Source organism: Psittacula echo (genome assembly GCF_963264785.1).
Source record: "Psittacula echo genome assembly, chromosome: 4".
Taxonomy (NCBI): domain Eukaryota; kingdom Metazoa; phylum Chordata; class Aves; order Psittaciformes; family Psittacidae; genus Psittacula; species Psittacula echo.
Window position 1 is genome coordinate 17,960,596 of NC_137738.1, and position 72,089 is coordinate 18,032,684.

A 72,089-nucleotide genomic window follows, 5' to 3' on the forward strand; every position below is an offset into this window, starting at 1 on the left:
TCGAGGAGTGCAGAAGCCTAGGCAAACATAAAAGGCAAAGGCTAAACAAAAGTCGTGTCAGTTACCCTGAGTTTGAGCCTGGAAGCACATAGATATGTAGCTATTTAAACACCTGAACAGTCTCCCAGATGTTCATAGGACTAGCAGTGAACAGATTGAGAAGCTGAGACATTTATTTTCCTTATGCCAGTGTCATTGCTTGCTGAGTTAGGCATAAGCTACGTGCATGGATTAGGTAGTTTATGCCAGAGAACATGAAACTTTCCCACAGAATTTTTGACAGTACAACAGGTTAAGGAACAATTTTTGTCCCATCCCATTTGCCCATTGTCAATTAAACTATTTCAGAGAATATGCACAGCACTTCACCCATCCCTGCAGTCCTCTAAGTTTTGTAGCTGGGGGCTAGATTTCCCAGTCATGGAGGTTTCATTAAAAACAGAGATAAGAGAAGGTTAAGTAAAAGGAAAAAGGCAGCTCCCAAGAAAGAAAATCCAATTCTTCCACAGTACCTACAAAACTGAAGTACATTAACTCAGGCCTGGGAAGTTGGGTCCCAGAGCACTTACAGACAGTAGAATCAGAGCCACTATTCACCTCTTAAATTTGTGTGTCTTTTATTTTCCCCAGACTGTATGCTGCAGCTATACCTTATTTGTCTGACCTTGTACTTGGTGCTTTGGTATGCAAAGGTTGTTGGAATTTATATGCAAAGCTCAATGAATATAGAGTTAAAAAAGGCCTCAGAGACATTGATGGAACGAGATACCAAATCACAGAAGTTGTATCTTTTTGAGGAACATTTGAATACAAAACACCAAGGTTTAGGACTTTTGCACATATTAATTCAAAACCTTCCATGTTATAAGAGGACTAAAGGGGCTATCTTTCATCTTGGTCTGACATAGGAACTCTGCCAGATTTACTGACTTGCTGTGGAAAACCTACTTTATTTATAGATGCATACCTTTAAAATGTAAATCAGAATGGTGAGCTTATCACAAGGCTACCTCTTGCAGCCCATAAAATGCTTGGCATTGAAGGTCACAAGAGATTTTGGGAACAAGGTGAGCAAACTGGCCAGCAAAACCAGATCCAAAACTTGACACTCTGTTTTCTGTCTTGTATGAAAGTTAGCAGAACTGAAATCGAAACAATTTTTATTTTACATCCATCCTCTTGGCAACAAGCAACTACCATGGCTCTGTAGGAGACCCTGGATTTTAGAAGGTATTACAATAATTGTGAAGAATTCTTACCTCACCTATGGCCCAGGTGCTTTGTCTGTCTGGAGAAAAAAAAGAAAACCAGTTGCCCTATTGAAACCCCGGATGTTCTCCTTCAGGAGCCCAGTCCTCCTCTGTTCTCTCCAACTTCAGATAGGTAGCGCTTTGTGTTCGTACCCTACTTGATGTGTTGTGAACTGTTCACTTCAGGATTACATTTTAAAGAAACCCAAGGCTCAGAAACTTTCAATACCAATGTCGGCAAAAGATCACAAAGTCTAGAAATGTCCTCTGCAGACAAACAGTATTTACATTAATACTTTCAAATCCATTCAGTAACTGGAATGACACCACCCATGGTATTTCCATTCTAGTGTGGTTGTTACCGATTTTTCCTCCTGCTGGCAAAAAACACGCACACAGGCAAGCACTCAAAGGCAGATGATGTGCTCTCAAGCCATCCACAGATGGTTTCCGCATCAGAGTTTGCTTTGCCATTTAGACCTCCAGCTTCATAGCCTCCTTTGGTGTTGCAGTCCCTATTTTCTGTAATTAACTTCTGTTCCTCCCCCCATTTTCTTTACAAACGCTTTTTACCCTGATGCTTAGAGTCAACCATCTCCCCAAAGCACTGTGATATTTAACAGCATCCGCAAAAAATGTGGTTAGAGAACTGAGACAGTTAAAGGAGACACTGCTCTCATAAGTATGTATTCAAATTTTTGAATAGATATTCAGAGGGTGGAAATGTAGATGAGGGAGAAGCTATGAAAGGGCTTATTACTAATTAACTGTATCTATTTCTCTGCCTTTTAAACTGCTTTTTGTTTACCATTTCAGCTGGTAGGGTAATAAATTAAATTAAAGCTGCAGAAGACAATTATAATTAAGATTCAAAAAGCCAATTGCCTATTAGTAGACTACCAATTGACAATAACGTAAAGGATATTCATGGCTCTTTGCTAAGTATGCCACAGATTTGCATCAATAACATACTTGCTAATCTCCAAATGTTTTACTCAGTAGCCTTTTATTTGCTATTGAAGGTAACATTACTCTCTCAAGCCATCCTTTTTAAAAGTATCTCACTTTCATCTTGCTTGCAGAGTTCAGCAAACACAGATGCTTCAGTCCTTTCCTCTCTCATGAAACAGTAGTAACAGTACATAATTACTAACATCACACCATATAGAAAACCTTGCCATAAAGAGCACACTGTGCATAGTTCAGCACTTACAACATCTTGCATTTCTACAGCTTCTCATTTGAGTCATATCAGATATTCTATAGAAGAGAAACCAAACCACCTTACCCAGGAAAGGAATCATCCACATTTGGGCAGAGCCCCAAACATAGAGCCTTAGGTTTCGTTCCTTTCACAGGAAGGTGCAGCAAGACCTGTTTAAAGATTTGAAAAAAAAATTACTGAAGTGATAGATTTTGTTTTGTGTTTGGTGTGTGTTACTGGGAGATTAGTAACTAATTTTTATAATTTTATTTAATTATTATAATGCATCTGTGTAACTGTCATTTTAGCTGTGTGATGAAGTGCAAATAATTGCAATGTGAATTCTTTGTGAAATGTGTTTCTTGCATCATGTTTGCTAAAGTCTGAGTGGCCTCATAGTACTAATTATTGAAGTCATTATGTGACACTGTGTATGAGCCTATCATGTGTACAGCAGTAAGAGAACAAGCTTAAGCATAGGTGACTGTCTGCCATCCACTGCTTAGGCATTGAACGGGCAATTGATGAAGCATGAGGGTGCCTCATCTCATTCTCATCTCTTATTATGCCATGACTGTTCTTGAAACACAAGTGCCAAAAACTTATGAGCACCTGCATGAGAAGGTATATGGCATTTGCCCAAGATAGAGGACAGTGGTTATATGGTAAGGGTTAAATAGAGGTGGAATGTCAACATTAGAAATTGTAGCCTGAATTGTGCCTGTAACTACTGCCACAAGCGAGGGGCTTGGGGATTAGAGCGCACCATCTTGGATCCCTCACAAAAATATAGCTGTCAACCTGCTCCTTTCCTCAGACAGAGAATGAGGGTTAGAGGAGAGTGATCTGCCCATTCCTCAGCCTTCCTTGGTAGCAGGGTTCAGGCAAGGGAAAGAAAGAAAGAAAACAAATTTACCTATGTCCTGCACATGTGGGAAGACTGTCAGCAAACCTATGTAAGGTATTCCCAAACCTGAAGCAGGGCTGCAACTTCCCCCAACCACAATTGGCTCTCCGAGTCAGCCTGTAAATACATTTTGTTTATTCTTCAAAGACACATATCTTACACCTTAAGCTGAAAAAGCATGAGAGCTAAAAAGTGAGATGAAAATATGCAAAGAGAAATAGGCAGGACCCAAGGCGGGGCAGTGGACACAGCAAAAGCTTCATTGGCACCACAACAAACAGAAAGGGTTGCAGCATAAGAGCATGAAGCCATCAGAAAGCTTGTCAGGAGTCTGAGGTAACACAGGTTTCCCCTGCATCCCTTCTCTTTGGAGCTAGATGATATCATCCTTCCTGTAGGTTGGCTGAGCACAGGGTAAATCTAGGTGATGATTATGCAAATGGTTCTGCTTCCTATGCAGCCTATCATGAATTTTATTATCAGGGTGCAGGTGAACTGACTTGCCCCAGTACCGGCCAGATAATTACATGGTCATTACTAACCACATTACTGAAAGGTAAATATGCAGTTATTTTTGTCCATAAAATCAGCTCTTTCAACCTTCAGACTAATTCCATATTATTATGCAGCAGTATGTAATTACAATAAGACAGCTTCTACCCTCAAAGAAGCAGTCATTATTCCAAATTAAATCTTTCAGGGTTTTAAGTAAGCCATGCAATCTGGCAGCAGGATTTGTCCTCTACCGGCTACCCAATCAGAATTCTAAAACTGTAAGTAGAAAATAGGTAGTCACGAGACCATGTTACCAGACATAAACACTAACAATTCCTTTGCCATTCAGATTTGGGACCAAACCCACTTTTTTTTTTTTATTATTATTATTTTTCTTTTTTTTTTAGAAAGAAATGCATTATGTGGAGAAACATTGCTCTAACACTTAGCCTTCCCATACCAGAGTCCTGACTCCTGAGAGGAGGCACTGTGAAGTTTCTCTGGAGGTAGATGTTAGGTAAAACAGAAGAGGGAAGGTAGTTTTATCATAACTGCTGATGTTCCTTGTAACTCTTTTCATTTCTTGCAGGTACTGTTGCGTGATTTACCATGGAAAAATTGCTCTGCAGCATCCTGGTGTTTGAAATGGCTGTCATGGTCAATGCTTGTCCCAAATATTGTGTCTGCCAGAACCTCTCTGAGTCACTGGGGACTTTGTGTCCCTCTAAGGGTCTCCTGTTTGTACCACTAGACATAGATCGAAGGACTGTTGAACTCCGACTTGGGGGCAACTTTATTATTAATATCAGCCGACAGGATTTTGCTAATATGTCTGGACTGGTTGACCTTACTTTGTCAAGAAACACCATCAGTTACATACAGCCCTACTCTTTCACTGACTTGGAGAGCCTTCGGTCTTTACATCTGGACAGCAACAGGTTGCCTGACATCGGAGAGGATATTTTGAGAGGCTTAATTAATCTTCAGCATTTGATTTTAAACAACAACCAGCTAAGCAGCATCTCTGATGAAGCCTTTGAAGATTTTTTGCTGACACTGGAAGACTTAGACCTTTCCTACAATAACCTTCGAAACATTCCCTGGGAATCTATAAGGAAGATGATAAACTTGCACCAGCTCAGTTTAGATCATAACCTGATTGATTATATTACAGAGGGGACTTTTGCAGATCTTCAGAAATTGGCCAGATTGGATCTGACATCCAATAGACTTCAGAAACTGCCCCCTGACCCTATATTTGCCAGATCTCAAGTAATTCCATTAGCTGTTACCCCATTTTCTCCACCTTTGTCTCTCAGCTTTGGGGGCAACCCTCTGCATTGCAACTGTGAGCTACTGTGGTTAAGGCGACTTGACAGAGATGATGATATGGAAACTTGTGCTTCTCCTCCAGGTCTAAAAGGAAGGTACTTCTGGTACGTACGAGAGGAAGAATTTGTTTGTGAGCCTCCTCTAATTACACAACATACTCACAAGTTGCTGGTTTTAGAAGGGCAGACTGCCACACTGAAATGCAAAGCCATTGGGGATCCAACCCCTATCATTCATTGGGTGGCCCCTGATGACCGCCTCATTGGGAACTCTTCGAGGACAGCTGTCTATGACAATGGCACCTTAGATATCCTCATCACCACCTCTAAGGATTATGGGACTTTCACATGCATAGCAGCCAATGCTGCTGGAGAGTCCACTGCGACAATTGAACTCTCAATAGTTCAGCTCCCTCATCTCAGCAACAGCACAGGCCGAGCAGCCCCACCAAAATCCAGGCTCTCGGACATCACCAGCTCCAGCAAGTCTAATCGTGGGGAAACAAAAGGCCCACCAGAAAGGGCTGTTCTGGTGTCAGATGTGACCACTACCTCAGCTTTGGTCAAGTGGACAGTGAGCAAGTCAGCCCCTCGGGTAAAAATGTATCAGCTGCAGTACAACTGCTCAGATGATGAAGTCCTAATCTACAGGTAAATGTAATTGTTGTTTGGTCCTCTGATGATGGCAGGGAGCAGAAAGCAGGGTATTCTCACTCTCTTCTACTTTCAGACCTTCTACTCTCAGGTCACTGATTTGACTTAGAATTGAGGTAACACCGCCACCATTATAGTACGTAGTGTGGCGTTAGTGGTGTCTGATAAATTTGCACTGGATCTTTCAGTTTATCTGTTGGTCTGTTCATCCCTCTTCTAAGTCATACATTACATATCTCTGTAGTATTCATTCTTTAACCACAGCTGTTTTCAGTAAAGTTTCCCATTTAGGAAAAAATAGCATCACACTTGGTAGTCTCCTTAGGAAGCTTAACAAAGAAAGAAAAACTTGACAGGCTAGAAGTCAGAAGTTTCCCTTTCCACCTCCTGTGGGTGGGATTGAAACATACTACTGAGAGAGGAAGCAATGTGACAGGAAGTTGTGCTGTCTACCCATAACTCAGGATCCAATTATTCTGTGATTCAAGATTTTGGGTTGTTAGCAAGAGATTTTTCACCTATATGAAAGAACTAGTTCCTACTGTAGAACATCTGTTTTACACAACTAATGGCTGACAACTTTGAGGTATTTAATGTTTTATACCATATTAAGTGCAAGAAGAGATAGAGATAATTTCAAAAGCAATCCCCAAATGTTCATTATGTTTCTGCAGTTATACAACTCAACTGACTTTTAATGATGTAAAGCAGGATTTGGTTTTGCAGAGAAGAAGCAATAAATTTTAGGGATTAAAAATGGGTAGGAACAGCAAAGGAAAACAGTGTTGCTGCTTTTTCCTTCTGTCTTGGAAGAATGATTGACATAGTATGTTCATGATAGTGATGAATCCCTAGAAACCACACTTCCCTGCCTTTTGTATTGCAAAGACAGCAGTATCAGATGCGTTGAGCTGAAGTCTACCTGGCTATGTGTGAGCTACTAGCAGAAGAATCTCATGGCAAAGTAAAACCAAGAACAAAAAATTCGTGTAGCTTTATAAGCATCCTGAAGCCACCGGAGAAAAACTGGATCTGCTAAAGGAATAATGGGATTTGAGTTTTGACTCTGATTTGAGAACAAATTCTAGCCAAAACATAGTCAAAGCTGATGATTCTTCAGTAGTCTGCTGGCCTACAGCCTACTCTGTCCTTTTACCACCTGGAGTGAGAGCTGAGGCACTAGTCAAAAAGAGAGGTAGTAAATGTTCGAGTGATGTTTTTAACTCACTTACAGTGAAATGTAATTCTTTTTTCCAGAACTGAATGCTTAGTTTACATAGAGAAAATTTTGTTCTAGCAATGCTTTTGTGTCAATCAGTTGTAGAACAAAAATAAGGAAGTGATTTATTTACCTACTCCAAACTAATTCTTTGCCAAAAGTAGGAATATTAACATGAAAGTCCAAAGAACATTCTTTTTAAAGGCTATTTATTCAAATATGAAATAATCTGAGAATTTCAGTTCTGTTAACTTTCATTTCTCAATTATCAAAATATGATTAACATATCAATTAGCAGGTGGGAATTATTTGCCTTGCTCTGACTGAGGTACAGAGGAATTTGTGTGTTAGCTCTGGGACTTCCAACTATGTGGAATTAAGTAGAATGAAAGGATAAGATAAAACTAAGTAATGATAAAGTATTAGGAATAGAATGAAAGAAAATTTGACAGTGTCAGGTATTCCTGAGGCAAAGCTTTTGGCAAAAGCTCAACACTATTTAAGATCCTGCGCCCAGTGGAAGTGTGAAAAAATATTCTGAAGGATGTGTATGGTCATATGACACTGTATAGTGAATTTGGCCCAGAGAACAGGAATATCTGCAACCAGAATGCAGAAGCTGTTAGGTGTTGGAAGTGGCTGGTGGTGTTGACTTGCTGAGAAGGAGGAAGGCCAGGGTAAACAAAACAAAACAATGCAGAAGCAAAGACACGTAATCTAGTAGGTGGAGGGGTGAGAATTGGATGCCATGAGCAAAAAAATGAGAGAAAGATGCCATCTTGCCAGCCTGGTCTGGAGGAACAAGTGGCTGTCAAGGTGTCAGGCAACCATAAATTCTTATCCTGTCCCCACTGCCACCTCTCAGTGAGGTTTTGGCCCTTTGTTGCTTTACTTGGTTGTGGCTCAGTTTTCCAAGAGCACAATGAGAAGAACAGTGCTATTTCCAAAAGTCTCCCATCAGGCCTTTTTGAGGATTCACTGATGATGCATAGCTCTTTACATTCACAGCTCAAAAGCATTTCATCAAAGAAAACAGATTTTGTTTTTCTCTATATTTTGCACTGGGGAAAAATGAAGCATTGAAAGATGAAGTGAATTGTCCAGCGTCTGAGAGGTAATCAGTGGCACTCATAATATCAAAACCAGCTCCTATGACTTTCAGTCAGGGAACCACTCAGCCCCTTAGAGTTAATTACCTAAAGCTGTTTTGCTTTAATTTGTCAGATGCATATCACTGCAATGAGCATGTAGAAAAACCTAAGGGAAAAGGATTTCTGCAGTTCTCTGCTCTATAAAATGCTGTGTATGTACTACATGGAATGTGATACTGCTTAGCTGATAAAATGATGAGCACTTAATATATGTTAAGACTTGTCAGTATGCCAGGACTATGCACACTGGCTGTGCTCAGTTTGAAGGAATCCTGCTTCACTAGTAAAAAATGTATGCACAGAAGACAAGAGCTTGCTGTATCTTCTGCTAAGATTTTTTTCATTAATGTTGTACTCACAATGAAAGAGTGAAAGTAGAAGTTCTTTCCTCCCTATTGTTATTAACATCTTTCCTGATCATTACCCAGGACACCAGATCGATTCCTGCTTCTATCCCAGCTGTGATCTTCCACGTGTAGAAGATGCAGATGGTAGAAAGGGGACCTCAGTGGGGTGCGATTTGCCCTATGAAAATTCAGAGGTGCAGTGACAAGCATTTTCTGTTAGGCTTCTTAATTTCACTGAGCTGAAATAAAAATAATTTGAAGTTTGGCTTTAGATATATCAGTGCCATCATAATGAGGATTAGCAGGAGGAGCACGGTTTGTCTGCTTCCACTATCTGACCTTCCCTTGTATTTGCTGTCTCAAGGCCATTGCTGAAGTTAGCAGCAGGTCTTTATCTCTTTCAGTAGACTCAGGATGCACGTTTCTGATACCAATCAGATGAGCACAGTCCTGGATCAGCACTCTGTTCTGCATGGCTTCCAAGAAGAAGAAGCTGGAGGAAAGGGAGTGATAGCTTGTGCTCATGTCTCAGAGAGGCAGGTTGGTCAATGTCAACTTGCACAGACAGCAACTGCCCCTAACATTGGCACCAGATCAATAACCAGAGGCTGCTCAGAGATGACATCCTATATTATCTTTTGCACACCACTGGCAGTAGGGAAGGTTCCTTCTTTAATGGAGCATGCACTTAACTCTTAGTGGTGTCTCAGAGCTTCCAGAAACTGCTTTGACCTATGCTCATGTTGAAAAAGACCCTACAACAGGGGCCTGTGCTGGAATTGTCTGTCACACGCAGGTGAACACCATTGCTTTACTGACCTATGTGTCTCCCCGTGAGTGAGCTCTCTCTGACTTTTTCATGCACTGGTTTTAGTAATCCTGCTGTCAAGATAATGATATTGTTTCACCTGGAACAGAACCAGGATTCCTCTCTTTCTAGGCAGAGTGAGAGGAAACCTTGTTTTGCTGTTTGGGTTTGGGGTTTGGTTTTGTCTAAGTCGCTTTTCTTGATTTTTTTCCTTCTGTATTTTTCCCATTTTCTGATTTATGTTGCTTATTTGTCCTTAATTTTTCTTTCCTCTTCACTACCCTTAACTTTTGCCAACTCACCTTTGTGCTATTCAAACCCATGCTACCCTGGATGGAGAAAATGGCAATTGTTGGTAACATTAAGAAGCCACACCATGACCAGCAGGTGCCACAGAAATAAGATTGCTGTCTCTGTCTTCTGCTCATACACAGGTTATGAGAGCAGGCCCTTTTGAAGTGGAAATAAAAAAAAATCCCTGAGAACTGCAACTCATTTTTTTTTAAGTACTGTCATATAATAAGGTCTTTTTTCTGGCACGTGTGGCCATGGTTCATGCTGCTCTGATCCAGCAAGCTGGATATACATGGGCACTAATGGAATGTACCCATGAGTGCTAAGGGATCTGATTAATGTCAGCATTAAGACATTAACTTTGAACAATCATGGCACTTGGGAAAAATCCTGAGAACTGGAGGAAAGCAAATATCACTTCTATCTTCAGAACAGGCAAGAAGCAGGACCCAGGGAACTACAGTCAATGCAGCCTCACCTCAATCCCTGGAAGATGATGGAGCAACTAATTCTGGGTATAATTTCCAGGAATGTGATGGACAAGAAGGTGATTTGGAGTCATCAGCACAAACCTGATAATGTTTTATGATGAAATAACTAGGTTGGTAGATGAGGTGAGAGAGCAGTAGAGGACTATCGTGAAGTCACTATGGCTTTCAACACTGTCATGTAAGATTGTTGTAGAGAAGCTGATGAAGTATGGCTGGATGAGCAGTGGCATGGATTTAAAACTAGACAAATGGCTGAGCCAGGGGAGTTGTGATGAGTGGCATGAAGTCTAGTTGGAGACCGGTAACTAGCAGTACATCTCAAGAGTCAGTGCTGGTCTACAACCTATTTGACATCCTGTCCTATTTAATATCTTCATTAATGACCTGTATGATGGCACAGAGTATACCCTCAACAGTTTGCTGATGACACAGAATTGTGAGGAGTGGCTGATATAACAGTGTCATCCAGAGAGGCCTCAACAGCCTGGAGAAATTGGCTGTTAGAGCAACCCCATGATATTCAACAAGAGGAAATCCCAAGCCCTAACACTGAGGAGGAATAAACCCATGCACCAAATATGCTGGGAGCTTTGCAGAAAAAGATCTGGGAGTCCTGGTGGACATGAGATTAAACATGAACCAGTGATGCATCTTTGCCATAGGTTAATGGTACCCTGGGCTGCATTAGGAGGAGTGTTGCCAGAAGGTTAAGAGAGGCAGTCCTTCCTATCTATTCAGCATTGATGAGGCCACACCTGAAGTATTGTTCTGTCTCCTCAGTACAAGAGAGATATGGGCATACTGGCAAGAGTCCAGCAAAGAGCCACTAAGATAATTAAGGAACTGGAGCACCTCATATGAGGAAAGGCAGAGAGACTTATGACTGTTCAGCCTGGAGAAGTAAAAGCTCGAGGGAGAACTCATCAATGTGCAGAAATATCTGCAGGGAGAATGCAAGAATGGAGAGTCAGGCTTTTCTCGGTGGTGCCCAGTGCTAGGGCAAGAGGCACCATCTGAAGGTACACAGGAGGTTCCATGTGAACATCAGGAAATACTTTTTTACTGTAATGGTAACTGAGCACTGGCACAGGTGGCCCAGAGAGGTGCTAGAGTCCCCATTCTTGGAGATACTCAAAAGCCATTTGGATATGGTACTGGTAACTGCGCCTACCTGGCCCTGCTTGAGCAGAGGGGTTGGACAAGATGACCTCCAGAGATTTCTTATAGCCTCAGCCACACTGTGTTTCTGTAATTCTCAGTGCTGCTCAGGCCGGAACTTCCTTTGGCACTGTGAGCTAATCTCTGAAGAAAAGATAATTGTAACTATCCCTCTAGAAAAGTACAATGCAATTTGCAAAGGCCAGAGCCAGGTAAATTCAGGCATGTTTAGAGTTATGTGGGTTTAATGCAGCAGCTTTCATCCTTTTCTGTAATATAAACCACCCTTAAACACACACTGATAGCAATAAATGTGTATTATACCCATCACTTTTGGTGAAGACCAGAAGTGTGTTTGCAAAACACACAAGTGAAAATTACCTCTTATTTGAATAAAAAACATGCAGGAAGAGTAACCAGTGTCCAAGAGAGAAAGGGATGGAAAAAGACCAAAGGTCTTCAAAGCAATGTACTTAGACTTAAGGTTGAAGAGGCAAACTCTAGGAGACCTGCTCTATCATAGAAATCCTATCTGCTCCTGGAAAAGTTGAGAGTAGATTTGTCTTAGCCTAGACTCTCCTTTCACAAGTGTTTCAGATGTTTAAGAACAGACTTATAATCAGATCAACTTAGGCACTGGCAGAGTTAATGCATTTTGAATAAGGGACTCAGAAAAATGTAAAAATTTTCAAAATAGAATCTTTGGGGCTCAGTTTCTCATCTGTTACCTGAGGTGACAGCACTGGCTTGCCTCACAGGGATAAATGCATTAGAAGATACTGTGGAACCAGGAGCCCACATAAATGAGTAGGGAGAATGTTGCTTTGAAGTCATTGTGTGGTCTGCAGCAACAGAAATAGTCATGAATTATTAAGATGGAGCATTACATAACTGCAACACTTAAATTCAAATAAGGCATCTGGGGACAGAGATTGTGTCTTTTTTTATGTGTAGAGCACCCTGCATGATGTGGGACCAAATCTCAATTTTGGCCATCAGGTATTGGTGAAATATAGAAATTCACTACTATTTCAAAAGATGAATAAATCTGCAAGTGTTTTGAGGAACTTCCCAGGTCATACTTAGCCTTCTGGCTGTGTTTTGAGTTAAAGTGATGATGCAGCCACTTAAAAACGTGCATCTGAAGTGCGGCACTGCCATTAAATTTATGAGAGATTTAGATGTTTTATTTTGTGGTGTTTCATACTAAGGGTGATAAAAACAGCAGTACAAGTTGAGAATTACTGTAGCACTATAGTCTCCCTAGCTTATAAATTCAACACTGGAAGAAAAAGTATTTTATATATTTATGAATGCTTATTTTTTCCATATATATTTTATGTAGCATGCAGTCTAAGCATTACAGTATGAATAAATAGCTCCATATCTCCAGTCTATTTAAACAATGGTGCCATGGATTTGATTACCTAAACAGTATAATAATGATTTACATTTACACAGCTTCTTTTACTGCAAGTGCTTTACAGAGTGACTGAACCAACATCACTCCACCAACCACTGCTATCCTGTCATCTCTCAGTTAAATATTAGCTGCAGTTTGCCAGTCAGGTGATAGTGCAACTCCACTTTATGAGTAAAAAATAACTTCAGTCTCAGTATTTGTGGATACTTTAACTTAGGTAGAAAGTAATTTTTTGAATTTCCCACAGTGTATTAGGATAAATATACCCATGTACTCTTCCAGTCAGCTGCATGTCAGTAAGAAAATGCTTTATGATGAAAGTGCTGCAAACTTCAGAAATACCTAAATTGTGTAAGGATGTTCTCTCAAACAGCAGTGCCACAGTGCCACTGTCTAGATTGCTAATGCTTCTTGAAATGAAAGCCTGTTGTGTAGAGGTCTACCAGCTAAAGACTGAAAACAGGAAGCAATGCCCTGCTGTGTTAGAACACATAATCTCAACAGCCTGATGCTGTAGTGAAGCATGGTTACATTATTTTCCCTCTGAGGAAAGTTAGCAATACATAGCTTTGGTAATTTTAGAAAAGGCAGAGGATTCATTTATTCTGAAAGGCCTGAACATCTTTCCTTACTCATGATTCAGACTGAAGTGGGTTCATTCAAATGAAGACTTACAGGTAAATGCCTGCCACTATTCTACCCCATTTTCAGTTCCACCTCTGTCTCTATCCTCACTAGGCACTAACTTTCCTTCATGGCTCACAGCTGGCACAAAAATCCCTCCTAAGCCTCCGCATATGAGCCAGTTATTCTGGCTGCATTGTATCTAGGATACAAACTTTGATTTGGTCAAAGCATTTATATATTTAGACACTGACCAAAACAACCATTGGGAGGAAGGACATGAAGACATTAATTATCATGTATTAATAATTGGTATTTGACAGGTTGAGATAGTAACTGTATAAAAATAAAAAAGTGAAGTCACAGTCCTAAAGGGAAGCAAAATTTGTATAAGCAGAGCAGTGAATTTTTGACATGGATATTTGGTACTTCAGGTCATTTGAGAGTGGTTTGCAGCGGTAGTGTGTATTGACTCCTAGAGGACTTTCAGCAAATGGAAGCTTGCTGAAAGACATCAGGCGTAATGAAGAAGCTGCTTCACAGAAACATGTATTCTGAGACTGGGGGGGTTTGGGGTTTAATTTGCATCTGTTGAAAAAAAGCTTCATCTAGCCTTTAGTTTTTATTTTGTTTCTCTTGCTGAGAGAAATACAGGGACAAGGGAGGGTTAGGGTGTTTTTTTTTTGTCTACTTGTGTTTATCCCCTTCTCCCCTCTTGCAATCTGAGACATGTTTGAAGAATAAGAAAGAAAATGTGGTGGAAATGAGAAAAATTATATTATTACCAGATAATGAGGTGGAAAATGGAAAATAGAAATATAAAATGTAAAAGAAATATATTTCTATATAAATGTAATGAATAAATGAAAAATAAGCAAGAGTTAAAGAAAAGTAGATTTACCTCTTAGTATTGTTACAAAAGTAATCCTAGGTTGCTATGATAAACCATCATTCACCTGGTGAATGTATAGAAATCGGTGAGAAATCCATTGGTGAGAGCCACTTCAGTTCATGATGAGCAGAGGCAGACCATGCAGATGCTACCCAAACCAATAGTTTCTTGCTTGATAATTGCCACAGAAAGGCAAAATACTAAATGGTCTCTGATCCCTACAGGAGATACGTCACTTTACGTGAGTCTGTAAAACATATGCGAGAGCATGTGAGAGGGCGCTTGCATTACTGCTGCCCACTCTGCAGTGCCCCAGCATAGCAGAGAAGGGTAAGACAGCATCTTTCACTGTCTTGGAGGCATTCTCATTTCCTTCAAAGTTTAACAGCAGTCAAATAACATTTATTGAGGTACGTGGAGAGGTTGTATGCTACAATTCTACCCCTGAGCTCAGCCTCAGGTGCTGAATACAAACACACAGAGCCTGAATCTCATCTACAGCCCCTGTTGTGCTTCTGGGAAGAAATCCACCAGAGCCAGGGGCAGTGTGCAGGGTGGAAAGGAAATCAGAATTGGTTTTCAGCATAAGACAGCAGTACTGTCATTTTATCTCAGCTGCTAATTATTTATTTAGCTCCTCAAAGGCTCAGAACTTTTACTTGAGGGGAATTCAGGATGAGCTAACTCTTGCCTATAACATCTGCCGCATCCCCTCCTTGGGCTGCTTCAAACCTGAATACCAGGAGCTGTCTCCACCCATCATTGCAATAATGAGCTACACATCTGATGCCTAAAAGAACTATTGAAATAAGATTTTGATTAAGCTTCAGGTGAGTCAACAATCTGATCTCTAAATGAAAAATTTTAACACATTCAAATTCATACCAATCCTGAATATTAAGAAGCCAGCAGAGTTGCACAGTTACTACTATCTTTTGTACTTCAAATCTAGGACAGATTTAGAGCAGTTCATGTGCTGCTCTATGAAAAAAACTGTTGCTACTTGCTGATCTTTTAATGGTAACAACCTCCCAAGTCATTCATAGTCATGTAAAATAAGAATAGTTAGCACTGATAGTTACAGGTAACTGATCAAATGCTTGACTGAGCACTCAGAAGGGAGTAGCCATCGTTGACTGATGGGCTTTGGTTGAGTATGAAAATCTTGTATTTTAAGGATTACCATTGTTTTCTAGAGAGATGGGGGAATAAGGAGGTTAAATATTTAGCTTAAGGTAATCGGTAAACCAGTTGAAGAAACAACATGATTCACGGCTGGGGACTAGTCCTGATTTAGCCTTCAACATGTTCATAATAAAGTCCTTCCTCACATTTCAAATCAGATAATTTCCCATCATAAAGTCGTAATTTGGAGATAAAATATAGCATTCTTGATGCTGTTACTGCTGTTAAATGTGGGTTAGAAATCTGTTGACTTGGGAAAGGCACCTTCAGTAGTATTAAACTCAGATCAGGGCTTTGTTGTAATCATGTGCCTATACAACAGATGTGTGTGGTCTCCTTAAAGGAACAGTAAAAACAATGAGTCTTGATTTCATAGAATCATAGAATGGTTTGGGTTGGAAAGGACCTTAAGATCATCTATTTCCCAGGGACACCTTACAGTAGACCATGTAGCCCAAGGCTCTGTCCAACCAGGCCTTGAACACTACCAGGGATGGAGCATTTACTACTTCTTTGGGCAACCTGTTCCAATGCCTCACCACCCTCACAGTAAAGAACTTCTTCCTTATATCTACTGTGAACTTCCCCTGTTTCGTTTAATCCCATTACCCCTTGTCCTATTACTACAGTCCCTGATGAAGAATCCCTCTCCAACATCCCTTGTAGGTCCCCTTCAGACGTTGGAAGGCTGCTGTGAGGTCTCCACACAACCTTCTTTTCTCCAGGCTGAACAGCCCCAACTTTCTCAGCCTATCTTCATATGGGAGGTGCTCCAGCCCCTTCATTATCATCGTGATCCTTCTCTGGGTTTCCTACAACAGTTCCGTGTGCTTCTTGTGTCAAGGACACCAGAACTGCACACATTACTCCAAAAGCAGAGTAGAGGGACAAATTTCCTCCATACTTTGTATGTGTAATTTCCTCCATACTTAGGATATGTAATGCACACTTAAGCACCCAAAATGCTCCACTTGATGTCCAAGTTTTCAATTCTTCAGGTGGTGCCTGCAGCAGGTTCACAAAACTCCTTGTTTCCCCAGTGCTGATGCATTAAGTTCCAGGTGTTTTCAGAGATCCACTATAATCTCTTCTCCATTTTGTGTCACAGCTGCTGACATCTCGGTCCTTTTAGGAGACATGGAAAAACCATCAGTGACCACAGAGTGTGACTACTACTCCTAGCCTTTCTAAATCTATCTGAGAACTTCCTCCCTCCCCTCACCTCAGCCTTCATTTTAACTGGGACACCAACAATCTAGGTAATTTCCAGACTACTAAGAAATCTTCTTTAAGAATGGTGACCCTAGAGTAAAACTAGTGGCTGAAAACTACTTGCTTGATGGAGAGGATGATTTGTTTTAACCCACAGGTGTTTTGCAAGAGAGTTTATATATATATATATATATATATATAAAGCTTAAAAACATAAAGTATTCCTAAAGCATATTCAGATGTTATGGCCTTATTTCACGGCCATAGCTGCAGATTCACCTATCTAATTGCTTGTTCTGAATTTCCTATTATACCTTCTTTTTCATACTTGGCTTTCTGTTCTTATGTTCAGGTTTTTTTCAGAAAAACTGTACTTTTTATACAATAATTGCACCAATTAACCCCAACATAAGATAGAAATTATACAGCTCTAATTCCTTAGAGAAATTACTTAGAATTTGTAATTTGAAAAATATAGAACTGAAAAAGACACAACACCAGAAAAATAAAAAAGGATGGACACACTGGACTAAATACGTTATATCATAAAGTCTTCATTGGCTTTAGCTCTTACAACCCTTGTTACTTTTGGATTTGCATATAATAAGCACAACATATGCATTCAGAGTAAGCAAAAGTCATTCTTTTCAGGTGGTCCAGTACAAGGTGGATGCAACATTTGTTTCTCATTCAAATCTATTTTGAAGCTTTAATTGAGATGCTGATGATGAGTAGTCTCTGTGTTAATGCTCTGGTCAGGGAAAGATGAAAGAAGAGGATTTCAGACAAGCTGAGGACCTTAAAACTTGAGGCAGAAATCAGATTCATGCTTCACGTAACTCTTTGAGTGTTGTAGGTTTTCAGTGAAGGCTACAAGGAAGTCATTTATCCTTTCTCTGTTCTTAAAAGAGCACAGGAGAAATGTAGATCAAATTTTCAACAGCAAAGAAAGAAAATATTAGGTAATGGATGTTTTTGAAAACATAATATGGGTTATTTCATTGCCATATTACCCTTTTCCCCCAGTATGTCTTGGGGGAATAGTAATGTCTTGATTTACAGTCTAATATGAGGGCAATAGAGACATGTTCCCTGTAATCCATAATAATCTGTAATAGGGCCAAGCACAAAGGTAACCCAGTCCTGTCTGAGGATAACAGGCTAGTACTATAGTTGAAACTATAATGTCATTGAGAAACTTCTCTGTTTAAAATGAAATGTTCTGATTTTCAAATGCAGCCCAGCCAACAGGCGGATAGATCTGCCTCATTTCCACAGCCCTGCTCATGTCTCAGAATCACAGCATGATCATATTAGGTCCCAAAGTATTTGACAAGAATACCACAAAGAGATGCTTTCCATGGAAGGCAATGGGAATTAGTTTCAGCCTTTGACAGAGGGCACTTTAAAGTGGAGCAAAATCAGCTGTGTGCCACAGCAACAGAGAGAGAGGCATTGGTGCTGGGCAAGAGAGATACTTGGCTAACATCCTCAGATGAAGGAGAGCTCATCCACTGGAGGTTACAGCTGTGCTTTTAGGGTGGTTGAAAAAACCCTGTAGACAGCAAGGTAAGGCTATACCATAACCCCCTTCTGGTTTACAGATTAGTTTATGTGCAGAGATGAACAGTTTGAGACAGCCATCGCTAGATGTGAATTTGTGATGAACTTGCCCATCTGTCCTCCCTCCCCTTCCTCTTGCATCACTTTGAATTTGCCTGTTTTAATTTTGTAATATATTTATTACCTTATAATTTACTTAATTTTGACAAGAAAACAAATACAAGAGCTGTTTGTTCAACCCAACACTTTTTTCCCTTTTTTTAATTATCTGTTTTTTCAATCAGCTTGGATTTTGGAATTGGTTCTTATGCAGATATCTCAAACCATGCTCTGAATTTTTTTCAGAGTGGGGATTGCATAGGCAGTAGCTGCCCGATAGACATATGGGCAGCTAACAGTATCAAGGCACCCCACCAGCAGCTCTGCTGTCTGGCAGATTGCCTCAGATAGTCAGGCTAGATGAATCAGTCCTTCTGCCGGTGCTGAGAGTGGGAGCTGCTTGTTCTGCTTGTGCAGAATGAGAAGTACACATGATAGTGATTACTGAGCCTCCCCGCATGTTGTACTACAGTGTTGAGATGCAGATCCAAGTGAATTTGAATTTTGCTAATATGAGTGTGTACAGGCAGAATTTCAGCTTTCAGGTTACTCTGGGGCAAGGTTGGGTCTCCAGCCTGCTGTGTGCAAAGGTTCATGGCCTGGGAGTGTCATGGGGAGGAATTTGACAGCACTGCCAGGGTTGGGCAACAGGAGAGGGGTAGAGAAATGAAGGTAATTGGCTTGAAACCATCCTGTCTTTCTTTGTGTCTTCACTTTCATCCCTGAAAGGGGGGCACGTGTTTGGTAAGATGAGCAGGCAATAGAGACAAGAACACCCCTGCTTCTCTCCCCCACTCCTTTGATGCTTGCAGCTTCCTCCTGTTGCTGTTACAATGGTGTGACAGTGTCTTGCTCTGAGCAGGCAGAAGGAGGAACAGCCACCATGGAAGGAGTCACCTCAGCGACCACAGGCTGCTGGCTGAGCAGAGGGCAATGACAGCCCCACGTGCTCTGAGTGGTCAGACAAACCTCCTGCACTTTCAGTGGCATGAGCAATGCTGCAGAGGTACCTCTGATAGATGCTTGGCTCTTGTATGATTTGCTTAGGGACATAGAATCATAGAATAGTTAGGGCTGGAAAGGAACTGAAGATCATCTACTTCCAATCCCCTGCCACGGGCAGGGATGCCTCACACTAGACCATGTTGCCCAAGGCTCTGTTAAACCTGGCCTTGAATACTGTCAGAGATGAAGCATTTACGAGCCATGGAGAGGTCACAAGGTTATAAATATGGCTAGTAGTTCAAATTCTGTTTTCTTTCTCAGCGGCACTAATGCCTTTTGTGAGATGAAGAGCTGTTTACAAGAGGAAGGATGAAATAAACACTGGAAGCAGGATTCATGCCTGTGAAGAGCATTAATAAAAGCCTGAGGGACCACAGCAGTCCCATTTCAGGGTTCAGTACTGCACTTTTGTACAGCACCAGGTTAGAGTGGGATGAAGAGGTGATAAGACCTTGTGCAATACAAACTGTTACTAATGGAAGCATATGAAATTTTAGCTGTTGATTGGGTTTTTTTCTAAACTAAAAGATAATATTGATGTTCATTTCACCTTTTCTCTTTGTTTTCCCCATCCAGGCTCTCTCGTGGTAGATAATTATATTGTCTGTGATTTAATTAGCTAATTGTGCCAGAGTTGGAGTATTTTTTCAGAGTAAATCCTTTTATTTAGTTGTTCCTAAGCAGCTTCTGTTTGGATTTTCTCCTAGAATTTTCTTTGTATGTCATTATGTGGTAGCACAGATGTTTATAACTGGTTCATTGGGGTGTTTAAATATGACAGTTATCCAAGCGGAGTGAAAAGAACAGCAGTATGGAAGGCAGAAGCTTCATACTCCTGGAAGTAGCACACTGACTTACAAATTCTGCAAAATTTTGTTGATATTTTTGCAATAATATTTGGAAAATAATTATATGGCTTTACTCCAGAAAAAGTTATTTCAATCTTCATATTAACACCTTTAAAGGACACATTATATCTAGCACATATAAGGCTTTTTGAATCTGGCCTTTGCATCTCCAAACAAACAAAAAAATTCTTTTCGTTAGCAGGCTTAGTTTGTCAGTATATAAATCTTGTTTCTGTTGCTAGCTGTACTTTAGGCAAAGATTTCAGTGCTCACTGAGGTGGTGAACTAGTGGTTACAGGTAAATGTAATCAAAGCTTTCTGATCTTTCTTGAAAAATCCAAAGAAGACAAGCAGTAACACAGAGAAGCAGGCAAGGAGAGCTGCTCCTTGGCCTGATTAGCACACATAGCGGTAAGTTTTATGTTGTTGTGTCATGGAATTGTAACCTATGTATTTTTACTAGTGATGTCTAACTCTTGCAAAGTCTTGCATTACCTTGTAGTGGTGATGTCCAATCATGCTTCTCCATCCTGTGCTATTTCATAGCTGCCCATTTAGAGTTACAAGGTGGTGTTCAATTATCAAAGGTGTTATTGAGCAAAGTCTTATTAGAGTTTTTGCTGTCTCCCTGCTTTCACTGTGTGTATGTGGGACTGTGCTGTAGACAATTTTCTTCCTTCTTCTTTCTTGGCACCCCTTGGATGTGCCTAGTCACAGTAACAAGGCCAGGGCTTTGATGAAACAGTTAGGAACCTACATTTATTATAAACTTAGTCAGGATCTTACTGTAGCTCAAGGTGGCCAAGCTGTGAGCTTACAGCTGCGTGGTGCTGAGAAGCATCAAGCTTTGCAAGTCATCAGGACTCGCCTCCTAAAAGTTTGCTCATCTCCATAACTCTCCAGTTAAGATTTGATTAACAAGCTTGCAGAGCTTCATGTGTCTGTTAGTGAAATTATATATTTGTACTAGGTTAAAACCGGTTTTCTACCCCTCATTACCTGATCTTATTCCAGAAACTTTCCATGTTTTTTGGGCAGCAAAGTGAGTCCAGGAAAAGCTATTGAAGCAGTCCTTTTTCTAACTTGGAAAAGTCCCTGAGGACATGGTCTGCAAATGTTTCCATGGCTTCCACCATTTTCCTCCCTTTTGCCTAAACCTGGTTAAGATTCTTGATGTCAGGGAAGTATATACTCAAAAAAGCTGCAGGCTGCTTTTCAAATCAGGTCACATTTACTAGTTCCCAAACATGAGATGTTAACTTGGGGAAATTTTGAAGCTAGTGTCTCTTTTTACCCAAAGCTATCCTTGATCTGCCTTAAAATGGAACAGAACCACAAAGTAATCGATTGCTTCTTACATTGAACAAGGAGCAGATTTAACAACTAATTTTTAAAAAAAGAGAAAAAATAAAACAACACACTAGTTGGTCTCACAATCGTTACAATAGCATGAAACATCTGTCTAGCACACCCTCCAGCCACCTGCCTCTGCAATGGCTGTGAAGAAGCAAACCATATTTCAACTCTGTTTTATTTTCTAGCCCTGTTTAAAATGGAACAAACCCTGGAATATTTGTCCCATGGGAAATTCCAATATTGCAACATCTGTTTCTGTCAAGAATTAGGCTGAAAATTCTCCATAAAAGTTGCTTTGTTTGCTTATGGAAAGAAAACTTGAAAAATATATTTGCTGGAAAATGTAGAAATGTTGCTATCAATCTCATTGTGAATGTTACAGCTTTAGGAGTGACAGCCCCATCCCCACCATACAACATGCCCCTTGGGGAGTTACTCTCCTCCCGGAAGCAAAGCTCCTTAAATTAATTACTGTCGTGGAAGGGACTCAGTCGGAGATCAATGTGATCAGACAAAGCCATTTATTATAGAAAACTAACTCTTCATATACTATTTCTTCAAGTTGTTTGCACTAACTTGGCCCATTGTGATTGGATACATATCTGTGAGGCCCTTAACAACTAACATATAATTGGTTAAGCACAGGTGTGAGAACCTGACCTTCAAAGTTTTCCAACAGTCCTCAATTTAGCAACTCAGTAAATTCCAGCTCCTTCTTATCTTGCTGGGATTCCCACTCCCAGTGCCTGACTCCCATCCTCCTTCGTCTTTTGTTGTCCCTTGGTTCATGTCGAACTCCACGTAGGCACTTGCTGATCTGGGTATGTGGCTGTTCTTTGCCAGAAAATAATCCACAAATTACATTCACTTTTCTCTCTCTCCCTTCACCACAGAGGTCTTCCTTCCCTGCATGTTGTTTCTGCTGTCAGCCCCTGCAGTGATAAAGATATGTTCAGGGTGTTCAAGGAGAAGGGGCAACTGTCTGTGACTGGGAATGAGCAGGGCCCATGGTGGAGGAGCAGAGCAAGGGCCTGAAACAAAGCATTGCAAATGACAGGGAGAGGAAGAACATTGTAGCTCCCCACAGCAATAGCTTTCATTTTAATCTCCCTGACAAGAAAAACCTCCTCAATCTAGGAGAAACCCCTATTTTAACACTAGAAATATGTTTCGTTTAGGGTATCCAACCAGCCTTGCCATCAGAATTCTGAGGTTTTGCTAGATGCATCCATCTAGTGCCTATAAGAGCTTTGAACATGTAGTCTGAGAGACATCCAACTAATACAAGATGCTTGTGCACTTTACACAAGCTCCCTCAGGGAGGGGATGATTTGGCATGAACCATGAATCCCTCTGCCAGTCAGAAACCAAATTGCCTCTGCCTTATGAAGCCACAGCTGCAGGAGTTGAGAGCCTAGGGCTAAAGTTTGTGTCCTGGGAGCCATCGTATGTTTCAGTCATTTTCTGACACTAGCAATAGATACTACACTTGTCCTAGTCACATCCTCCCCCTAAGATTTACACTTCCGTGAAACAATAGATCTCTCGTACATTTTCAGATGTTTTGCTCAATTTTGAGTGCATGACTTTTTGTCTTTTTCCTCATGGTGACAGCACAGCTTACCAGGTGGCACACATTGCTGTTTATCTGCAGTGCTGTCTCATACATGTTTTTTTAATGATTTAATGTTCAAAAAGGCAGAGAGCTGCACAATGTTTAGCTAAAGGTAGAGAAATGAAGATGGAAGATACAAGATGAAAAACGTGATATGTGAACACATAAAAAGGAACGTGAAGGAATAGAGATTAATGTGGGGGGGACGGAATTTTGTTTATCTTTCCTCCTCCTTTCTGTTCCTAAATATGAATTGCATGTAACTGCTTACTGTAATCATTATTTCTTTTCATTTTGTTCCGCTATGGATTTTTCTAGAAATCAAGAGCTGAGTAGAGCTAGTCACAACAGATCACTTGTCAGGACTGGACCCTCTTTTTCCACTTCTGATTTAATCAGTGCTCAAACCGAGATTTCTTCAGCTTTTTTTTCTATTCAGAATTATCAGGCTAGAGGTTTTATGAGACTTTTTGCTAACAGTGTAATTATGAGAACAAGAGTTCTGACTTCTCTGTGCAGAAGGTTTTTTTTTATTTAAATGTTTCCTAGTCAAATAATCTGGGGCTGTGTTTTATGATTTGCTGGTTTTTTTCCCATATGTTCTCTCTTCCCACCCTACTATTTTGAGATATCTTTAATGCTAACCATTATTTTACTGTGCACAGGTAGATTAGTATATACTTAGGGCACAGTGTTTTCAGTCAACATAGGATGTTCCTGATACCATATGTCTATCATAAACATAATGGCAACTAAGCTTGAGATAATCACAGATGAAAGCAACCTGCCATGAGGACTTGGAGATAAGAAATGCAGTATCGCTTCCTAAGGATGGGTTAACACTCAAAGTTCTCTAAAAATTCAATATTTTCTCTACTCCAGCACACGGGTAGCATGAGGTGTTTTCTTTTGCTGTAGAGCAACCCAGGAATGGAAACAGAACAGCTTTTTCTGTGGGTTCTGGTCCTATTTTGCATCCTCAGAAGCTATGGAAATCTCACTGCTGTTCACACAGATTTGGATAAGCACCAAAACTTTGCAGAGACTGACTTTCAAAGAAATATTCAAGTTTTTCTTAATTAGGCCATCACTAACTCTAAATATCTGTAGGTAGGACAACTCAGAAAATTGTACGTCTTTTTCTCCCAAAATGAAATTATGCAACATAAAATAAAATAAAAAAAAAGTAGGAAATAATATTCTATTCCATTAAAATTTTAAAGGTTTTTACTGAAAAACAAGCAATAAAAAAGAGCTTCCTAAGTTCTGCTTTTAAAAATGGATAACTGAAAAGGCTAATTTATTTTTTTCTTGAACCTGTGAACACACTTATTAAAAATAAAAGATGCAAATAAAATTACTTCATTTTAAGATCTCTTTTTTTAAATAAGCCACAGCTTCAGAGAGCTATGGGAGGCTTTTCTGTTATGAGTCCAGAAAAGCTCTGTTAATCTTCAAAGCAGAACTTTACAGTGTGTAGCTGAGAGTTCCTTCAGTTAGCATTTTGACAGTCTCACATACCTTTTGTTTTGGTTACAAAAACATTGAGCGTAGCTGACAACCTACACAAACAGACTGCCTGACTCCCCAGAAGAGGTTTCCAGAGCAGAGTGACAGCTGCTCTCCCTTTCCTTGGGGTTCACATCTCAAATGAATCTGTGAGCTGGACTCACCACAGCCCCAAGCAGGAGGACTGGTCTCCTGCATTGCCAGGATGGGGTCAAGACTCTGTCTCTCCATAATGGCATATTTTTGAGCTCCGACCAGCCAGGGTGGTGGATCTTTTAGTGGCTGAGCCATTTGTAGATGATGCACAAGCCTAAATATAATCCAGCTCTCTCTGATACATGAATTTTTACAGAGCTATCAGAAACAAAAGCTTTTAGTGGCTAAAATCAGCAAGATATATATCTCTGAATGACGTGACTGATACACTACTCCCACAGGCAGTCCTTTTGAAGGCTGGTTCGTGATGTTATTATACAGCTGCTTTTAGGACAAGTCGTGTGCTTGAGAATGCGCTTCCCAGAACAACTACAAATGTAAAGGCTGCCACGGATGCAGATACTGTGGACAATAAGTGATGTCTCCCTGTCTGACATTTTCTCCCTGCAAAGTGAACAACAGTGAACTGAGTATAGACAGCAACATTAACCAGCCTTTAATTACTTCTGTGCTTTCTCCTATCAGTGATCTGGTTTCTCCTCTCTTGCACATATTAATCTGAAAATTATAACCTGACTTGTGAAGAAACACCTAGAGAGCAAGCAATTTTTTGTTGGCGTAGAAGGATTTATGGATTTAGCTGTTCCAGGGATGTTCCATCGTTCTCAGATGCTGAAGCTTTGAGTAAGTTATGTCCCTGAGGAGGGCAAAGTGCAACTACTAATTATTGGCGTCAACGGGATATCCTCTGTGTGCACCATGTGCCATTGTCAGTAGATCACAAGACTGCTGTTGACCTTGAATGGAGAAAAGTAAGGGATGAAAGTAACCTTTATTTCATCTACACAACAAAAGTTCTGAAAATGGCTTGTCTTGAAAGCACCTTCTGAAATAAAACCTTGGCCTGAATGATACTGGCTTCCCCACAGACTTTCTGATGATCAAAGTGATAGTAGAGGCAACTGAAAACTGAGTAATGCTGTAGAAAATGTAGCTAACATGCTAAGCTGAAAAGACACTGTATTTGTGTTCTGTGTTCACGTGGTCCTGCGATCTTCGGAAAAAGCTGCTTAATGTTTGTTTTTTTTTTTTTTCTATATTTCTTTTAATAATGAAATAACACATAGAAGTACCTCACAGCCATGGGCACATTTCAAGTGAAAGTGGCTGGATACAAAACAAATGACCTATCTCTGGACATTCCAGAGCTGACTTTGAATGGGACTAGCTTCTTTTTTCTTTTACACATGATATGTCATAGTCCTCCTTTTTCCGTTGTGTCTTTTCATTCTCTTCAATTTCAACCAGTTGTCCTAGGTCTTTTCCTATAAATAAATGGATACCTGTCTTCATGTTTATCATGGCCTTGGGCTGATTGCCTGTGGCCGCCTGGGCTTTCTCAAGCCTATCTCTCAACCATTTTGTGAGGACTCATTAACTATTTTGCCAGTCATCTTAGCTAGACCATCCATCACTTTGCATTCCAAATCTCAGCAACCCTTGCCCTCCTCCCTCACATATAGAAGCTCATACCATCCTCTCACTCTTCTAAAAGCAAAATTAAGAACTTTAATAACTCAAAACAGCTTTAAATAGGCTGACTTCATCCTGCCTCAAAGTCTGTTGTTTGTTTTTTTGTTTGTCTTTATGTGCAGATGCGTAAACTGCTCATTTTTAATCAGGCTGAAATGAAGACCTATACATTCAAATGCAAGGTGCAAGGTCCTACAGCTGGGTTAGAGCAATCTCAGGCACACCTACAGGTTGGACAGAGAAGAGGTTCAGAGCATCCATGAGGAGGACTTGGTTGATGAGAAACTGAACATGAGCCGGCTTCAGTGTGCGCTCGCAGCCCGGAAAGCCAACCGTATCCTGGGCTGCATCAAAAGGATCGTGACCAGCAGGTCGAAGGAGGTGATCCTGCCCCTCTACTCTGCTCTTGTGAGACCTCACTTGGAATACTGTGTACAGTTCTGGTGTTCTCAACGTAAAAAGGACATGGAACTGTTGGAACAAGTCCAGAGGAGGGCCATGAGGATGATCAGGGGACTGGAGCACCTCCTGTATGAAGATAGGCTGAGGAAGTTGGGGCTGTTCAGCCTGGAGAAGAGAAGGTTGCGTGGAGACCTCGTAGCAGCCTTCCAGTATCTGAAGGGGGCCTATAAGGATGGTGGGGAGGAACGCTTCATTAGGGACTATAGTGATAGAACAAGGGGTAACTGGTTAAATTTAAACAGAGGAAGTTTAGATTGGATATAAGGAAGAAGTTCTTTCCGGTGAGGGTGGTGAGGCACTGGAATGGGTTGCCCAGGGAGGTTGTGAATGCTCCATCCCTGGCAGTGTTCAGGGCCAAGTTGGACGGAGATTTGGGTGACATGGTTTAGTGTGAGGTGTCTGTGCCCCTGGCAAGGAGGTTGGAACTAAATGATCTTAAGGTCCGTTCCAACCTTAACTGTTCTATGATTCTATGAAATGGGAAATGAGCTGTGGCATTTAACCCTGTGGTATGAACTGGTAGGAGAAGGTGAAGTCACCAACTCCTCTTCCCTTGAGAAATCCTTGAGTCTGTATCTCCAGTATAGCACTGTGCTGGGGCTCACTGGAAGAATCCCCGGATAAACTCCTCAGCCTGTGCTCGACTTTGCTGTCCAGAATTTCAGATTAGATGATCGTGACAACCTGTACTGCTCTTAACATTTGGGAACCAGCCCTCTATAAAGGCAAGAATGTAAAAGCAGTCAAACTGTCAATCAAAGTCTTCTGATAAAGTCAGCAGGTTCAATAAAACCGAACATCTCTGTGTACTCAGATGTATTGTATGATAATTTTATGCATTAAGATTTCAACTGCCTTAACTTTTGCGTGAATACTCATTACTTTAACTGCCAGTCATATCACAGCAGTCATATGCTGAATGAATCTGCTTAGGCTGTATCAAAAATAGGTATTACATGGCCTCATCTTTCTTGAGAACTAAGAAGAGCTTTTTTAACTTCCATGGTAGAAGGTTGTCAAGCTTTCAGTCAGTGATTCTCTCCAAGTACCAATCCTCCCCTTACAGTCTTGAAAGTAAGGTTGATGGAAACAACAGGTACTGATCATTTCAGAATCTCCTGGTCTAAAACTCTGATAGGAAAGATCCTACCAAACCTTAAGTGAAGTCCACAGATGCAGAAAGTACATGGCAGGATCAAAGTCTTTATCATTGTTTATTCCCTGGGTAAATTATTAAGCTATGATCCATTAAGTCTCTCCTACCCTGTTCCTCTGGAATCATTTCAGTTTATTTTATCTCAGCAAGATCCAGCTTGCAATAAACAAAAAAACTTGTGAGTAAGCTGGGAAGAATTCTGTTATAATACTTTACACTGCACTGTACCTGAGAGAGAAGATGTATACTTCTTTTTTTCTTGACTGTACGGATGCACTTTGTAGCCAATCCCTTGGACAGATGTGTTCAAGGATACTTTAAGCACTGCAGACATATCTCTCTGCCTTTTAGCCTACCTTCTGTGCTGTTAGTCTTTACGTGAGAGATTTGGTCTAGATCTGGTTTTTTGGGTGTATTGTTGTCTGGGATGGTTAGTGGTCACTGGAGCCATTTGTCAGTCTTCCTTTTTGCTGTTTCTGCTGCTGTCATTTACATGCCTGTGTCAAGGGTTCAAGTACTACTATGTCAGCAGGGCTTTAGCTGAGAAATTGCAGGATCATGTTTCTCTTAAGAAATAATCATTGACTTGATGCAGTGGTACAGGTTTGGACAGATACAGTGAGTACAAGCAGAGCTTTAAAACACTCCTGCTGATACTCACTGAAGGAAGTGTTAAGTCATGGTGTGCATGTGTCTGGGTGAACAGTCTCAGTATCAAAAGGCTCCAGAGGACCACACTGCTCATCCCCATGACTCTAATTTAAACCAAGATGAAAACAGTTGGTGCATTTGCATTTTTACTGTATCATCTTTTAGGGCCATACTGCTCTGTATACTTCCGATTCACCTTTATCTGAGTCATCCTGCATCCATTTTAAGTTTTCTTCTTCCCATCCTTAAAAATGTACACTCCTGACACCAGCCATCATCAAACTTGCAATTTCTGCTTAAGTAAGGGATTTGTGTTTGTCAGGTACCGTAGCTAGGTCCACTTTTGTCATCCTTGGGTAAACTTTTGCGTTATTCTCCTTTCCTATGGCACTGCAAAAAGTTGCCACCATGGTCATTAAAAAACAATTCTTTCTCTGAAGCATAAAGATGAAGTTTATTCATGACAGAATAAAATCTTTCCACTGCTGAGGTGTAAAACCATTTAATCATTCTTTAATATTTCATTGGCATTTAATCACCACAAGTCAGAGTTATACCTTAATTAGGTGCATAGCCATGTGAATTTAGGACCAGAATCATCTTTGACCTGTGGCTTATAGTCAGGGTTACGTGGAAGAGAGAAACACATGCACTATGGGAAATCATTTGGCTCTGTTTGTAGTTTCTGTTGGCTGAGATAAGTTAATTTTAATCTGCCTACGAGGCACATTAGATAGTAACTTCAATTTATGTAAAAGTCAGCAGCTCATAGAAACTTTCTGCAATGCCACAGCTATGTCCGCTACATCCCTGAATGCAGAAATTTCCAGCCACCAAATAATGATCTGTGGCACCATCACAGTAAGGCAAATATTTCCCAAGTTAGGTCCAGGAAAAAGATTTCCACTGAACATTGCAGGTATGTAAAAATGCACACCTGCAAAGGCAGCGTGCATGTGGCCAGAAAAAGACCATGCTCTAAAAGTCTCTTCTGAAAGCAGCACTGAATCTTAAAGTGGATAAGAAGTCCTCGAGGTGCTTGGGCATGGGATTTTTCTTACATTTACAATCTGCTGGGAAAAGCAATCTCTGCTTGAGATGTCTGCAGGGACTGTGGAAACAAAGGCAGCTCCCAAGCAGATGCAAGGACAAAAGACAGCTGGTTTTAGACCATTCCTGTTTTGCTTCTTTTGATATATGTTGTTGGGGAAATGTGGGGAGTCCTTTTATAAATACCTGGGTACAGGCCACACTCTCCCCTCTTGTTTAGTCAGAGTTGCTTTTGAGCAGGTTCGCAGCTTCATTTCTTCTGCTGGTCGCTCTCCTTCCTGTCACTTCGGTGAGGCAGAGAAAAAGGAAGGAAATTTAACTTAAAAAAAAAAAAAAATCCTTCTTTCCAAAGCTGGCCAATTTCGTCATCAAGAAAATAAAAAGGTCACCTCATCAGTCAAGATGCTCAAGTCTAACATCTTTCCTCAAGCAAAAACACAGACACTTCCTTGCTGAAGTCCTGGCACAAACTGATTGTAGTGCTTACCCAAATTCTACACGTCACATGGACAGCACTGTCTTGGAGAGACCTAGAAAGGGGATTCAATTATCATTTAGAGAAATGAACTCTAAGCCCAGCAGCTGTGTATCAACTGGTGCAGAGGTAAGCTTAGGACTTTCCAACCCAGCCCACTGCAGAGAAGCCAAGATTATCAGTTTTAGTGGAGCACAGCTTTGCAGTACTTCACAAGGGAGTAGAATTCTTGTTCACTTTTGCCATGCTAAAACACTCTCAGCTGCACTCCACTACTTCTGTGTTCATTTATTAAGAAAGGAAAATGCTTTACTGACAGCAGCAGATTTTGCTCTTTCTTAACTGCAGTTGTAAGGAACTCTCCAAGCCTATATAGTAGCTAAGGAGGGATGCTCTTAAGTTTCCTCTGAAGGATAACATTGGCTATTAGAAATGTTGAGTCAAAGGCCGTTACTGATAATACTCATGATAAATATATGTATGGGAAAACAGAGTCATAGAAATAATGTAGCCAAGATTGCAGTGCTGGCTCTGCTCTCCAAGAGGCCTGGAATCTTATGTTTTATGTAATGAGTGTTCTATTTTATTATTTTATTTTAGTATTTTACCCTCCTTTCTAGGAATGATGGAGTTTGGCTTTTTACTCCTTATCCTTTTCAGAGGGGTCACCCTGAGGTTTTGATGCTGCTTGATGTTATGAATCAATGTTCTACTCATCATTTTTGCTCCTAAATATCAGTGAACATTTGGCAAAATGCTGCTATTGCTTACTTTGACAGGATGAGGACAGCATTCCCTTGTCTGATAGTAGAGGTGACAAATGTTTCTGTATTCTCCCAGCAGGCAAAAATTGTGGATTTAATATCATTGTGTATTTGATTACATTTTATTTCATGCTCTCCTTTTTTTAGCTCTTAGGGTCATTTTTGCATGTCCTACTTACTGATTCTATCTGTACAACAGGAAAGCTCAGAGAAGATGTTAGAGTGAAGAGAGAGTTTTGCAGCCTTTACACTTGAAACTCCGTAGAGCAGAACAATCTGCCAGTCTCTTCCTTCATTACTCACTGCTTTGAAAGTTTTTCAAGCAAAGATAAAGAAGAATCCATTCTTTCATTTTGCTTTCAACAGTACAGGGTACTCTTACAAATATAATTCAACAGTAGTTGTAGACTTTTTCAATTAAAATGTTCACAAAATGTTTTCTGTTATCTGTAATGACCTCAGATGGATGCCTGTAACATGTAGAAGCTTTTGTTCTGCTGGTGGACTGCAAAAACTTTCAGGTATAATGACTAATAGTTAATCATAGAATCATAGAATAGTTAGGGTTGGAAAGGACCTTAAGATCATCTAGTTCCAACCCCCCTGCCGTGGGCAGGGACACCCCACACTAAACCATATCACCCAAGGCCTCATCCAACCTGGCCTTGAACACCGCCAAGGATGGAGCATTCACAACCTCCCTGGGCAACCCATTCCAGTGCCTCACCACCCTCTCAGTAAAGAATTTCTTCCTTAGATCCAATCTAAACTTCCCCTGTTTAAGTTTGAACCCGTTACCCCTTGTCCTGTCACTACAGTCCCTGATGAACAGTCCCTCCCCAGCATCCTTGTAGGTCCCCTTCAGGTACTGGAAGGCTGCTATGAGGTCTCTATGCAGCCTTCTCTTCTCCAGGCTGAACAGCCCCAACTTTCTCAGCCTGTCTCCATACGAGAGGTGCTCCAGTCCCCTGATCATCCTCGTGGCCCTCCTCTGGACTTGTTCCAACAGTTCCATGTTGTTTTTATGTTGAGGACACCAGAACTGTACACAATACTCCAAGTGAGGTCTCACAACAGCAGAGTAGAGGGGCAGGATCACCTCCTTCGACCTGCTGTTCACGCTCCTTTTGATGCATGATTTTTGAATCATGGTAAAAAATAATAAACCTAGCAAATCTGGATTTATCCATATCAACAGACTGATGGCATCCTTAACATTTGTTGTAGTTCTTTTTCATGTGAAAGCTTATTAGCTTGCTGATGAGCTTCTCATTGTATGAGCCTCTTCTTAATGTTATGCCATCAAATTTAAACAGATCAGTTGTGATAATAAAAGGGAGACACCAAATTTGAGCAGTCTTATATTTGTCAACTCATTTAATAGATAATCTTGCTTAAACGTAGGATTTAATTTCTTTCCAAGTACTTATAAAACTTTTGTGTACTTTCTATGAGTGAGGAGGGCCAAATATGTATTTGCAAAGTATATAGCTAGTACCTGGAAGAAGAAAAATCACATAAACACTGTTCATGCTTTCTTTTTTGCAGTGGGTTCACTATTGGGATGCACAGTCTGGGATTCTTGCTTACATTCAGGTTTTTGGTCACACCATTAGCCTGTTGGATGACTCATTTCAGATTCCTTAAGTTTTCTGGCTCTCATTTGTAATGTGTAAGGAACAGTAGACTACTTTTTTAATATAGTTTATTCATGTATTAGAAATCTGTGCCACTTCTCTAAGATCCTTCAGCGGACAAACATATTTCTAGGTGATAATATCATGCTACTATTGGAATCTATCAACTGACTTCTTTTCTTCCTTCTCGGGTCATTATAAATTAAAACTCATTACTGAGTGGATTTCACTTTCCGTTTCAGTAATGTGCTTGTCACTTTTAACACAGCATGGTTTCAATAAAGGCTCAGCTTTGAAACAAGAAAGGTGTCTTTGCTTGATGAGAGATGCTTTTATCTAATTTGGTATCATAAGCTGAAAGGATGTAAAAGCATTCTGTCCTTTTGTACAGCATTCCAGAATTCCACATCTCCATGTCTTTCTAGCCTATCTTTTCCTTTTAGCCTTCCTTTTCCTTTGCTTTACCTTTATTACATATATATGTAATATAAGTACCTTTATTACATATATTTGCTTTGCTTCATTTTTTATCCCTGTTCCCTCCCCCCAGGAGACAATGCTTTTGACCATTAATAATTTTTACACCCCATTTTCTTATTCTGCGATTGAAAAAACATTTTTTGCACCAGTGTTATTGTAAAAGTCACTGCGAAGCACCCTGGTTCTCTTTACCTTTTGCATTGCTGTGCATCTCTGTGACACAGAGATTTTTGTTGCAAAAGATTTTCTCTCTCTTCTAGCTCAGAATCTAAAAGCTTGCTGGTTGATACTGAAAGTTTATTAGCCAAATTTTCCCTTATTGGTTTTCAGTAAGTTTTCTTAATTTACAAGCAGCAAGCAATTCTACTGTATCCATTACAATACATAGTAGAAGGTGTTTCCAATATTTGCTTAAAGGCTAGAGGGCTAGGTCCTCAATCTTACAGTTTTCCTGCTTGCTTTTCAACCTGCCTGTGATAGTAAAAATCTCTCCAGATACACATCTTTTCATGTTTTTACATTCTGGCAGTGCTCTTCTTTGAACATAGGCATACTCCTGCTGTATCTCTGATGAATTGATCTTCCTTTATCTCAGTCTTGGAGAACTGGCAAATGCAGTTCTCCCTTTCTCTCCACTGGGAATTATATTTCTTTTTTTTCCAAGTTCATGATGATAGTGATGCTTGAGATTGTGGTATACAGCCATTCCCCATCTCTTGAGACTATCCATAACAAGTTCAACCGCTATGGTGGGGAATACTTGCATGATATATGATTAAACTTTTTAGTAACTCATAAATTGTGTCTTAAACAGATGATGAAACACTTCTTTTTATACAGATTTATGTATCAACGTGTACCTAGTTTCTTGGGGTAGTCAGACCTCTAATTCATTCAGTGAGACTCTTTCTTTTGTTTGGAATAGTTAAAATAGTCCTGTTAGCTGACACCACACTTCCCCCACCAGTGCACAAAGCTTTTGTGACAGAAAAACCTGAAACAGCATGCTGGAATTTTCCTTGACTGGTCAATTACAAAACACAGGCGAACATAACTTCAAGCCATGCCTGGAGTTTTTGTCATTCCATCACAACTGTCTGGAGGTAAAATTTGCCTGTGTGATAGGACACAAAGTTTCTTCAGGACATATGACTTGCAACCTAGCATAAATGCTCTGAGTAATAAGCATGAAAGTAATTGCTAGCAGGTCACTGAAGGCCTTTCTCTTCACCTCAACTCACATCAGCTTTTGCAGAAAATGGGGACGGACAGCTATTAACTAGTCAGCTTTTTTTGGATCTTACCATTATAATTTGCAAGATCTCATTGCCTGGAAATAAGTGGAAAGCCCCACTTGTAACTCTCAATAAAGGACATCATATAGCTGAATTTTCACAGCTGTGCTCTGCCAGGAAAATAGCAGCATCTCTTTTGCAAAATAATTTCCTCCAAGCTCCTAAATGTGCTCATTACTTCTAATCTTCCTTCTCTTCTGGAAACCTATGTAGGTATGGTAGGATGACCTTTTCTGGTATAACTAACTCTGCAAGAAAGAGTTCAAAATTGCTTGAGTCAGAGAGAATAAGCAATGACAATTCAGCCCAGTGTATGGGCCATTTTCTATGAAAACTTGGTCCCACATTCTACTTTATGATCTGAACCAACCTTTCATGGATAATTTTCTCTTTTCACACCTTTAGAAATGGAGTAGTTGTAATATGTGGTTGCAGCTATCAGTAGAATAAATTACTGACTTTAGATATTTTTTTGATTAATCTCAAATTTGCCGTCCGGCTCTTTTGAAACATTGGTGTGAAATTTTGAAACATTGTAGCTTTCTAACTCTACATTAACATGATACAGAGTGAATTTATTACTGTGTTTATGCATTGTTCCCATAAATACTTCAGTTTCACATTTGCTAAAAAACATATTGTGTGGGCTTTCAATTACTCTACTAATGAGCTTAAATATGTTTTAGCTGGAACTGAATTCATGTGAAGATTTTTTAGAGGCAGTTAGTATCAGATATATTGAGATGAACAGTGTTCTGTGTGCAGCTGAATAGTTTGCTGTGAATGGATTTATCTTTTGTGCTGTCAAATATTCTAGGGTATGTCTGCATTCGCTTTAAAGATAACATTTAATGATCAGAGCATTAAATGCCTGCTGCCAGCACATTCATGTGAAAGAAATAATAGCATAGATCAGGGAGCTTAAAAGTCTGATTTTGTGTTGTCATACCAACATTAACCAAAATTAGGTTGTCCCAGCACAGCAGCTTGCATGTGAACAGCTGAACTGAGCACCTTAATTGATTCTGGGCATTACAGGATGGTTCTGGTGGTCTTCATTCATCCAGCAGTGCCTCACCAGTTTAGCCTGCCTCTGGCTCGCTATTGTTTGCAAGAATCTGGGTGAGAATAATAGAGAGAGGAGTATTTCCTCTTAGAGTAATGGCTAATGGAGGTGAGCGGAATGACTTCTACCATGGTTCTCCTTTCTCAGCCTTCTGCAGGAAAGTCCACTAGAAGCTTATGCTCTGTTTTGTCACCTGCTGAATGACTTTAGTACACCCCCAGGGAACGTCATTCAGCTGCCTATCAGATATCACCAGAAATTTATATTCTCTGAAGTAGTAGTTTAATGTTTGTTTTTATTTTCCCCTCTAGCACAGGGGATATATTAATTATCAGTACCTCCCTGACTCACCATTGTGTGACAGATATATCAATTGCTTTTGGCTCTGTCTTCTTTTCCCCACCTCGTACCCCACATTTCCAAATGAGCAGAAAAGAGCAGAAGCAAATTAGGAAATAATAAGCAAACTGTATGTACTATTTGTTTCATCTGACAAGACGGATCCTCTGAAAGGCAGCTGGATGCATGAATGATGAGAAGACAAGATTCAAAAAAGCAGGAAGGGATTTGTATTTAATAACAAATGTTCCATCTGAAGGCAAAATTATGATTATATGTCATAAACCCCCCAAAAACTAATAAAATAAAAAATGCAGGAAATTATTCATGCTGGGTTGAATTAGTGTTTACTGAACCAGTCTGGTTACCTCCTGGTATTTTCTGACATTTCTTTATGTTGACATGACTGACAGAGGAATTATACCGTTGTCAATACTAACAACTATCTTTTTACCCATGACACCAGAAGTGCAACTGTCATTTTTTTGGAGATGCAAGTTGCAGTAGGTCTCTGTCTTTCTCAGTTTCTTAGATTAAAAAATCTTGAATCAGGTGCCAAAAGCCTGTGAGATGTCACACAGCAATATACTTGGTACTTTGTATTTGTTTTTTGATTCCTGAGGCTTTAGGATGATCTGAAGATATATATTCAAGGCCATTTTTTTTTTTAATTTGAAGGGTGAGAAATTAATCTCCGTTATTAGCTTACTTAATTTTTAATAACGTGTTAGATTCTACTTTAATTTCATGTCTGCAGAAACTGGGGCTTTCCAGGATAAAAACACAGCAAAAAAATTACACCAGTATACACCATAAAACTTTCAAGGAAGTTATAGAAGTTGGCAGCAGAGAAGAATGCCAAGTGTGCAGTCCAAATTTGTTAATCACTTGCTCTTGCTCCCAGGCAATACATCATGTGTGGCATTTTCACTTCAATTTAGATCCTTCTAGTCTTCCTCTGATCTTTTTTTTCCCTTTTCTCCAGCCTTAATATCTGTTCACCATCTGAACTCCTTTCACTACCTTGATTCATTTCACTATCATCTTACTAATAGTCTTGTTTTTTCTGAAAGATCTTCATCTATGTTTTATTGCACTCAACCATATATTGAGCTGGTTTTGTGACACTGGTCCCTGGACTTCCTCCGTCATTTTGGTGGTAGCTGTGTGCCTGATAGTGCCCTACCAATGGCTGTTTTGAGCTTCTATCATCTTCTGTTGCTCTGATTCTGCTAGAGCCAGCAATGTTCATTAACCTCTTTTATTTTTGCATTCTCTCTCGCTTCAACCCTCTCTTCCTTCTTTCCTCACCTGTCCTCAATGAACTAAGAGTTCATTACCACCTCTCTCTGGCAAGAAGCAAGATCTGTCTGCCATTGGGCTACATCCATCAAGCTTTAAAGGTTAATTTATGTGGTCCTTATTCAGACAATGAACTCCACTGTCTGCATACTCACTCTTTTTTATGTGCTCTTTAGCCAGTCTTTCTCTAGTCTGTAACCACTGATACTTCCACTCTTCCCTTTCTCTACTATCCTATTGTAATCCCACTGCGACTGAAGGTGGACACTCCACCTGAAAAGCAGGACTCTATCAGACCTCCTACGCTACTTTAAAGGAAGATTAGCTGGAATCACCATTTTTTTCCAAGTTTCCTGCAATGAAAGGAACAAAACAAAATAAAGATTTAAAATAGAGGACAAACTTATTGATTAAATAAATGAATATTTTGGCTTGAGATTTTCACTGAAAAATGTAAATTGGTCAGATTCCAGTGTTAAACTTTTCTGCATCAATTTCTAGTCCTGAGAGTAATCAGGATAATATTTGCACTTATGTGAATTTAACTTTGTGAAAGAGGAAATCTAAGAATAGGAATGTACAGTGAGATTAGTGTTTTCACACTAAGGCATTGCTGTACAGGAAAGTTAGTGTGCTAACTAGTTGAAATATGGTTTTACAGAGCACTAGCTATTTCACCCTGCACCCCTCTTCGTTACAAACTAGAGTGCGTAGTGATGATAGAGTGTGTAGTGCACTACTGTTTAGCAGTTGTTTCATAATTAGTGTATAGGCTACAGCTGCACTGGTAAATTAATGAGGGTTTAGAAACATTCCCATGCCCCAGAACCCCATCATCTATACTGCAAATTTCTTGGTGCAGTTCCTTGCATGCTTTTCCCATCATGGTTCAAGAGATAGTATTTCAAGGGCTATTTTTAATATATAGCTTCTGAAATCACTCTGGAAGAAAAGAGAATTTACCAACAGAGACATGGACCATTTGTTGTGAGGCACCTGCTCTGGAATATTGCACATAGCAGAATCTTTCTCTCTTTTCTTCCCTTTCCTTTCCTTTTCTTTTTCTTTTCTTTTCTTTTCTTTTCTTTTCTTTTCTTTTCTTTTCTTTTCTTTTCTTTTCTTTTCTTTTCTTTTCTTTTCTTTTCTTTTCTTTTCTTTTCTTTTCTTCCCTTTTCTTTTCTTTTCTTTTCTTTTCTTTTCTTTTCTCTTCTCTTCTCTTCTTTTCTTTTTTCTTTTCTTTTCTTTTTTTTCTTTTCTTCTTTTTTCTTCTTTTCTTTTCTTTTCTTTCTTTTCTTTTCTTCTCTTTTCTTTTCTTTTCTCTTCTCTTCTCTTCTCTTCTTTTCTTTTCTTTTCTTTTCTTTTCTTTTCTTTTCTTTTCTTTTCTTTTCTTTTCTTTTCTTCTTCTTTTCTTTTCTTTTCTTCTTCTTTTCTTTTCTTTTCTTTTCTTTTCTTTTCTTTTCTTTTCTTTTCTTTTCTTTTCTCCTTTCCTTTCCTTTTCTTTTCCTTCTCTTTTCTCTCTTCTCTTCTCTTCTCTTCTCTTCTCTTCTCTTCTCTTCTCTTCTCTTCTCTTCTCTCTTTTCTTTTCTTTTCTATTCTTTTCTCTTTTCTTTTTTTCTTTTTTTTTTCTTTTCTGAGATACAATAATTCTAATAAATGCTAATTTAATAAATCAGCATAACTTTCCCTTTTAAAATACTAGCGTTCACTTCCAAAGGAACTGTTGCAATATAGACAGTATATAGCCCTGAATTATACAAAAAAAGGACTATGCTGAGAAAAACAGCATAGTCTAGCAGGTCAGTATAAAACTCAGTCTTGGGAGCTGCAAGTGCCTTCCCAAAGGAATTGTCTTGACAGCTCCCTGTCAGTTCTGTGATTAAAGCAGCTGCAGGCTAAAACTAGATGGTGTCATATTCCTCTTGCACAGAGAAAAGGAATAGAATTGCCTAGTAAATTAGCCTAATCTGTCTTTTCTCTAATTTGTCTGTTTTGCATAACCACAGTATTAACCAGCAGTTCACTCCTGCTAATCCCCAGTGCTACAGAGAAGAAAAGAACCCATTTGTATATTACAGAGTAATCATAATATCTACTAATTTCCTCCCGTACACTGCATGACTCTTTTGAAAGGAGATTGCTGACGTTATCACCATTTTATAAATGAGGAGACTTACAGTACAGCAAAATGATTTCTCAGGAACTAAGCATTGCTGATAAAGTAGAGCCTGATATTAGTATAACTGATAAAGCAGAGAATAACATTTGGGTCTCTTAAATTCTCAGTACAGTTCACTCCCTGAAAGCTTCAGTGTTCACTTGCACCTGGGATTATAAGTGAAGTCTGCAGCAAACCTTTTTCTCCTGCATTTCTAACTTATTTATTTTCTAATTTTCTTAATATCACCACATACTGAATTAATTGCAAAATTTCTTGATTTCCATACGTTGTGTCTACAAGGACATAGCAAGGACTTTCTAATGGTGATGGCAGAAAATAAGGTTGACTTCAAAGAAGGGTGCTAGCACTATCCTTTCTTTAAAAAGGATCCTAGGCTCTCGCTTTAGCGCTTTCACAAAATGAGACGTAAATCTCCATGGATTGAGGAGAAGGTATCGTTTGCAAAAGCCCTGCAAACTTTCATCTCAGCTTCATAGCACTTTTTCACACGTAAACTCTCATAGGAGCATCTGTCTATTGCTTTTCTATTTCAGGCACTTATGCCATACTCCAATCCTGGCCACAGGTCTCCCCCTTTTCCAATAAGTGATGCTATTGTGCCAAAGGGTGAGAGAAGAGGGCTTTTTTTTGTAAATTAAGGTCAGTTGTAAGACTTCCTGTTCATTTTGTTCCTTAGAGCTAAGGTTTTCAAAGAGATTGGAACCACATTCTTGTATGAATACTTTTTCTTGGGGTATTTTGACCTTCGAGGGTCGAGACTTTTCCAGGGAGTTCTAAAGCAGAACATTCCAGGTAGGAACCAAAGCTGGACTTTCTGGGGAGCAGCAGGACTCTGGGGAGGAGCCAAAATGGACAAACAGTACTTTTCTACCTTTGTGTGTTTCACCACAGACCATTATCTATTGTCCATGACACAGCTAGTTTTGATTCCAATGAACCAGGCTATAGATTCTTTCTAACTGGAACCAACTGCTTGTGTTTAGCTGATGATTGAAATGAACAAAGCCTTGCAGAGTCTCTGCTTAGACACAGTTTTAATAACCCCTTTTAGTTCTGTGGCAGCTCTTATTTATTGAGTCCCGATGGCACGTCATGGTGGCCCTTGTACATGTGGTGCTACATGTACAGAGCAGCTATGAAAAGACTCCCTCTCTCAGGCAGCAAAGCAAAGAATGAAGTAGCATCTTGCAGCTACCTGTGTTGGGGACAATTGAAGAGTCATCAGTATCCCAGAGTGAAAATGTGTCTGCATTGATTTTAGGTGTGGGAACGTTAAGCAATGTCATGCATCATAGCTGGCTGACAGTATATTTGGGAAGGGTGGGCTAAAACATGGAGGAGTGCCAAATTACTCTCACAATTTGGCAACTTCATGAAAACAAGATCGTCTTCCCTGCAAGCTAGAAAACTGAGTCTGAGTTTAATTACTTAACTCTTAGTAGTCTTGAACTTGGTGCTTATTCCTGTGCTCAGCTGTTCATTGACAATAACATTAATTTGAATATTTTACAAGAACATTTGAAGTTTATTTATGGAAACATCCAAAATTCTTCATTTTAGATGTATATGGAGAGTTGATTGCTTTTTCCATAATTAGGATTGCAACTGTGATCTTTTATAAAGCTATTATTAGTCCCAATATTACCACAGCTGTAGCTTCCAGGACTGATTGAGTTTAGAAATGATTCAGTTTCTTTTGAAGGCTAAGATAAGCTTTTATGGCGAGCTTCAGTGTAAGTTAACCTGGCCAAGCTTTAGGACTGGCTATGGCCTTACTACTGTACATTTTAAAATGGAATGGCTTTACCTTTCACTACCTGCCATTTCATGAAATATTCCAGGCAGTTAACATTTTCTTGGTAGCTTGTGTATATTTGTATTAGAAGAAAGCAAGTTGTAAATGATGGAAGTTATTAGTGTTCCCTCTATACAGTTAACACTGTCTGAAATACAGTCTGAAAGACTACATTTCTATACACATAAGATATATGCAAAGCTATATTCTATGTAAAGCCAGTTGTTTGTTTGCTGTTCATTTGGAGAGAATGTAAAGGTCTCTCTGTATTTCATGAGTGCAAACCAAAAGAAATCACTCTAACAGATGGTGTTATAGCTCTGTTTTTCAAGAGTTATGACCCAAGTCATAGACCCAGTTTATAGGTTTGATTATTGTTTCTGCTAACAGTGCTACTTGTTTGTAATAAGGTTTTACAGTGAAATGATTTCTGAACAACTTACACACTGGAGAATTTTTTAAGCATGTGACTGGGAGTGATGGTGGTGGAGTATAGCACTAGGAGATATAAGGCAATTGGTGAAACTGGTCAAGAGTTTGAATATCATTTGATGATCAATAGCATTCTGTTATTCCATATATCATCCCTGGTGTGTGCATATGAAATGCCTCAACCTATTCAACAGAGTGCAGGCATTACCCTAGCTGTTGAGGCCAGTGATGTGTTGTTCTCAGAGCCACAGGGGGAGGAGACCATTTAGAAAGAACTTGAGACCAAACATTTCAACCATTAGAAACCATTTTAGCAACTCTATCCGGAGTTTTCCAGGAGGATTACTTTACGACCTCTCAGCTCATTCTGAATAGCTCATCTATGTCTATGCCGAACATCTTCATTAGGATGATAAACGTGCCCAGAACCTCAAAACCAACATTGAATACACCTACCAGGTGATGTTTATGTGTGAGGTATCTCTCATTGATAATTCTTTTCCTTACAGATTTTTTTGTGTGTGTTTGTTTGCTTTTTAAAAAGGAGCCACATTCTCACTTGTGTCCAGACTGAAAGGTTGTATAAGTGGTATGAATGCATAATTGCAATGATCAGAAGCTCATTTATGCGGCATCTTTGCATTGCTGCTCCTCTGTATAGACCTGCTCCCACACACTGCACAGAAGGGCCTCTGCAGAGCTGCAGTTTACGCTAGCTGTGATGACGTTTTCAGGCTAAGAAAGCCTGGCACTCTGCAAGGAGTCTAACTTTTTCCTCCTGCCAGTCCTTACTATCCCAGTTACAGTCACACTAGCTTGCTGTGTGGTGTAAGTGACTGTAGGGCTCCCTTGTTACTGATGCTAAAGATGTGCAGCTCTAAGTCAGAATGGGCTGCTTTTAATGTCAGCTTTTATCTCTCACTCAAGTCTGTTATGTGGAAGTAAAGACAAAATAGAATGGAATTCTCTTCGGTTTTCTTCTTGGCTACTCAGCAAGTACCATATCTGGGATTCTCTTCTGTATTCCACTAATGTGCTGCAATTTAAATCAGTTTGAAGTGGGGGTAGACCATGTTCATTCCTATCTGCTAATTTTGAATGCTAGTGATGGTCTAATATTGCATGAGTTCAAATGGCTGCTTAAGTTTTGTGGCAGCAAAGTATAATATCCATAAATGACCAAACTTGGAGCTTGTCTTAGCTGTTTGATTTGGGGTGATTTTTTTTGTTTCTATTTGAGTAATTTTTTTTTTATTTTAAAGAAGCCTTCTTCTTTCCATCCCTGCATCTTTCTACCTCTTCTCACACTTCCACAGCCCATACTGGCAATGCTGGTATTTCTTTTACAGACACACAGGATCAGGTGGTTGCAGTGAGAAATTTCTGGCAAAGAATATGATAGCTCCATTTCTAGGAGATATTTTCCACAGTGGGCAGGATGGGGAAAGTAGGTGTGAGAGTGAAGTGATTGCCTGCATTGCATTCTCAGGGAACAAGAAAACTAAACGTAGCCTGTTGTCTTCACCAGGAAAGCAACCTGCTGATGTTAGTAAGCATCCAGGCATGTGTGAAGTGATCTCACAACTACCAGGTTCAGACTCAGCAAGTGCAAGCGTCATTTGCACACTCAGAAAGAACTACTCCTTGTAGGCACATATTTTTATTTTATTTGTTCAGATTTTAGTATGTTTAAGATTAAGACAGATGAAAGTGAGGAGAAAAAAGACAAAACACTGGACTGGTTTGGTCTACTTTTTCCTATTCCTTTCATTGCACGTTTGAGAGATGGCTCTCAGAACTTGTGCGGTTTTGAATGTGGGATGTTGGATCCACAGAAGTTGGGAAGCCGGAATGCCTATTTGGATTTTATGGCTCTGCTCCTCTCTGCAAGTACCAAGAACAGTAAACACCACACTGTTCTTATGTCTGTTCTCCTCTCTTTTCCCTTAGTGTCAAAAGTAACCTTTTTTTTTTTTCTCTTTTTTTCTTCCTTTTTTTAAAGGATGATTCCAGCTACAAACAAAGCCTTTGTTGTAAACAACCTTGTTTCTGGAACAGGCTATGACCTCTGTGTCCTGGCAATGTGGGATGACACGGCCACAACCCTTACTGCCACCAATATTGTGGGATGCGCTCAGTTCTTCACCAAAGAAGACTACCCTCAGTGTCAGTCGATGCACAGTCAGTTCCTGGGTGGGACCATGATTCTGGTCATTGGAGGCATCATTGTGGCAACTCTGTTGGTATTCATTGTAGTTCTCATGGTCCGCTATAAGGTCTGCAGCAATTCCCAGGGCAAGATGTCTAATGTCAGCAATGTCTACTCACAGACAAATGGAGCACAACCAGTTCAGAATGGAGTCTTGCCCCAAGTCAACCCCAAAGTGGTGGTGAGAAATGAACTTACGGAGTTCAACTGTCAGTCTGCACGGAGCAGCATCTCCTCTTCCTCCAGCACTGCAAACAGCCGTGAGTGTGATGACTATAGCCTCCAAAGTGAAAAGGGCACATTGTCCAGTAAGTGGAGGCCTCCTTCCAGGTCAAAACACAATATTGACCGGCTAATGGGAGCTTTTGCCTCCCTGGAACTAAAATGTCAGAAAAAGGATGAGATGACAGACTCTAGAACTTCCACGGTGGCCTGCCACTCGGACAAAGAGCCACTGTTGGGCCAGACGGAGTCCAAATTTCGCAGCCTCCTCATGTTGCCTCTGGAGGGCAAAACTAAACGTAGCCATTCTTTTGACATGGGTGACTTTGCCACATCTCAGTGTTGCACCTACCCAAAAAAGATAACAAACATTTGGACAAAGAGGAGCCTTTCGGTGAACGGCATGCTTTTACAGTATGATGACAATGACCTAACAGGGGCAAAAGGGACTTTTGGGAGCTCAGAGTGGGTAATGGAAAGCACAGTGTAAATATCAATGTCTCCCCCCTCCTCTTCTCCTCTCACGTGTTATAAAGTGTGGTTTGCTGCAGGGCCATTCATTTGGAAAGAGAGGGGAAGAAATTTTGTCAGTTGTACCAGCCAAAAAGATAAGTAAACAAATAAGTAACAGTGATATTAAAAGAGAAAGAAGGTAATGAAATGTGAATAGGCATGTATGGAGCCTTTCTTACCTGGCCCCAACTAAATCATGAGTGAATGTTTCAAGGAATTTGGTAGTTTTATTTAGCATTGTTTTCCAAAAGTTATTCAGACTCTTGGTGAACCATTAAAGAAAGAAGATGAAAAAGCATTTAACAGCATAAACTTAATTTTACAGGGTTTGTTTTTATTTTGTTTTCTAAAGGGCACCTCTTTTAACCACAGAAGTACACTGCTGTGGATATAAAACTCGTGCTGGGATATATCTGGTCACTGCAAGTGACTTTCTCAAAAGTGCAGGCAGGGCATCCACAGGGACAGATTAGAGCAAACTGTTCAGCATAATCTCATGGTGTTAGCTGTGACATCTGGGAAAACAATACTTGTTATTGAGTGAGATTTTGGTTCAAATTTAATAAGATCGCTTCTGTTTTGCCTTGTTAGTGCTTTTGAGTTGTTTTTTTCCCCACAACGCAAAATGTGATTCCATGCATTTCTTGTTTTGTTTTCAGTTTCATCAAATCCCCAAGATGAAAAGAAGGATATGTACAAAGGTCAAATTTCTGATGTACTGTATAACTCACTTCCAATGCACCCCTTTATGTCTTCAGAAAAATAAAATGTAGGGGCTAATACATTTAAATAGATAATCCTCTCTCTTCCATCTTCTTCATAGTCTCTGCTTGTCAATGCTAAAGGCAGATTGCAGCAGCTATTGATATCTGTAGCGGTGTTGCTGTCAAAGACAGATAGGGAAAATAGCAATCAAGGTTTCCTATTAAAGGATAAAGAAAGGGAAAATGAAAGTATCTCCCATGAACTCTTCACGTTATTAATACTAATGGCTTCTGTCAAAGGCCACACTGTCGCTGTTCAGCTGACAAAAAAAAAACAAAACACAGACTTTTACCTTATTGTGAAAAAAAGCTTTTTCTAGTCACCATGATATGGCTTAACTGTATCAGTAGCATCACAGGAAATGTAAGATTTTGTGTATTTCAGGGAATTGGGTATGCTCCAAATTAGCCACCAAAACCAAGGTAGATTTAGTTGTCCCAGAAAAGAGGGTCTCCCAAGTGTCCCCTACATTACAGATAGCCTTTCCCCCAGTCCCCAGCATACTCCTGTTCTCCTGTCTGTCACCCTCACTAAGGTCCTTGCTAACCAAGAACAGGAGCTGTTTACGGCTTGTAAACTGTTTCTCACATTAGGTTTTGAGATCATTGCTATGATTGTGTAAATGCACATTGCCCACCCATTTGACATAATTTTCCCTAACGACTTTACTGCGATTTCCAGCATTCTGGTGGCTACTGCAACTGCCCTTTCATTTGTTTGTTATTTATTTGTGATCAGCTGGCTGGAAACCATCCTGAAATCACACATTGATTTTGTAAATCCTATGATTTTGTAAAAAGTGTGCGGAAAGGGTGCAAGGCAAAGAGAAAATAACACATGAAAAAAATTCTATGTATATTTTTTTTAAAGGTGCAGAGATATATTGTGACATGGCTGTGTACTTTATCTTGTATTTGTCACGTTTCCTACTTGGAGTTTTAGAAAATGACATCCCTGTGATCAGAATATTTTTACTTTATTTTCTCTCTTTTCTTTTTTTTTTTTTTTTTTTTTTTGCTACAAAATGTACAGTAAAAAACATTCTTGGGAAAAGTACTTGCTTTTCATTTATTTACTGTTCTGTGTTCTGCTTTGAAACATAAAGAAGGAGTGGTAATTATTTTTTAAACTGTCTTGAAAATTTAGATGTTTGCTTCCTCTTTCCCTCAAAGTAAGAATCAAGAAATACCTACCTTTTGGGGATGCATAAGAAGAAAAGATCTTGTAAAAAGGCATTTCACCTTGTTTTCTATGGTTACATTTATACAGATCTGTATCACTAACATATTTTAAATATTTGGTTACATTTATACAAATCTGTATCACTAACATATTTAAATATTTTAAACCTGCACAAATAGGGGGAAGCCTTTTTTAGGCTTAGGACCTGAATTTGTAGGGGTTTGTTCAGATTATTGTTCACCACCAACATTAAGTATATTCAAAGAGATCCAGCCAAACTTTGCAACATCTTTCAAAATCTCTGCTTTTCTCATGCTTTCCAAGAGAAATGACTCCTCTAGTGCCAGAATCTGCATCACCCAACTGTCCAGATAGCACCCTCTTAACCAGTAATGACATTTACATTTATGTTGTACTGATGACTCTTAAAGATGTCCATGTAATTATTTATTTTCCCTTGCTATATGGTGGTAAGGTTGGACTTTTTTATTATGTTGCTGATTCTCTTTGAACATGACAATAGGTTATTTTTAGTGTAGCTCTTGAGTTCATCATCGATATTAGTAGCATATGCAGCCACGAATTTTCAAAAGCAGTATCATATGCTATATACTATTTTCTTTATTAAAAAGGAAAACATCTCTTTCACTTTCTCATACAAGATTAGAGGAAGTAAGCCAACAGATGCTGTTTTAAAATAATGGATAGTTGCCAAAGAGCCCAGGTAGTAAAGTCCACAGTCTAACAGCTGCATTTATTACTATTAATCGTGATTTTAATTCATTTAGTTTTAATGAATGAGGCTCAATCTGCACCATCAAATTTGCAAATACTAAGCAAAATTAAACAAGCCCCCAGCAATCACCTTTGGTGCTTACAGCTCATCGAGGACTCAGGCACTCACAGAGGAGGCAGAGACCACCATGGGGAGCCAGCAAGTGTCCAGCCCTGAGGGAGGGATGGAGCCAGCCTTGCCTGGTGGTGCCAGTTCCTGGGAGCCTCCTGGGTTGTGATCATCCTTCAAGGGCAACCAGCCACTGCACTGCTTACACAGCCAGCCAAGCAGACCTCTGAAATTATCCTGTGTCTTCCCCTTTACCTCTTTGAGAGCTCTCTTTACCTCTCTGAAGACCGCTCTGTATTTTGGGTTACATTCTGTGTCCGTTACCTGACTGCTAATGCACAAGTGTGACCCCAGAGTCCTCCACATACCATCTATCCAATTCTAATTTGCCTTTATTTTATCTCCATTTTCATGTATGTGTTTCACCAAACTTACTTTTCTTTAGTGCTGCTGTAGGCATCGTTCCTTGCTTTGCTTCTGAGCACAACTGCATGTCAGTGGCTGATGAAATGTTATATAGATACCTGGGTGTAATAAATATTTTCACACATCGTTGAGGAGCTGAGCTAGTTGCGATGGCCTCATCCTGATGGCCTCATCCCCTGATCTCACAACGCTCCACAGAGAAATTTATACAGGACTCAAGCAACAGTACTGACTCACATATTAATGTGCGGTAGTGTGATGTGCAGCTGCACTAGCTGCACTTTAGATGCAAGTGTCAGGTGGAGCAGACAGTAAGGAGGACAACAAAGATCAACAAGAGCCTTCTGAAAGAGAAGCCTGGGAAACTAAAGGTACTACAGAATTTACACTGAATCCTGTGGGAATAATTAAAGACAGCTGCATATGTGTATGTTTGTAAGTTATTAAGTTGCAAGTTATTTTGTAAGTTACTTTATATTGCCCCTGTAAGTTATTTGTTTTGACATGTTTTATGATAATGAGATAAGCTTTTTTTTTCTAAAAATATATGCCATTTTGTTGAAAGAACAGTTGGACTAGATGATCTTAAGGTCATTTCCAACCCTAACTATTCTATGATTTCACTGTGAAATTCTGCACAGAGTTAGTCCTGCTAAAAAAAACCCACCCAAATCCCAAAAATTTCATCCTGGAGACTATGGAACAACATGATGAAATGGGAATCTCTGAAATTAGTGATGATGTGGATTTCATTTGATGTATGCTAGGAACCAAATGGTTGTATGAAATGAAAATAAAAGTGTATGAGAATGTCTGCATATGTATATATGCATAGCAAAGCAGACCATACTATTTGCTTACAATTTATATCCTCACAGGTTTCATGAATTTGAGTATATTTTTAGTTTCAAATATCTTTTCTCAGTTTGCCAGCTCTAGAGAACAGCAACTGATTTGTTTTCCCCTTATCCTTAGAGGAAAATCTTTTATATGTCTCAAAAAGTACTTTGTTACCGTTGAATTAATTAATTTGTAAAGTAATGCATAACAGTAAAGCAATGAAAGGTACCTCTGCCCTGCATGAGGCAAGACTGAAAAGGTAGCTTTTACTTTGCTAAAGCTTTCCTTTGTGTTTATATCCCACACCATGGATTTAATCTGCTCTGGAAACAGAAGAAAATAATATTCCAAAAGCCTCTGCTTGTTTCATTCTCATTCTTCACCCAGCAAAAAGTTGCAAAGACAGATGACCAAAAGAAGCCCTTGGAGGTTTCTGAGAGAGTGCAATAAATGTAGCAACGATTTAAACAGTTTCTAACCTGGAGGCCAATGAATAATTCTACCTGATAGCCAAGATTAGTCTCTGAATAGCTTGAATGTCACATCTGCTTGCAATGCTTTTTACCCATTAACCCATGGATAACCCACAGCACACCATATGGTACATGCAACAGCCCCTTCTACTCATTACAGCCTATTCCTCTGGAACCTTTTCTCAGTGACTCTCATCTGTGTTCAGTGTTTGTAATTCAATACTGAGGCAATTCTGGATGTGTAATAATATTCTGGATGTGGAATTAACAAGTGATGTTATTAACATCTTATATGTTTCACCTTTAAATTACCCTAAAAGTTACAAGAGGATTTCTCCAAACACATTAAATTAGGTTTTAGGCTGTAGGCCAGATAAAAATTAAATCAAAGAATACCTCAAAACTGTTGCTTTAAACATAGGAATTTTATATTTTGCAGTATGTTTTCTTTGTCCTAATTAATTACTCCTTAATCCCCAAAGGTAGAGCATTCCCTAGCATCAGCTATCAAAAGGCCCTATGATACAAAACAGTGCCAGGTGCTTGCTCACGGTATAAAACTCCCAACAGGTGGCAAATGCCAGAGATATATATCCAGATATAGATAAATTAACAAGCATGTGCATTTGTATTCATGCATACACATTAATTGGAACACATGCACATTCATTAATTGGAACACATGCACACATGTACATGTTGTGCTTTTTAACTGCATAGTTTGTGATGTACAGATTTCCTAGTTTGGTAATAAGGGAGCATTTACAATTTTTATGAAATACTAATGAGAGAAAGAGAGAGAGATAACAGAAACCTCCTCTTTCTAGGAAACAGATTAGTTGATAATCTGCATCTCATCCCAGCAGAGAGAGTTCAGTGCTTAAAATGATGGTGAAAAGATTTATTGATTTCATATGACCACCAGTCACCCCATGACCTCTCAGCCCACTACCTTACTGGTGGGTTGGGAGTCCTTATCCTATTCTCCATAAGGAAACAAAGAATTTCTTCCAGAATTCATATAGCCCTCTGGCTATGCATATAATACAAAACTTGTATAAAGAAAGGACCCCATCTTCCAAAAAATCATTGCACTCTATCAGGTTGTTTAGTAATATTTGGAGATGAGACAGGAAACACTCAGCATAACACCAATTTGATCCTAGCAAACTGATGTCCCTGGATTTAAGGTCAGTAGAAATATCTTATTCATCTTTCTAATACAAGCCATAAAATGATGGCTTTCTATTGAAGAAACCCCAGTGGAATTGTGGACCTCTAAAGTCGGGTTGTGAGGCCAGTGCAAAGCTCAGTAGCTGCATGAAAGAGTGAACAGTCCTGGGGCCATTAGTATAAATGCTTTTAACAGCTTCCAGAGAGCCTTAGCTTGTAATATGGTTGGGCTGCTACAAAACACATCCAAAATGACTACATAGACTCAAATGACTGAAATGTAACTGTTCATAATACACTGAGTATTGGCTAAAGGTTGACAACAGAAGTCATGAATGCAAATGTGCGCAATACAGCTTTGGCTGCCACTTCTAAGCTACAATCACTGTGCTTCTGCCAGCCTTGGCCACAGAGAGTGTGAAGGACAGAGCCACCTGGGTTGAGCTTCCTCAACAAAGACCACCAAACATGATCTTGACTGAGCTTGAGGAACTTGTCCCTCCTTGGGGAATGTGGATCCCTCCAGGACCTCAGTCCAGAAGAAGGACCGCACTTCTGCCATCTAGATTAGTCTGTGACAGCATGAGTTTATTTGAGAGGGAAGTACCACACGTCTCAAACCTGGCCCCTTCCTCAGCTCCCTTCTGCACCCCTCCTAGTTTCATTCCTCCTCTATTCTTTTAATTTGATTTCAGACAAGAGGCAATTTTTTTTATCTACTATACACCTCAGCCCAGCTGGTGCTATGAAGTAACTGCACACCACAGGAGAATGGGCAGGCTGAATATAGCTGATGTATTTTCTGGCCATACTCTTTCTCAGTTACCCTGCTGCAACTTTTCTGTTTACTAGTGACTGATGATTACAATTACAGTTGTTTGAATTATTCAGTGTAACAAGACAATCAGATGAACTGAATTCCTTCATCACTCACACACTGAGGACTCTCGTTACCTGAGAGGCATCTGTTATCCTTCTGCGATCTCCTAATAGGTGGCATGAAGCCAGTTCAATATTGGAGACCTTGTTGCCTGTTCACTCCTGATTAGTATTAGTTCAAGGATGGCTGTTCCAGGGTGGCTTCTCCAGAACAACTGCAAAACAAATTAATTGACCATAAATACACTGACTATACAGACCCATTGGTTTGCTATTGATATCAAACTGGTGACCCAGTTTTCCAGCAGCTACAAGGTATTACTATGTCAGGTATGTTAGATTTACTGTTAATGCCACTATGTATAGATTGTATCTGGCATTAATATAGATGACAGCTGGTGAAGAGCTTCAGAATTAATCACTAGAACATTACATGACCTGGATCTCATTTTAGTGAGGAGAGGATCTTACACCCTTCATATTCTCATCCTCTCATGGATATTTTTGAGAATCTGTTCTATCTGTTTAATGAGCTAACTTCTGCATGTATTTATTTTATGTCTATACAGCTAGAAACAGTTAATGAATGAAAACACAACAAGAAAAAACAAATCAAATTCATTAGATGATTTACTTGGAAAATGTAAATCTAAGAGCTTTAGTGGTGAATAAAACGGAAATGATGGTGTTTCCTGAACTGCACAGCATGTACTCCATTTACAGGCAGAGCAAGAAAATCAGCTGTGAGGCTAATACAGAGTTATAGCATGTAGTTTGCAACCCGATACTGTATAATTTCTAAAGGGATTGTGAAACTCCTGAAGGAAGAATGCAATTACTAGAACTGGGATCAACTAATAATAATTAATCAAATTTGAAACCTAATTGGAAGGCATTTCCTGAATGTCCCTTATGGAAGGGAAAAGGATGGTACTATATTTAAATGAGTTTTGAAATAGATAAATTAAAAAAATAGCTGAGAGTGGATTTGGAATCCAGGCCTAATACTCAGTTTGCTCCTAGTGTCCAGATTACAGGAGATTATCACAGATCAAACCCCTTTAACAGAAAAGAACCTTTTAAATCCACCTCAGCGTTGCCCTTCTTAGGAATGAAAGAGAGAGGCTCCTTCCACTGGGAGGAAAGAAGCCCTTAATTCATGAGCTGTCAGAAGAAAAGCGCTTGCTTCAGCACCAAACCAGGTTAGTTATGGCCTTAATATACACAGCAGCATGTCGTCCTGGTGGAAAGGACGACACCTTTAAGTAACAATGAGCAAGCATGCATTGACAGAATAATAATCATGGATAGAAAGGGTTAAAGCGGAAAAGGTGATAAAGCTAAGTGCCTGCTTTAATTCCTCTGGATGCCATAATACTGGGACTCAGAAGCTGCACATAACAATATAAAAATAACATTAGTGTGGCAATTAGGACTTAACAGTTTGTGGAGAGAAGCCTTCAAGACTTTATAAAAATATCTAAATTAGTCTGTATTCAAGTTCTACTTCACTCTCACTTTTTTTTTCTGGCTGTACTGTCATCTTCCTCAAAGGCAGAGTTCTCTTAAAACATTGTGAAGAAATGCTAGAGGCATCAAGGCCACTTCTCAGTTTGTATAGGATACTTCTGCCAATTTATCCCAACTGAAGAAACTTGCCTAAGGTGCCCATGAATAAAATCACTGACCTAGAAATGCTCATTTGTTCCAGTGAGCAGACAAAAAAAAAATAAATCACTAGGTGTGTATTGACCTGGTCTCATACACACAACATTCTGACCTGCCTTAAGTTGCATGAGACAGCTAGCTTCAGTGTCTTCACTACAGCAAGCCTATGACACTTAGAAAAACATCACTCAAATAGGAGTCTTCTGAGTGAATTCAAACCCCACAAATTTTGTTAAGACCTTCCCTTGGCCCCAGAAGGAGGATATCTCCTAGATTTCTGGGAGATAATCTGCGTTATTTACAGTTCTCCAGGATTCTTGTGGGTCCCTGCCAGGATGCCAATGGCCTGGCAGAGCTGGGCTTGGCAGAAAACACTGGAGAACAGGTGGCAATTTTTGATCTGTGGAGGATAGGAGGCAGCAAAAAGGGGGCTTGTTTTTTTGCAGTCCGCTGCATGGCATAAGGTGTTTAATTTCTATGAAAATGTTTCTTCAATAGTCTTCATATATGACATGGATTCAGCACATCAAGCAAACAGTGGCATAGAGAATATATAAACATCAGGCACCAAAGTGAAATCGCCCTGTCTCTGTTCCTGTCTTACCATTGCACAGTTCTGATGTTGTCTGAAGACTAGATTTACACATTGTGCTCCCATCACTGGCAGCAGCAGGAAGACTACAGCTTATTTGCTTGGGCAACTTAGAATAAGAACTGACAGAAATGAAGTATGGCATTGCCTCTTTATTCATCCCTCTTCCCTTTTCTTTCACACACATACAAATTTTCTGTTTCAATTTATTACACTTCTTACCTTTGGTAGATATAAGACTGTATAGTCTCTGACACTGGAAGCTCAGAGATCGGACAGGTCTGTACTGATCCACATGCTGACAGTGCAGCTGTTATATTAGTTCCAAGAGAGATTTCAAACAATTCCTTTTCTTTTGGGATAGTTATTATGAAGGGTTTGTGTGAAACAAAAAACTACACATATGTGCAGGTTTCTGTTTCCTGTTACTACATGTTGTCACATGCCTGCACTTGGTAGCGCTTCTGGCAGGGTCCTCACTGTAGCTCTCTCTATTGCATATCCAAGACACTGAATGAAGGGAACAGGGAATTCTGCTGTATTCAACTAAAATTGAGTGACTTGAGATTCAGGAGTGCCTTTTAGGACAGTTGCTCCTTGCTGGCTCCCCTGCTATGCAGCCATGAAGCACTTACCCAGGTTACATTCATTTCAGCTTTAGAGTGTTTTACAGGGACACAAGTAAGAACCTGCTTGTGTGTCAGGCTTGGTTTACATCTTTTTCCAATTACTTTCTTCCCTTCCGCACTGTGAGGCAGAAAAGTGAAATTAAACTCCATAGCAATAAACATATTGCATCAGTGTTGGGTCTCTAAGTTCATCCCCACCTGCAGCATTGGAATATGAATATTTAATTACTGAGTTTATCCTTTTCCCAGACACATCTTTTAACATGGTATTCTGCTTTTCATGCCATATGCTGTGTGGGAAATGTAATCTCTTAAATCGATATATACTTATATATGTATGGCCAAAGCATTATTTTAGGTGGATGTCTGTGAAGCAGGTAGGTATTACGTATTAAATACAAAAAAATTGTACTCCCAACTTTGATCTCTGAATCAAGGTAAACAAAGCAGGTTTGTTCAACACATCACTTGCAAATTACCTCACAGGGCAGAAGGGAGGGTTCACTCCTAGAGCAAAGGAAAGTGGATTTACTAAATCTTCAGGAATTTGAATGTGTTTTCTCATTAACGCCTTAGCCACAAACTCTCCTTGCCATTCCTGGGACTTAAAAATACTGTCTTTCCTTCCTAGTCTTTGGCCATTGTTAACATTCCTGTTCTGTTGGAGCAAGGGTTATATTTTCCGCCTTCCAAGACAAAGATCATAAATAGACTTAAATTTTGTGCAATAGCTGACCTTATTCTGAACAATTAATGACCAAAATCACAAAATAATCTGATTTCAGGTTCAAATGTGATCTCTTTTAACATGATCATCCCATAATCTTCTAGCATTGACAGACCACAAGCAAAACCAAGTGTAGAATCATATGTTAAAAAAAGAAAAAGGGCAATCAATTCTGTACGGGAATGAAGACTAATTACTGCCAACAGGCAGTGATCTTGAAATTCTTGGTATACTTTTATTTTATGAGCTGTTCAGAAACTGGATTGATGGGGACAGAATAAGTACCTGGGCTGAAGCCACTGAATTATTAGGGCTGATTTCTAGCTGAAAATGTTTCAGTAAAAGTATTATACATTTCATTCAGGTAAATAATGGTAGGATCTACAGCTACTCTCTCTAGCATAAAAATTCTAAAGGCTGTCAGTCTGCATGCTTCAGGGCAAAAAATGGACCCATTGTCAGTGATTTTTAGCATGACACTGCTATATTTGGTGTCTCTCATAAAGGTCCAATACTTATATTATTCTGTCAGATTGTCAGCTTCCATTAAAAGAATAAGTTTTTACCCCTCCTTACTAAGGCAAAAAACCACGCCCTAATTCAAATGGCAAAGTTATCACCATAGTATCTTGTGATTGGGTTGGAGTGAGTCTTGCTCATGATTTCTGAAAACTTCAGGCCATCCACCCTGTGTACCAGAGGGGGTCAGAAGGAAACCACATCCTTTTTCCTTTCAGAATAAAGACCAGTTTAGACACAGCCTGTTGACTTTGTCTTTAACAGCATCTGGCAGAGCTGACAAACAGCTATAGGACTCTGAGACTAGATATTTCAAGAGACAGACTAAGGCTGTCAGCCCTTCTCAAGGCCTGATAACCATCATCAGGGTATTCATCAGGTATTTTCCAATAACTTAATCAGATTCTGAAGGAGGAAAACAACAAATTAACCCATCACTTCTCACTGCTGATTCAATGTCACCTCCCATGTCGCACCTCCAGCTCCTTGCCTCACTGAGGTCTTCAGCGTCCGTTTACCCTAAGCCACTAACCAGATAGCATCCCTCCTCCATATCCTCCACATCAGATTTTAAAGACAGAAGAAGGTTTAAGTTTAACTAAACTTTTCTAGAAGATTACAGATAGTAAGATGAGGTAGGCAGGTGAAAAGACACTCTGGACTCCTGCAAGCAGAGAACAGAGCAAGAGAACCTCCTGCCCGTCTGGTTACATGGACAACTGAGGACTGCCCTGCTGATGGTGAGCGGGTTCTGGCATGGGGAGGGATCAGTTGGTACTACATCTACCCCTATGAACAGCTCTCAGAGCCATCTGCTCTGAATTAGACTGGATTAAAAACACAGCGTAGGCAAATCCCTTCTTGCTGTTTGTGTGACATAGGTTTATCCCATGTGAAATATGGCTTAGTGGAAAGTGCTGACTTTCTTACTTACAAGGGAAAGGCAGTTAACAAAAAGGTCTAAAGGCAAGTAAAATAAAAACCCCTGTAAATTAGAGATGGCACTTTGGCAAGCAGTCTTTGTTTTAATATCCCCAGTACAAAGACAAAAATCAAGGTGGGTACCAAAAGCTCCATGCAGTATTCTCCATGGGCAAGGAAAGACACAGATAAGCAAAGCAGTCAGTATGAACAGCACTGGATTCATAACTGCTTTACAAGGAGGAAGAGTACATAAGGTGAAGAGGGCAAATAGGAGACATGACATTAATACGTCTTTAAGCACTATTCCCATCACATCTCTGAAGAAGAAAAATGTCACTTTTGTTCCTTACTTTCCTATGCCTTTGCATAGGAGCAACAAAATTAAAAATAATCTGTGGAGCAAGCCTGTTGTTAAGAAGGTTTCAGAAGTCTGGGGGTTTTTTTTGTTCGGTTCATCACCATTTTGATTTATTTCTGTGTACAGAGAGCACATTGTTCTCTGAGAGGCTGTCCTGAACCCAGTTGTTATTACCCACCACAGCTGCCCAGCACTCAGGTTCATGAGGCAGCAGGTGTACTGACTTATGCCTTCTTTACCTATATAATGCCACTCTGGTGAAGGTGATCTTTGCTTGTTCCTTTTCAGGAACTGGCTTTGCCTTAAAGATGACCGCTTTTCCTTGTGAATGAAGTATCCTGGAAAACAACCAAGCAATGCTTATCTAATAAATGTGTTGGTTCCCATGTTTAGTTTAAAGAAACTAAACCCATACAATTTGAAGTGAAATCAAGTCCTATACCTACCTCCTCAAATAACACGCAGATGAGAACGTGCTTTTCCATGTTACTTGCACCCATTGTTCAATTATTTGAAAAGGAAAGCTCTCCTTGCCTTTCCAATGTTTGGAAGAAAGGAGGGAGGAACAGTGTACCCTGTGCCATGCAAAAGAATGGAACAAATGAAAATAAAAAGCAGGAACAGAAACACTACAAAGGCAGAGACTAAAGATTCAGAAAATGTACTAAAAATAATGAAAAATGACTTTTCTTTCCAGATCCTGAGAAAAAGTAAACCTTTATCAGAGAAGATACATCACTGTTACATCATGAAAGTAAAATTATTTATGTGGTTCCAAGGAAATTTTGAGGTAGGATAATGAACTCTACCACAATAATGAAACCTATAAGCAATTAAAAAAAGGGGAAATATCCCTTTTGTGGTTTAAGCCCAGCCAGTAATTCAGAATCACACAGCCACTCGCTCACTCCCCAGCCTTCTTCCTTCCCTCACTCCCAGAGGGATGGGGAGGAGAATCGAAAGAATGTAACTCCCACGGGATAAGAACAGTCCAGTAACTAAGGTATAACACAAAACCACTACTGCTACCACCAATAATAATAATGAGAAGGGAAATAACAAGGGAAGAGAATACAACTGCTCATCACCCGCCAACCAATACCCAGCCCAACCTGAGCAGTGATCTAGCCCTTCAGGGTAGCTGCCCCCAGTTTGTATACTGGCCATGACATGCTGTGGTATGGAATACCTCTTTGGCTAGTTTGGGTCAGGTGTCCTGTCTCTGCTTCCTCCCGGCTTCCCCTCCTCCCTGGCAGAGCATAAGACTCACAAAGTCCTTGGTCAGAGTAAACATTACTGAGCAACAACTAAAAACATCGGTGTTATCAGTGTTGTTCGCAGGCCAAAAGTCAAAAACACAGCACCACACCAGCTACTAAGAAGGAGAAAAATGACTGCTACTGCTGAACCCAGGATAATATCCACCCCTTATTCCATACCATTCACGTCATGCTCAGATCTCACATTTTTCAATATACCATCACTCTTGTCTCACATATATATATATATACACACACACACACACACACACACACAGATCATTCCTTAGTGCACGGACCAATCCCTATAAAGCTGCTGAGTTCATCCAGTCCATGGTGTTGGGCTCCATCTCTTGTAACAGTCTTTCAGAGCAGGAGAAGCTGTGTGCAGTGTTGGGTCATTGCCTGCTGATGACACTGTGGAACTCGTCTGGTCACTGCTGAGCTTGTTGGGTTTTGTCAAAGTTTATTCTTTGTTGGGATGATGGTCGGAAGGAAGTCAGGGCCAGTCGCTGGTGACCTGAAGACATCTAGTTGTTGGGCTATAAAAGTGCTACATAGCAGGCAGTAGCATATAATTGAGTTCATTGGCTGTTCTACCCTAAACTCAAATCCCCTTGAGGTACACATCTGACTTGGGCTTGGATAGCAAGGTTTTGGCAGCACAGTGGGCTACAGAGGCAGCTTCTTAAGAAGCTGCTAGAAGAGTCCTCTATTTCCAACAGAGCCAATGCCAGCCAGCTGCAGGAGGGACCTGCCGCTGACTAAGGGTCCATCAGTGATAGAGCCTCTGGGATAACACAGTTAAGAAGGGGGAAAAAACCTGCACAATAGTAATTGTAGCCAGAGAAAAGAGTGAGAGTATGTGAGAGAAGCAGGTCTGCAGCCACCAAGGTCAGTGCAGGAGGAGGGGAAGAGGTGCTCCAGGTTCCAGAGCAGAGATTCCCCTGCAGCCCATGGAACAGACCATGGTAAGGCAGACTGTGCACCTGCAGCCCATGGGGGAGATCTCCACCTGCAGCCCAGGAAGAATCCCAGGCTGGAGCAGGGGGATGCCCAAATAGCCCGTGGGAAGCCCACACTGCAACAGGCTCAGCTCCTGGCAGGACCTGTGACCCCATAGAGAGCGCAGCTTACTCTGGAGCAGGTTTGCTGGCAGGAGCTGTGGTCCTGTGAGGGACTCATGCTGGAGCATTCTGTTCCTGAAGGACTGCACCCATGAAGCGACCTACATTGGAGCAGTTTGTGAAGAACTGCAGCCCATGGGAAGGACCCATGTTGAAGAGGTTAATGGAAGATTGTCTCCTGTGGGAGAGACCCCACACTGGAGCAGGGGAAGAGTGTAACAAGTCTTTCCCTGAGGAGTAAGGAGTCACAGACACAATGCGTGATGAACTGATCACAACCCAGATTCCCTGTCCCCTATGTGGCTGGGGGGGAGAAGTTAAAACTAAGAGAAACTGGGAATCAAGTAAAGCCTGGATAGGAGAGGGAGGGAGGGGAGGTATTTTTAAGATTTGAGTTTATTTCTCATTACCTTACTCTGATTTGATCGGTAATAAATAAAACTCAGTTTTCCCCAGCTCAAGTCTATTTTACCCATGACAGTAACTGGTGAGTGTGCTTATCTCAACTTATCTCAACCCACAAGCCTTTCATTGTATTTCTTATTCCCCTGCCCAGCTGAGGACAGGAAAGAGAGAGAGTGGCTTTAGTGGGGACCTGGTGCCCAGCCAGTCAACCCACCACACATCAGTAAACAGCTCACTGAAGTTTACTTATAGTGAGAGAAAAACAAAGAGCATACATGCAAGTCTTTCTGGTTGATATATATGAGGAAAAGAAAGGGAAGATCAGTTTGTGTTTTCCACTGAGCTCTTTTTAGAGCCAATAATGGAAGTTTCTATGGTCTGCTGCTAATTCTATTAACTGGCACTTCATAATTATGTGCTCAGTTGTCTGTTACTTAAGACAGATGATTGTCCTCAATAACTTCAAATTAAGACTTGCCTTTCTGGAGGCCTTCCTTAATTACTAATCCTGTGATATATTTGTAACCTTTTTGATTCACCTCCTCCTGCGTGTTTCTCTCATCTGGCTGTTCCTGTCAATGCTGACTGCTATGTGGCAAAATGATACCACTGTCACTACCAATTACCCTAGCAGGGAGTTCAGCCGAAGGCTGTTGTGGACCTAATGAGCTGTACCCAATCAGGAGAAAAATGCAGCTCCATTTTCATCCCCTGGGTGGTAACTACTTTATAGGAGTGATCAATTCTTGGTTAGGTTAAGCAGTGGAAATAAACAAATGTGTATAATTACCCTGTGTGATCTCCTGCACAGCTAGGGTGGGGACGGAACTGGGCAGCCAAGAGAATCACAGGAAGATCCATGGGCTGAGTCCTTCAATCTACTCTGCTGCTAGGATAGCAGTATCTGTCTTTGTCATTAAATATTTTCTTTTGTACCAACAAGAACAGGCATTAGGCTTGATTCTGCAGTTATGAAAAGCAATCAGAAACTCCCACTGACTTCACGGAGAGCCACAACAAGTGCTTTGCCAGGATATAGTGCTGCTACATGCCTTTTCAATAAGGCTAGAGCAGAAGCACTGTTAGGAAGAGCAGACAACAAAGAGGAGCAGAGTACTTAGGCTGGGATTCATCTTACCTACTTTTAGCTATATAAAACTTAAGTGCTTAGTGTATATCAGTTGTTTAGGCTTCCCTCTGCAGCGTTTGTGCAGAAAGGAAGGATGTACTTCAAGAGCCTGATCAATCATTTCCACATCACTAACAGTACATAGGGGTGTCTTTTACAGAATTAGGATGATGTAATCTCCCATAAGTAAGTCATATAAACTATCTAGGTGGCCACCGGCAACAAAGATAGTGAAATCCTTTTGGGCATGACCCAAAATCTGACTCTGGTCAACAACCACCATACTTTTCCATTGTCTTTTACTGGATATATGTTAGCCCATATTAGCCAAGAAGGATATTAACAGACGACCTGGATGAACTACTTTATGTAAACTATGTTTGATTCTGAAGGTACCCTGGAAATATATGGAGGCAAGTAAGCAATGATGAGAGGAAAGTAACAAGCAGCTTGGTTTTTTGGCTGTCCTTTTCAGCTTTGATCTTTCCTGGCAATTTTACCTATTGGCACTTGATGCTGTGCCTGCAGGTTTGCCCAGTTCTCCTCTTAAGCTGAAATTTACTCTGTGTAGGGAGAAAGAAACAGGAACTCGTGACACAGAATCCACATAAGGACACAGATAAATTCTTGGGTGTCTAGTATATCCTGCAAAAAGAGAAGAAAATGCTTGTTTTGGTCAAGGCAGGAGAAGTTTGATACAGATGTGTTTCTCTTACTCAAAGATAGCAGGCCTTGCAATAAATCACATTTACCAACAGTCAACTTTAACTGAGTAGTACAGTTCTACAAATTGTTGCATGAAGGATATTGAGACAGGCTTAATGCATAAAGCTTTATCAGCAGGGTTGGAGGTGAAGTCATATACACCAACTTCAAACTTACCAAAGGTATAAAAAATAATATGGAAAGAAAAAAGGGTGGGGAGGAAGGAAAGGAAAGTCACTCTCTGTGACCAGCTGGGAGTCATGCCAGATGAGCATCTCCCTCTACAGTACAGCAGGTTATGATAGTGGTGGTAGCCATAACTATCTTTGTCCCCCAGTACTTTGTACCTTCCATCAGGATCTGTTCCAGGTCCTATGGTCTGTTTCCATGCATGATGTTCTTCATGCTGACTGTGGCATGCCTAGTTGCACACAGGCATTGCATATGGGTTGGCACTAAGCTTTTGTGCATGTGTTTCGTTGGATAATCATGTCCAAGTACATACCCACTGTCTACTTTGCTACGCTCTATGATCTGGTTTTCCCTAATATTAACTAAAAACCATAAGATGAGGTGTAGAAAAGGGGCATGAAGGGCAATTATCCATGCTGATGGCAATTGCATCCCATGAGAACCATCCATATGATCAGTATGTGGGTTTGTGGGTACGAGGCCATGAGGGAAACCATGTGAGACTAACAGAATGAAACAAGGGGAAAAATACTGCTCAGAAAAGCCCTGCCACAAGAACCCAGGTGAACAGTTATAGTGAGTTCTGAGTAAAGGCAGGTTGCAGAGCAGCACGTGGAAAGCACTCAGCTTTACAATGATTGCTGCACCTAAGGCACTGTGCAAGAACAGAATGTCTTTTGGCTAGAGGTTTCTATATTCCAGAATTAATTTCCCTTCAAGATGGAGGGAAAAAAAACCAAAACCAAAAAACATCGTACCAAGCACACCCTATTCTAAAATTCTGAAGAAATGCTGTAATCTGGCTTCCAAAGTTTCTAAACAACAAACATTTATATTTTCAATTCAATTAAATTGATGAAAGTGTCATATTTCCTTTCCCACAAAATTAAATTTTAAGTGTATTTTTACAACACTTTCTATTTGTTTAAAGTAAAATGAAACCTGGAAAAAAAATCTGTCATTTTCATCTCCACAATTAAAAATCAAACCATTGAAAATCAGCTTTAATTAAACAACATTTTCTGTAGAGAGTGTTTGCATAATGTGAAAATATTTAAACATCTCTTTGAAGCTTATTCTGCATAACCTTTTGTCTTTCCCACTTGCATATTTTTCACTTCATGCTTCCCTTTATGCACCTGAATTAGACCTTCAGATATGAACTTGCACCTAAACATGGAATCATAGAATAGGTTGGAAAAGACCTTTAAGATCATCAAGTCCGTATACTTGATGTTATTCTTTTTCTTCTGATAATGTACTCTTTCCCTCGTTCCCTACCTTCTTGTCAAGTTCTTTTCCTGTTTTTGTTGCCCTCTCACCCTTTTCTTCTGCTTTTCAATATGTCCAAGGCAAAACCTCTTGGAATACATAATTCAGAAAAGGCTATCCACATGTGTCATGGAGATAGAGATCTATCAGGACTTCCTGATTTCCATGAGAAATCTTAGCAGATTGCCTGCTCTCCTTGAAGAATATTCTGCTCAATGCAGTCCTTTGGGTCACAGGAATAAACATTCCTTCTCACCCGGTACAGAGCTAAAGTCACCAGACCTACTGTCTTCCTTCAGAAACTAAGTGGCAAAGGTGTGTTATTCTTCCCCTGAAAATTTCAGATTTTCTTTCTTGAATATCCTTTGACAGAAGAGAAATAGGTGGCCACCATTGGTTAGCAGGTCAGGATGTCATAACTGAATCAAATTATTCTGACCTTGAATGAATAATAAGTTCTAAGACTCTTCACAGAATAAGAAATTCCACTTTTTCCAGGGAGGGAACTCAAATTCAATGACACAGGTGAGTTCCCTGATTTTTGAGTAGATTGCATCACATGTACTCTTTGCCAGTTAAGTCCTGTTTTACAGAGAGCTAAAACTACCCTGTGACTGAGACCCAAGATCTTACATTTCCAGAACAGTTTTTCTTCCTTGTTACTTTACAAATATTCTGGCTTTTCAAACATGTTTTCCCAAATTCCTTTGCTGGGCTCTGAGTGTCAGGAGAAGAAAACCTGCCTCCCATGTTATACAATAAAGAATGTTTGCTTTTCAGTATTAAAAACAAACAAACAGATTTCCAGCAAACAGATGCTGTATTCCTCTTTACCCAATGTTTAAAGTAAGTTTAGTAATAATAATAATAACTCAATAATAATGTCACTGATGCTGACCTTGCAAAGAGCAGCTCTGTACTTTATGAATCAATCATCACTGCCTGGAGCAAGAGGGAAAATAAACCTGCAGAGAAAGGAGGTGGATGAGAAGTGTCTGCAAGTATATGAGGACAGTGATACCAAATTAAGAAGAACACTTTGGGAACAGAGAAGCCTGATTCATCTGTGAGATTAATGTCTCCCCCTGATAGTACATAGGTGTATTTTGCACCTAGGAAACATGGTCCAAACCAATGTCTCTTAGTGGATGTACTGCATGTTGCAAGGTCAGGTACCACTATGTGTGTTGTGCCTGTAGTGAGGGCTCAGTAGCAGTTTGTATAATGAGTCTCTGCATCATGGACACAGCTTGCTCATTCTCACTCACAGGTGTACTAGATGAACAGATTTTTCACCCCAAAGGATTATCACCAGATATATTGGCTTGCCTACTTCTGTAAGGCAAAACCATGAAGATTAGCGAAGGCTGGCCGTAGAAATAGTCACTTTCACTAGAAGAGGTTTGAAATTGGCATAGAGTAACTCAGCAGGCAAGAGCTAAAGGGAAGACAAAAAGTTTTAATGTCCCCAAGCAACCTGGTCCAGTCAAAGGGGTGTGTGTGGTCTTGCCCTCAATTTCACCTTTGAACAGCAAGAGGATCCCATGAGCCCCTTGCTCAGCCACTGAAACAGTGCTATACATGTATGTAACCTTTTTACTGAGGTGATACCTAATTTATCACTGCAAATGGTTAGTGTGGGAAATGCTTCTGCATTTTTATGCTCGCAAATTTTCTTATTCTACTGGGTGTTCAGACAAGCTTACAAAAGCAACTTCAGTGAATTAGCAGGCACATTGCCCTGCACACTGGAAGATCAAAAAGAAAATTCAATATAAAAAGATACACATTAATGCTGTCTTTGCCATAAACAAAAAATTGTCATCTTCTTTTCGTATCCTGAGTTATTTTTATGGGGTGAAAAAAAAAGATAGCAACTCTTAGAAACACGAAGGTGTAAATAAAAGTATGACACGTATGACATCATAATACCTGGGATTTGTTTACATCACAACAATTGGGGAAATACTGGTGTTCATAAGACATGCTTAGACCTCTATGTTCATGAAGTTTGTAGACAACAAAGCTAAATGAGACACACAGGAACAGGGCATCCTTCAATCGTAAACAAAGATTATGATAATACAAAGCTTTGAAATTTGAAGTGTTCTAATTGAGAAATTTCAGAAAGCTTTTGAAAGATTAATAAATGCTTAAATTTCCCGATATATTTGTGAGATAGTTAAATACTGGTTAGGTTTATTTTTAGGGTAGAGGAAACAGGTGTATTTTGCTGAATACAGCTGAAAATTAAACCTTTTCAGTCTAATTTATGTACAAGGTAATCTTTTTGATTCTTTCTTTTTGTCAGCCTCCTGAACCATCAATCTTTCTGATGGAGGGTTTAAACTATGAATAATTACAATACTAGAAAACAGCAGAACAGAAACTTACTCCTTCATTCTTCTAAAAAATAATAACCAAACCTTCAAATCATAAATTCAATCAGATTTCATTAAAAATCAATTATTTAATGGTCTAGTGCTTATTTCTGCAGAAAAGTGATAGACGAAAAGAATATTTAGATTATCTAAACTGTTACATCAGCAAGGGTTCTATCAGGCAGCCAAACAGGTAGTTTATATTCATTGTGCTTTATACATATTAGCTTGCATGGTTATGGTAAGGCTCTAATTTTTTATGTAGTCATTCCACAATCACAAATGTTACTGTACAGTTATAACATTTGACAGCACTGCACTTTTCACCTGCATAGCATCAAACGCTTCAGAAGCTGTGCAAGTATTACTTTTATTTCACAGATGGGAAAACAGCTCCCGGAGACAGATCAACACAGATGAGAATTCAGCCCCAGTAACTTCCCATAGTGACACAAGCCTGGACTCATCCGAGTTAATCCCATTTTTCAGATGTAGCTAAGAAAGCTGAGAACTCTCAATAAGGAAGGAGGTGAAGGGGTTTAGAGAGATAGAGAGATACGTCTGGAACACAACTGAGGCCAGCTTCTGTATGATCAGCTTTACCTTATTTATAGTATGCATAGAATGGGATACTCTCCATACCAGCCAATTTGTCATCTTTGACCACACTTTTATCTAGACCAGTGATTATTATTTTACTACATTGAGAACACTGGCCACACCAGTGTATTTTAATATAGTCATGGATTACTCTCTTCCAGATAGCTAAAATCTACCTCCTTACTTTTAACTAATCTTGGTCACAGCTCCTGGGCTGAGGACTCAATTTTTCCCTTGGTAGCCCTCTTCAATGAACATCTCGATACCTCCTAAAACCGGGCCAGAGTTTGCTGTGGGCAATGCACTGTTTCAAATTCATTGACATCATCTTCTGTGAGATTTACAAGCCACACAACACCTCAATGTATTTCATTCAAATAATAACATCTGGTTTATTTTAACATCCATTTACTGAGTTTTGCAATCTGAGAAAACATTGAAGTACCAATCACAGAACCTCACAAACTGTGGAGTAACATCCACAGTCTTTGGAGACTTATGACAGTTGAGGGAGTAGTCTAATGATTGGAAGAAAGGCAAATATTATGTATATCTTCTGAAAAGACAGGAAGGAAGAAGTAGAGACCTTTTAAGAACAAAAAGAAACATCAGGATTTATCTACTCTGGTTTGCTAAAAAAAAAAACCAACTCAAAAAACCAACTCACATCACAAAAGAATATAAACCAAGAAAAACCTCCAAATCTCCCAAAAATAAACAAACAACAACAACAAAAAATCACCATCCAACTAAAAGACATACAAACACATATACAGAAACACCCAAACCTGTCATAGGTTTCAATTCAGCAATTCCTACATCTAGTCTTGCTGTTACAGAAACAAATCTAGCTAACCAGATGGAACCTTAGCCTCACTACCTGATTTAACACGCTAATGACTTTTGGACTAGGCTAGTAGAAATGTTATATTCTACACATTGAAAAGCCGTAGTAGAAATACTTCCTCCAAACAAGTCTGATAGACTTCCTTGTACTTACCTTGGTCCACACCACTGCCCCCTTACTCACAATTAGAGGCTGGTATTGCACAGATATTTCCGAAAAATAGAATTAGTGGTTGTCCTTGGTTGTATCACTGTAGACTTCAGGTGTATTGATATCCTCAGAGCTATTGTAAAGTAAATACCTGAAGGACTCAAAAAAGGAGGTTTTTATACGACCAACATGTCTTAGTTTTTGAACATAGGACTATGTCTTTTAAAGTTATAAATGCAAAAATTGGATTTTGTTAGAGGCAGTAATAGCACTAAAATCATCATACATTTTGCTAACAGAAATAGACTGTTGAATATTTGCACTGTTTGTTTAGTTTCCATCTTATCACATTTAGTTCAAGGATAATCCTACAGTTCAGGCATTGCAATCAGACACTGACTAATGTTTTACATGGAGGAACAGAATAACTCTTTTGAGTCCTGTGGGGCCCAGTATTGTTTAGTTTACATAGTATCACATGTTTTCATTAAAATCAATAATGAAGTCATACTATGACAATTTATTGCTTGGCCATTAGCTATTGGCGGCTCAAAACTCAAATCACACTGCTGTGATTATTACAATGTATTTTCCAAGACAGAACAAAGTATATGAACTTCAGAAAATTATGTACCATTTGGGAAAGCACTCCAGCTACCTCAGAGAACCTGAAATGAAGCACTAAGTTCAGATGAAGAACCTTACCTTGAAGATCATCTAAGAAGAATATGTTCTTGAATTTTTTGCATAGTTCCCATTCAGGAATGACTAAAAATGGAAACTGTCTGGAAGTGGAAAGTGAAAAGAACAATTCCAAACATGTCAAAACCATGAGGAAACAATGACTTTGAAGCTAAAAAGAATCCCTTCTCTCAGTTATGGTACACTCTGCAGGATATAGAAGTCTGTTCTGAGTTTTACAGACAGATGCACTAAGATGCTGTTTTGACTTCAAAACTCTTGTTTTCTGGCTTGTGAATTTTGTTTGTGGAGTCTAAGGAAATTAAAGTTGTTTTATCTCACATGCTAAGAAACGAATGTGTCAACAAATACAAATAAAAGCGGGCTGTATGCCACCCATTACATCATCATTAGTATATAGGCAATCATTGCTATACAGCTCACCCTATTATTCTTTTTATACACACAATAAGCAAGTACATTATTTATAGATACACATTGTATATATAAAATTGTAATATATTCATTACAGGTACTTGCTGTTTATATTATTCACTACATAATATTTCAACAAACATAAAACTTGGAATCAAATAATTAAAAAATCTAGAAGCCAGATGTTGTAGAGATAATGCTGAAGCAGATATCTGTCATTCCCCCAAATTTGGCAGTGACGTAGTCTACATGGTGGATTGAGAGAATCAGGTATCTCAGGGATTAAGAATCTCTCTGTAGCAAACAACTGAGAAGCTCTCAGAAAAGATTTGCATCCCAGTCTTCTCCTGACCTTCAGCACCTGACACAAGGTTTTTGGAAAGAAACTCTCCACTTTCAGGCAATTAGTTATTCAGAAATTGACAAGGGTTATGCACATCACCTCCTCTTCCCTGCTCTGCCCCCATTAAAGATTTAACATTTATCTGTTGCTCACGGGGCCAGAAAGAAAATGGGTAATTCAGGAAACATTGTTAGAGTCAGTATCTTAGAAAAGTCTTTTCTTTCTTTTCTTGTGCAAGAATAGTATTTCCCAAAGTTTGTAGTTCTGACAATGAAGGTGTCTAATTCTGTTTTGAATACTCAGCTGTATATGAAGCATTTCTATGGGGCTGGCAGGCAGGATGTGAGACATACGTGACGTTTCAGGATTCGCAACTGGAAGGCAAAATAAGCATATTTTGCCAATCATTCTCTTCAGTTGTGCAGTTGATTTGGCTACAGCTGGCTATCTATAACAGTAACAGACATCCCTATTTGGGTAGCTAAGTCCCAGTCATGGTCATCAAGAGTAGGTACTGCTCTTAAATGCCCGGCTGTGACAAGGCTTAGCATCTACATATTTGATGGGTCAGTTTACTTGAGTGTCGTGGAAATGGACTCAGTCAGAGATCAATGTGATCAGACAAAGCCATTTATTATTGAAAACTAACTCTTTATATACAATTTCTTAAAGTTGTTTGCACTAACTTGGCACATTGTGATTGGATACGTATCTGTGAGGCCCTTAATAACTAACATATAATTGGTTAAGCACAGGTGTGAGAACCTGACCTTCAGAGTTTTCCAACAGTCCTCAATTTAGCAACTCAGTAAATTCCAGCTCCTTCTTATCATGCTGGGATTCTCACTCCCAGTGCCTGACTCCCATCCTCCTTCATCTTTTGTTGTTCCTCGGTTCATGTCGACCTCCACGTAGGCACTTGCTGATCTGGGCACATGGCCAGTCTTTGCCAGAAAATCATCCACATCTCCCACCTTCTCTTTTTACACAAGCCAAACGTGCTTTGTAGCATTCATAACCATGCATTGAATAAATTTGAAAAATACACAGAACACTGTCTGCCCTTAACACACACACACACACACACACATATGGGATCCCACAAGCAAACTCCATACAGTTACAATATTTGAAACAGAAAACCCAGACAATCATTACTCCCACTACACGGTCCCTCATATGGAACGTGGCGTAAGGACCCTGTGAAGACAATCAAGAAACCAGCTCCAAGAAGCATCACAGCAGTGTGAGGTGGCAGGCTCAACTTTAGCGGGCGTCCCCGCAGAGGCTCTGCCTCCCCCACATCGCATGAGCCTTGGGCTTTTACACTGACCAAAATGCACACTCATTCCGATGCAGGTGGCCAGCCTACATCGGAAGAAGTGGTCAGCAATATCCATAAAAAGTCTCCAAGGGTTGATAGAAACATGGATATACTTATATTCGCCATCTTCTAGTACATGTGGCTCACAGAGAGACTATGAAATGAGTTGTATATGGGGTTTCAAGTCCACAGTCTGCCACAATACTCATATAACATATTCAAAAGGCTATAAGGGTTAAGACTTGCCCATTTACTTAAAGGGACTCCTAATAATGGTACATTAAATTGCTCTACATTTCCACACACCCAACAGTTTTTCACTTGCGTATAATTAACTACCTTTTCTAACAGATCTACATAAGCATTAGCCTTAATCTGTAACATAAACATGAATATTGAAAGAAAGCAGGTTCTATTTACACTCATGACTATGTCTATCTTCGTGCTTCTAAGCAGATCACTTAGCACACCTTCCCTTAGTCCCCTCCCAATGCTCAGGAGGAATCTGCCATTTGTATGACACCAGTAAGGGTTTTGAACATTCAAATTGAATAATGCGTATCTGCTTCTTCTGCTTCAATACCCGTCTCTGCAGCTCAAACTGTCCTTCAGAAATTCTAGGTGTGAAACCTGGCTCGTGCCTCTTCATTCAGCCGATTCATTCGCCGGCAATGAGGATGTTCCGGCTTCTTTTGGCAATGCTGGCTCCTTCCAAGGTTTCACCCATCGAGCCGGTACCCAACTCTGACCAGAGTCTGTGATTACACACATATATCCTCTACCAGTTAGTTTTACTTCCACAGGACCCTTCCAGGTACCAGTTTCCATATCCTTATACTGGACCAGTATACCCTGAGTCTTATTCACATAACCTGACCCTAACGCTTGACCATGTATTACAGCAGGAGGGTCACTAGAGTCTCCTACCAATCACAAAAAGTTCATAGCATACACAGCTTTCTGTATTCTTGCTGCCGGGGTAAGCCCTTCTTCTCCCGTTTTTTGTTTTTCTAACAACTGTTTCAAGGTCTGATGCGTACGTTCAATAATAGCCTGACCTGTAGGAGAATGAGGAATACTAGTGATATGAACAATGCCCCAATTATTTAAAAATTTAGACAGCATTGAAGAAGTGTAGCTAGATGCATTATCCGTTTTAAGCTGTAAAGGTACTCCCATAACTGCGAAACAGCCACGCAAATGCGTGATTACATGTCGTGTGGTTTCACCAGCCAGAGGGGTAGCCCAAACAAAGTGCGAAAAGGTGTCGATAATAACATGGACCTACTTCAATTTTCCAAAAGATGATACATGGGTTACATCCATCTGCCAAAGTTGGAGAGGTTGGAGACCTCGAGGATTGACTCCAAGGCCTATGCCTATTGTCCAGCCCTGACAATCAGGACAAGACTGTACAATCCCTCGGGCATCTGTCAGGGACAAGCCAAACTGGCAAACTAAGATTTTTGCTGACTGGTGAAAGAAGGCATGAGATGCTCAGGCTTGTTGAAAAATATCTACCTGTGGTCCTGCCCAAGCTGGAGCAACTAATTTATCTGCTTTGTCATTACCATCACTAAGACTCCTTGGGAGGCCCGAATGACTGCGAATATGCATAATGAAATATTTACAATTACGATTATTTACAAGATGTAACAGAGTTTTCAACAAAGTCCATAACCTGCGGTTAATAACTTCCTGTAAAATTGCCCTCTCTAGACGTTGGACAATTCCTACAACATACAAAGAATCACAGACAATGTTAAGCGGAGTATCAGGCCATCGCTGAAAAACTGCAACAACAGCGCTTAGTTCTAACGTTTGTAAGGAATCTGTAGAGTGACCAGGTATTTTCTGTTTCTTCCAACCATCTTCTGTTTTCCAAACGTATCTGGCTACATGATTATTTCTGCTAGCATCTGTAAAAACAGTTATACCTGAAACTGGTCTGTCGGAGTAAAAAGTAACATCTTCATATTGATTGTTTTTTAGCACGGTAAACAATTTATGTGGTGGGAAATGTATGCTAACTCGGCCAACAAAATCTACTAAGGCAGTTTGAAAAACAGTGCTAGACTGCTGCGCCCACTCCAACCATATTTTAGTGAGGGTTAAACAAACTTGTGATGGATCATTACCTAGAATTTCTTGACAACGTTCACGACCTCACTTAATTAAGAGGGCAAAGATTTCCAGTTGTGTAGTAACAGTTTTTTGCAACCGATAAGGTAAGAAGATCCATTCTAATATACACAAGGGATCCTTTTTCTGCGGATTCCATTGTGCCAACAGACTAAACGGATGATACTGATTGTTTACAACAAACAAAGTTATAGATAAATCTGGGTTCCATTGGGAAGCGTAAGAAGTAGATATTTTAGCCATAATATGGGCTAGGGCCTCATGCTGGATTTTTGAGAGTTCTCTTTTCCTTTGTCTGTGGTTTGCTCTTCAAAAGAGGCATTAGTTCCGCCAATTCATTAGTAATTCCACATAAGGAACAGATCCACTGAATGTCATCTATCAATTTCTGCATGTCTGACAAGGTTCTTATCTCCGTAGTAATCTTCATCTTCTGGGGCTTAACTTCAGTTCCAGAAATAATCCACCCCAGGTATCTCCATGGGGCATTACGCTGTACCTTTTCAGGTGCAATCACTAAACCTACTTTTGCCAGTTTGGAGAGGTATCAGCTATGGTAAAATCTATTGCTGTTGCCATGTCCACTCCGGCACTCCCTGCTGTAGTGGAGGGGATGCAGTCCAAACACCCTGATTTTGTGTCATCGCGTGGGGTGGCATCGCGCTCACATTCAAGTTTCCCAACGGAGTTCCATCTTTCTTATACTTCGAGTGACATTCAGTTGCCCTATGGCCATGTTTGT

The 72,089-nt window shown here is 39.9% G+C and overlaps 1 protein-coding gene across 1 annotated transcript; it reads left to right on the forward strand.

Moving 5' to 3' along the window:
* Window positions 1-4,108: 4,108 nt before the first annotated feature.
* Window positions 4,109-44,333, forward strand: LRFN2 (leucine rich repeat and fibronectin type III domain containing 2; the record flags this gene model as incomplete). The annotated part of the gene is made up of 2 exons (XM_080616094.1): window positions 4,109-5,838; window positions 43,415-44,333. Exons 1-2 carry the CDS (start codon window positions 4,466-4,468, stop codon window positions 44,331-44,333), a joined length of 2,292 nt encoding a protein of 763 aa, XP_080472220.1. The 5' UTR covers window positions 4,109-4,465.
* Window positions 44,334-72,089: the final 27,756 nt, after the last annotated feature.